This window comes from Xenopus tropicalis, chromosome 8, assembly GCF_000004195.4.
Source record: "Xenopus tropicalis strain Nigerian chromosome 8, UCB_Xtro_10.0, whole genome shotgun sequence".
Classification (NCBI taxonomy): Eukaryota; Metazoa; Chordata; class Amphibia; order Anura; family Pipidae; genus Xenopus; species Xenopus tropicalis.
The window spans coordinates 520463-588891 of record NC_030684.2 but is presented as its reverse complement, the minus strand read 5'-3'; the positions used below and the strand labels follow the sequence as shown (position 1 = coordinate 588891).

At 58.1% G+C, this 68429-nt stretch overlaps 5 protein-coding genes across 7 annotated transcripts in view; 2 read left to right on the top strand and 3 right to left on the bottom strand.

The window, feature by feature from the left end:
- Nucleotides 1-50: 50 nt before the first annotated feature.
- On the top strand, nt 51-11413 carry arhgef3.1 (Rho guanine nucleotide exchange factor (GEF) 3, gene 1). The gene is given in 12 exon segments (NM_001032332.1): nt 51-260; nt 938-995; nt 3065-3118; nt 3382-3489; nt 3565-3729; nt 3903-3965; nt 6383-6479; nt 8162-8238; nt 8317-8574; nt 10292-10462; nt 10705-10894; nt 10979-11413. Coding segments are annotated over 12 exon segments (1563 nt in total). The 5' UTR covers nt 51-159; the 3' UTR covers nt 11200-11413.
- A 6417-nt stretch (nt 11414-17830) lies between these two features.
- Nucleotides 17831-28826, top strand: LOC116406888 (nudix hydrolase 20, chloroplastic-like). Its single transcript, XM_031891900.1, has 8 exons — nt 17831-17951; nt 22779-23014; nt 24625-24688; nt 24774-24901; nt 24974-25092; nt 25181-25313; nt 28406-28502; nt 28622-28826. Exons 1-8 carry the CDS (start codon nt 17879-17881, stop codon nt 28666-28668), a joined length of 897 nt encoding a protein of 298 aa, XP_031747760.1. The 5' UTR covers nt 17831-17878; the 3' UTR covers nt 28669-28826.
- A 2962-nt stretch (nt 28827-31788) lies between these two features.
- rhoa.2 (ras homolog gene family, member A, gene 2) lies at nt 31789-41294 on the bottom strand. Its single transcript, NM_001016648.2, is given in 5 exon segments — nt 31789-32275; nt 32427-32557; nt 33517-33637; nt 33766-33923; nt 41258-41294. Coding segments are annotated over 4 exon segments (582 nt in total). The 5' UTR covers nt 33922-33923; nt 41258-41294; the 3' UTR covers nt 31789-32101.
- A 6610-nt stretch (nt 41295-47904) lies between these two features.
- uba1 (ubiquitin like modifier activating enzyme 1) lies at nt 47905-62119 on the bottom strand. Its single transcript, XM_031891463.1, has 25 exons — nt 61982-62119; nt 61154-61212; nt 58553-58721; nt 56545-56679; nt 56339-56445; nt 56071-56161; nt 55849-55981; nt 55672-55769; nt 55442-55588; nt 55156-55332; nt 54966-55076; nt 54801-54881; nt 54549-54704; nt 54298-54463; nt 53303-53499; nt 52826-52890; nt 52166-52361; nt 51872-51946; nt 51580-51769; nt 51338-51426; nt 51148-51240; nt 49185-49376; nt 48999-49100; nt 48805-48905; nt 47905-48532 (listed from the first exon to the last, which is right to left on the bottom strand). The coding sequence occupies exons 1-25, from the start codon at nt 62093-62095 to the stop codon at nt 48397-48399; spliced, it is 3180 nt and encodes a 1059-aa protein (XP_031747323.1). The 5' UTR covers nt 62096-62119; the 3' UTR covers nt 47905-48396.
- A 4705-nt stretch (nt 62120-66824) lies between these two features.
- Nucleotides 66825-68429, bottom strand: part of ccdc120 (coiled-coil domain containing 120) — a 14183-nt gene continuing 12578 nt past the window's right edge. For all 3 annotated transcript variants that reach the window (XM_031891461.1, XM_031891460.1, XM_031891462.1), the window contains 2 exons: nt 67964-68429; nt 66825-67667 (listed from right to left, as the gene is read on the bottom strand). The exon at nt 67964-68429 is cut by the window's right edge and continues 371 nt beyond it. In XM_031891461.1, coding sequence (XP_031747321.1) covers nt 67571-67667; nt 67964-68429 — 563 coding nt within the window. In that variant the 3' untranslated portion in view covers nt 66825-67570. The remainder of the gene's footprint in view (nt 67668-67963) is intronic.

Genomic DNA, 68429 nt, shown 5'->3' with positions numbered 1-68429 from the left:
CCAGACCACAGAGCAGTGGGGCGGCTGCCAGTAACAGGAAGTGGCGGTCAGGGGAGGAAATGTCGCTGCCTCTGCACCCCGAGCTCTGGTGGGAGCACTCAGGCACCCGCTGCAACCGGGACACTCGCCGGGGTCTCGGGGGGCCCGACAGGGGGCACCATGGCAACAGGGGGTTCCATTGTTAGGGGGGTCACTGCCCCAAGAGGCTGCGCCATGGACGAGTCTGAGGGACCCGAAGAGAAGGAGGAGACTGAATCATGGTATGGGGGACAGGGGCAACTGGGGGAGGAACTTACCCCATTCTGGGGCAGGTTGGTATGGGGGACGGGGGCAACTGGGGGAGGAACTTACCCCTTCTGGGGCAGGTTGGTATGGGGGACGGGGGCAACTGGGGGAGGAACTTACCCCATTCTGGGGCAGGTTGGTATGAGGGATGGGGGCAACTGGGGGAGGAACTTACCCCTTCTGAGGCAGGTTGGTATGGGGACGGGGCAACTGTGGGAGGAACTTACCCCATTCTGGGGCAGGTTGGTATGGGGGACGGGGGCAACTGTGGGAGGAACTTACCCCCTCTGAGGCAGGTTGGTATGGGGGGGGCAACTGTGGGAGGAATTTACCCCCTCTGAGGCAGGTTGGTATGGGGGGGCAACTGTGGGAGGAATTTACCACCTCTGAGGCAGGTTGGTATGGGGGGGCAACTGTGGGAGGAATTTACCCCCTCTGAGGCAGGTTGGTATGGGGGGGCAACTGTGGGAGGAATTTACCCCCTCTGAGGCAGGTTGGTATGGGGGACGGGGGGCTCAGAGGAACAATTATCATTTCTATCAGTTACTCTGTGCATTATTGCCCCCCGGGCAGGAGTGAGTAGCAGGGCAGATAGGGGGTCTCCCTTCCCCCCCATATTGTCCCTTCCCAGTAACCCGATTGTCACCCACAGGATCCCTGTGCAGAGGGAGCGATCCTACACCTCGGGGTCCCTGTCTGAGAGCTCTGGGGTATGTATGCCCCCCCTTGCCTTACTATACCCGCTAGCCCTGCGTTACTGCCCCCCTTGCCTTACTATACCCGCTAGCCCTGCGTTACTGCCCCCTTGCCTTACTATACCCGCTAGCCCCGCGTTACTGCCCCCCCTTGCCTTACTATACCCGCTAGCCCTGCGTTAACTGCCCCCCCTTGCCTTACTATACCCGCTAGTCCCCGCCGTTACTGCCCCCCCCTTGCCTTACTATACCCGCTAGCCCCGCGTTACTGCTCCCTTGCCTTACTATACCCGCTAGCCCCGCGTTACTGCCCCCCTTGCCTTACTATACCGCTAGCCCGCGTTACTGCCCCCCTTGCCTTACTATACCCGCTACCTGCGTTACTGCCCCCTTGCCTTACTATACCCGCTAGCCCCGCGTTACTGCCCCCCTTGCCTTACTATACCCGCTAGCCCCGCGTTTACTGCCCCCCTTGCCTTACTATACCCGCTAGCCCTGCGTTACTGCCCCCCTTGCCTTACTATACCCGCTAGCCCTGCGTTACTGCCCCCTTGCCTTACTATACCCGCTAGCCCTGCGTTACTGCCCCCTTGCCTTACTATACCCGCTAGCCCTGCGTTACTGCCCCCCTTGCCTTACTATACCCGCTAGCCCTGCGTTACTGCCCCCCTTGCCTTACTATACCCGCTAGCCCGCGTTACTGCCCCCCTTGCCTTACTATACCCGCTAGCCCTGCGTTACTGCCCCCCTTGCCTTACTATACCCGCTAGCCCTGCGTTACTGCCCCCCTTGCCTTACTATACCCGCTAGCCCCGCGTTACTGCCCCCCTTGCCTTACTATACCCGCTAGCCCCGCGTTACTGCTCCCCTTGCCTTACTATACCGCTAGCCCTGCGTTACTGCCCCCCTTGCCTTACTATACCCGCTAGCCCCGCGTTACTGCCCCCCTTGCCTTACTATACCCGCTAGCCCCGCGTTATTGCCCCCCTTGCCTTACTATACCCGCTAGCCCCGCGTTACTGCCCCCTTGCCTTACTATACCCGCTAGCCCTGCGTTACTGCCCCCCTTGCCTTACTATACCGCTAGCCCCCGCGGTTACTGCTCCCTTGCCTTACTATACCCGCTAGCCCCGCGTTACTGCTCCCTTGCCTTACTATACCCGCTAGCCCTGCGTTACTGCCCCCCTTACCTTACTATACCCGCTAGCCCTGCGTTACTGCCCCCTTGCCTTACTATACCCGCTAGCCCCGCGTTACTGCCCCCCTTGCCTTACTATACCCGCTAGCCCTGCGTTACTGCCCCCCTTGCCTTACTATACCCGCTAGCCCTGCGTTACTGCCCCCCTTGCCTTACTATACCCGCTAGCCCCGCGTTACTGCCCCCCTTGCCTTACTATACCCACTAGCCCCGCGTTACTGCCCCCTTGCCTACTATACCCGCTAGCCCCGCGTTACTGCCCCCCTTGCCTTACTATACCCGCTAGCCCCGCGTTACTGCCCCCCTTGCCTTACTATACCCGCTACCCTGCGTTACTGCCCCCCCTTGCCTTACTATACCCGCTAGCCCCACGTTACTGCCCCCTTGCCTTACTATACCCACTAGCCCCGCGTTACTGCCCCCTTGCCTTACTATACCCGCTAGCCCGCGTTACTGGCCCCCCTTGCCTTACTATACCCACTAGCCCCGCGTTACTGCCCCCCCTTGCCTTACTATACCCGCTAGCCCCCGCGTTACTGCCCCTTGCCTTACTATACCCACTAGCCCCGCGTTACTGCCCCCTTCCTTACTATACCCGCTAGCCCCGCGTTACTGCCCCCCTTGCCTTACTATACCCGCTAGCCCCGCGTTACTGCCCCCTTACCTTACTATACCCGCTAGCCCCGCGTTACTGCCCCCCTTGCCTACTATACCCGCTAGCCCCGCGTTACTGCCCCCTTGCCTTACTATACCCGCTAGCCCCGCGTTACTGCCCCCCTTGCCTTACTATACCCGCTAGCCCCGCGTTACTACCCATCTTGCCTCAGAGTTAGGGGTGCAGAACCCCAGTGCCCATGTCTGACCCCCCCCTTGTGCCCCCCTGTAGCTGAAGAGGAGGAAGCAGGTGGAGCCCCCCCCAGGCCAGGTGGCAGAGGAGAAGGTAAGTAGTGACTGGGGGAGAAGCCACTTACCTGTATCTGAGGTCCCATTGGTGCAGCTCTGCCACTTCCTGTCATGTGACGGAAACCCACAGGGCCCATAGCAACACTGGCCTGCAGAGCTTGTACTCTAGGGGCATGTTCTCCTGTAGGGAAGGGCCACAGTGGCTTTGTGGGGCCCATTAGTGAGAGAGTGGGGGGGGGGGGGTAACTCCCATGGTGCTTTGCTCTATAGTTTTCCCATAACCCTCTCTCTGCCATGTAGGAGCCCAGCAGCAAGAGGGTTAAACCTGTCTCCAAAACACTGTCTGCATCTGTGGCCCCGCCCCCGGCTAAAGTCACGCCCCTAAAGAAACTCAGCCTGTCCATCCAGGTAAGTGGGAGGGGCCGAGGGTGTGGCCTGGATTATAGGGGCAGCGAATCCCCTCACAATATCTTCCCTCGGCAGAAATCCATTGGCTGCAAGAGTGAGAGCCGCCTGTTCAGCTTCCCTCCCCGAACCCGCAGCCGGGAGCCTGGGGGCGGGGCCAAGAGGCGGAGCAGCAAGCTGTGGCGGGAAACCTTCGACAGCGCAGGGGAGGAGCTATCAGCGCGGGAAATCAAACGGCAGGAGGTGGGTGGGCAAATGGGCGGGGCTAAGAGGGGAAGGGGTGGAGCTAGGAGGGGAGGGGAAAGCTGTGAATTTGTAGGGTATGGGGTATGAATATGTGGGAGGGGCAGATAAAAGCTTCCAGTTTGGGGGCCACAGGGCCAGTAACCCCACACGGTGCCTGTTTGTGCCCCCAGGTGATCTTCGAGCTGATGCAGGGGGAGCACACACTCATAGAGGATCTCAACTTGGTCAGAAAGGTGAGAAACCTACTGTCTGCCCCGCCCCCTACCTGCATAACTGCCCCGCCCCCTACCTGCATAACTGCCCCGCCCCCTACCTGCATAACTGCCCCACCCCCTCTCTGCATAACTGCCCCGCCCCCTACCTGCATAACTGCCCCACCCCCTCCCTGCATAACAGCCCCACCCCCTCTCTGCATAACTGCCCCGCCCCCTACCTGCATAACTGCCCCACCCCCTCCCTGCATAACTGCCCCACCCCCTCCCTGCATAACTGCCCCACCCCCTCCCTGCATAACTGCCCCACCCCCTCCCTGCATAACAGCCCCACCCCCTCTCTGCATAACTGCCCCGCCCCCTACCTGCATAACTGCCCCGCCCCCTCTCTGCATAACTGCCCCCACCCCCTACCTGCATAACTGCCCCACCCCCTCCCTGCATAACAGCCCCGCCCCCTCCCTGCATAACAGCCCCGCCCCCTTCCTGCATAACTGCCCCGCCCCCTCTCTGCATAACTGCCCCGCCCCCTACCTGCATAACTGCCCCGCCCCCTACCTGCATAACTGCCCCACCCCCTACCTGCATAACTGCCCCACCCCCTCCCTGCATAACTGCCCCACCCCCTCCCTGCATAACAGCCCCCACCCCCTACCTGCATAACTGCCCCGCCCCCCTCTCTGCATAACAGCCCCACCCCCTACCTGCATAACTGCCCCGCCCCCTACCTGCATAACTGCCCCGCCCCCTACCTGCATAACTGCCCCACCCCCTCCCTGCATAACTGCCCCACCCCCTCCCTGCATAACAGCCCCACCCCCTACCTGCATAACTTGCCCCGCCCCCTCTCTGCATAACTGCCCCACCCCCTCCCTGCATAACAGCCCCACCCCCTACCTGCATAACTGCCCCGCCCCCTCTCTGCATAACTGCCCCACCCCCTCCCTGCGTAACTGCCCCGCCCCCTACCTGCGTAACTGCCCCGCCCCCCTACCTGCATAACTGCCCCGCCCCCTCCCTGCATAACTGCCCCACCCCCTCTCTGCATAACTGCCCCACCCCCTACCTGCATAACTGCCCCGCCCCCTCTCTGCATAAACTGCCCCACCCCCTCCCTGCATAACAGCCCCACCCCCTCCCTGCATAACAGCCCCACCCCCTACCTGCATAACTGCCCCGCCCCCTCTCTGCATAACTGCCCCGCCCCCTACCTGCATAACTGCCCCACCCCCCTCCCTGCATAACTGCCCCACCCCCTCCCTGCATAACAGCCCCGCCCCCTACCTGCATAACTGCCCCGCCCCCCTCTCTGCATAACTGCCCCGCCCCCTACCTGCATAACTGCCCCGCCCCCTCCCTGCATAACTGCCCCACCCCCTCCCTGCATAACAGCCCCACCCCTACCTGCATAACTGCCCCGCCCCCTCTCTGCCATAACTGCCCCCACCCCCTCTCTGCATAACTGCCCCGCCCCCTACCTGCGTAACTGCCCCGCCCCCCTCCCTGCGTAACTGCCCCGCCCCTTCCCTGCGTAACTGCCCCACCCCCTCCCTGCCGTAACTGCCCCGCCCCTTCCCTGCGTAACTGCCCCGCCCCCTCCCTGCATAACTGCCCCACCCCCTACCTGCATAACTGCCCCACCCCCTACCTGCATAACTGCCCCACCCCCTACCTGCATAACTGCCCCACCCCCTACCTGCCATAACTGCCCCACCCCCTCCCTGCCGTAACTGCCCCACCCCCTACCTGCATAACTGCCCCGCCCCCTACCTGCATAACTGCCCCCACCCCCTACCTGCATAACTGCCCCACCCCCTCCCTGCGTAACTGCCCCCACCCCTTCCCTGCGTAACTGCCCCGCCCCCTACCTGCATAACTGCCCCGCCCCCTCTCTGCATAACTGCCCCACCCCCTCTCTGCATAACTGCCCCACCCCCTCTCTGCGTAACTGCCCCACCCCTTCCCTGCGTAACTGCCCCCCACCTGTCTCCTCCCCACTGCTATTGGCCCCTCCCTACATAACTGCCCCCACCTGTCTCCTCCCCACTGCTATTGGCCCCTCCCTACATAACTGCCCCCACCTGTCTCCTCCCCACTGCTATTGGCCCCTCCCTACATAACTGCCCCCACCTGTTTCCTCCCCACTGCTATTGGCCCCTCCCTACATAACTGCCCCCACCTGTCTCCTCCCCACTGCTATTGGCCCCTCCCTACATAACTGCCCCACCTGTCTCCTCCCCACTGCTATTGGCCCCTCCCTACATAACTGCCCCCACCTGTCTCCTCCCCACTGCTATTGGCCCCTCCCTACATAACTGCCCCACCTGTTTCCTCCCCACTGCTATTGGCCCCTCCCTACATAAACTGCCCCCCACCTGTCTCCTCCCCACTGCTATTGGCCCCTCCCTACATAACTGCCCCCACCTGTCTCCTCCCAGAATTACTATGAGCCAATGTTAAAGCTGGAGATCTTATCCCGGGAGGAGCTGGAGCAGATCTTTGGGATCCTGGACTCGCTGGCCCCCCTGCACCAAGGTGAGAGATTGGGGTAACACCCTCAGGGCACAGTTACCCCAGGGCCTGTATAGGGGCAGTAGGTATACGGGAGCCCCCTCAGGGCACAGTTACCCCAGGGCCTGTATAGGGGCAGTAGGTATAGTTACCCCAGGGCCTGTCTAGGGGCAGTAGGTATAGTTACCCCAGGGCCTGTCTAGGGGCAGTAGGTATAGTTACCCCAGGGCCTGTATAGGGGCAGTAGGTATAGTTACCCCAGGGCCTGTATAGGGGCAGTAGGTATAGTTACCCCAGGGCCTGTATTAGGGGCAGTAGGTATAGTTACCCCAGGGCCTGTATAGGGGCAGTAGGTATAGTTACCCCAGGGCCTGTCTAGGGGCAGTAGGTATAGTTACCCCAGGGCCTGTATAGGGGCAGTAGGTATAGTTACCCCAGGGCCTGTATAGGGGCAGTAGGTATAGTTACCCCAGGGCCTGTATAGGGGCAGTAGGTATACGGGAGCCCCCTCAGGGCACAGTTACCCCAGGGCCTGTATAGGGGCAGTAGGTATAGTTACCCCAGGGCCTGTATAGGGGCAGTAGGTATAGTTACCCCAGGGCCTGTCTAGGGCAGTAGGTATAGTTACCCCAGGGCCTGTATAGGGGCAGTAGGTATAGTTACCCCAGGGCCTGTATAGGGGCAGTAGGTATAGTTACCCCAGGGCCTGTATAGGGGCAGTAGGTATAGTTACCCCAGGGCCTGTATAGGGGCAGTAGGTATAGTTACCCCAGGGCCTGTCTAGGGGCAGTAGGTATAGTTACCCCAGGGCCTGTATAGGGCAGTAGGTATAGTTACCCCAGGGCCTGTATAGGGGCAGTAGTATAGTTACCCCAGGGCCCTGTATAGGGGCAGTAGGTATAGTTACCCCAGGGCCTGTATAGGGGCAGTAGGTATAGTTACCCCAGGGCCTGTCTAGGGGCAGTAGGTATAGTTACCCCAGGGCCTGTATAGGGCCAGTAGGTATAGTTACCCCAGGGCCTGTCTAGGGGCAGTAGGTATAGTTACCCCAGGGCCTGTATAGGGCCAGTAGGTATAGTTACCCCAGGGCCTGTATAGGGGCAGTAGGTATAGGTACCCCAGGGCCTGTCTAGGGGCAGTAGGTATAGTTACCCCAGGGCCTGTCTAGGGGCAGTAGGTATAGGTACCCCAGGGCCTGTCTAGGGGCAGTAGGTATAGGTACCCCAGGGCCTGTATAGGGGCAGTAGGTATAGTTACCCAGGGCCTGTCTAGGGGCAGTAGGTATAGTTACCCCAGGGCCTGTATAGGGGCAGTAGGTATAGTTACCCCAGGGCCTGTATAGGGGCAGTAGGTATAGTTACCCCAGGGCCTGTATAGGGGCAGTAGGTATAGTTACCCCAGGGCCTGTATAGGGGCAGTAGGTATAGTTACCCCAGGGCCTGTATAGGGGCAGTAGGTATTGTTACCCAGGGCCTGTATAGGGGCAGTAGGTATAGTTACCCCAGGGCCTGTATAGGGGCAGTAGGTATAGTTACCCCAGGGCCTGTATAGGGGCAGTAGGTATAGTTACCCCAGGGCCTGTATAGGGGCAGTAGGTATAGTTACCCCAGGGCCTGTATAGGGGCAGTAGGTATAGTTACCCCAGGGCCTGTATAGGGGCACAGGGGGCAAGAGAGACCCCCTAACCCGCTGCCCCTGCCTCTCAGATCTCCTGGAGCGGCTCCTGAAGTTGAGGCGGGAGGATGGTACGTTGGAGGTAATTGGGCCGACCATGTTGGACTGGGTGAGTAATGCTCTATTCATGGTGCCTACCTGCCCCTATCTGCCCCTGCCCAGTCACACACACCTTCTGCCCCGATAGCTGCCCTGTCTCCATGCCTACAAGACCTACTGCTGCAACCAAGTGGCCGCTAAGTCCCTGCTGGACCACAAGAGGCGCTGTGCCGCCGTCCAGAACTTCCTGCGCTTGTGCCAGGAGTCGGCCTTTAGCCGCAAGTTGGACGTCTGGAGCTTCCTGGATCTGCCCCGGAGCCGCCTCGTCAAGTACCCCCTTCTGCTCAAAGAGCTGCTCAAGCACACGGGCCCAGAACATCCTGACTATACACCGCTGGGGGAGGCTGTGAGTATCCCTGAGTCAGGCTGAGTATCCCCTGAGTGAGGCTGTATCCCCTGAGTGAGGCTGGGAGTATCCCCCGAGTCAGGCTGTATTCCCTGAGTGAGGCTGTGAGTATCCCCCCGAGTGAGGCTGTGAGTATCCCCCTGAGTGAGGCTGTGAGTATCCCCCCGAGTGAGGCTGTGAGTATCCCCCTGAGTGAGGCTGTGAGTATCCCCCCGAGTGAGGCTGTGAGTATCCCCCCGAGTGAGGCTGTGAGTATCCCCCCGAGTGAGGCTGTGAGTATCCCCCTGAGTGAGGCTGTGAGTATCCCCCTGAGTGAGGCTGTGAGTATCCCCCTGAGTGAGGCTGTGAGTATCCCCCTGAGTGAGACTGTGAGTATCCCCTGAGTGAGGCTGTATCCCCTGAGTGAGGCTGTGAGTATCCCCCCGAGTGAGGCTGCGAGTATCCCCCGAGTGAGGCTGTGAGTATCCCCCTGAGTGAGGCTGTATCCCCTGAGTGAGGCTGTGAGTATCCCCGAGTGAGGCTGTATCCCCCGAGTGAGGCTGTGAGTATCCCCCCGAGTGAGGCTGCGAGTATCCCCCGAGTCAGGCTGTGAGTATCCCCCGAGTGAGGCTGTGAGTATCCCCCGAGTGAGGCTGTGAGTATCCCCCCGAGTGAGGCTGCGAGTATCCCCCCGAGTGAGGCTGCGAGTATCCCCCGAGTGAGGCTGTGAGTATCCCCCGAGTGAGGCTGTGAGTATCCCCCCGAGTGAGGCTGCGAGTATCCCCCGAGTGAGGCTGCGAGTATCCCCGAGTGAGGCTGTGAGTATCCCCCCGAGTGAGGCTGTGAGTATCCCCCCGAGTGAGGCTGTGAGTATCCCCCGAGTGAGGCTGTGAGTATCCCCCGAGTGAGGCTGTGAGTATCCCCCGAGTGAGGCTGTGAGTATCCCCCGAGTGAGGCTGCGAGTATCCCCCGAGTGAGGCTGTGAGTATCCCCGAGTGAGGCTGCGAGTATCCCCCCGAGTGAGGCTGCGAGTATCCCCCCGAGTGAGGCTGCGAGTATCCCCTGAGTGAGGCTGTGAGTATCCCCCGAGTCAGGCTGTATCCCCTGAGTGAGGCTGTGAGTATCCCCCCGAGTGAGGCTGTGAGTATCCCCCCGAGTGAGGCTGTGAGTATCCCCCCGAGTGAGGCTGGGAGTATCCCCCCGAGGGGCTGGGAGTATCCCCGAGTGAGGCTGGGAGTATCCCCCCCGAGTGAGGCTGGGAGTATCCCCCGAGTGAGGCTGGGAGTATCCCCCCGAGTGAGGCTGGGAGTATCCCCCCGAGTGAGGCTGGGAGTATCCCCCCGAGTGAGGCTGGGAGTATCCCCCCGAGTGAGGCTGGGAGTATCCCCCCGAGTGAGGCTGGGAGTATCCCCCCGAGTGAGGCTGCGAGTATCCCCCCGAGTGAGGCCTGCAAGTATCCCCCCGAGTGAGGCTGGGAGTATCCCCCCGAGTGAGGCTGCGAGTATCCCCCCGAGTGAGGCTGGGAGTATCCCCCCGAGTGAGGCTGGGCGTATCCCCCCGAGTGAGGCTGGGAATATCCCAGAATTCCGGCTCTCATGATGACCCATGTGACTGGGTACAAACCAATCAGCTTAGAGTATATCCCAGAATCCTCTCTCCCATCTGGCTCTGCACCAATCAGGGCAGGTTCTACCCATGATGCTCCATGCTGACCCCACTAATTAGTGGTTGTGTGCAGGTGTGTATGATCCAAACCATCGTTAGCCTAATTAACAGCAAGACGGGGGAGGCTGAGTGTGAGTACTACCGGCGGAGGCTGACCTACCTGTACGAGAGCCAAGAGGAAGGGGCGGTGACTTCCTCCCGACTCCTGCACTGCCATGGGGAGCTCAAGAACAACAAGGGCCAGGTGTGTGCGGGGGGCGGGCCCTGAGGGCCACAGGGGGCGGGGTTTGGGTTGAATCCAATCTTCTGACTGCTTATGGTACCGCCCACCTCCTGCTGCTCAGGGCACCTCCTGGGTGTGGCTTAAGGGAGTGCTCAGCAGCTCCTCGTGGGTGGGCCTTGTGCTGATTGGTCAGTTGTTACTGATGCCTGAATGAGGGGTATTTAGGGGCTTGTGGTTGATCTGTGTGCCCCCCTGTCCCCTAGAGGCTCCAGGTGTTCCTGTTTGAGGCGGCCCTGGTCCTGACTCGGCCAATCACGCAGAACCATCAGCTGCAGTTCCAGGTGTATCGCCAGCCCATCCCCCTGCAGGAACTGGTTCTGGAGGACTTGCCCGATGGAGAAGTGCGAGTGGGGGGCTCCATACGAGGGGCTTTCACACCTGCTACAGAACGGGGTAACTATTCTATCTGCCCCAGTGCCATAAGCTCCTCCCTTTCCTGCTGATAAGCCACACCCACCGCTGTGTTTTGTTTTCCAGCCAAGAACTTCTTCCGGGTGAGTTTCCAGGACCGGTCCCGGGGCCAATCCCACACCCTGCAGGCCAACGACTCCTTCAATAAGCAGCAGTGGGTCAGCTGCATCCGCCAGGCCAAGGCGGCCAATCAGGGGGGCCCCCCGGAACCCCCCTGCACCCTGGTGGACATCTCTGATCTGAGCCTGAGCTCCATTGAGGACTGTGAGAAAATGGAGGATGGGTAAAGCATTGGTTTTACCCCCCAGGGCAACAGAATGTGACAAGTAATGCGCCACCCTGAACCCACTTACCCGCCGCTTCCTGCGCCCCAGAACCCGCCCCCCCTGCGCCCCAGAACCCGCCCCCCCTGCGCCCAGAACCCCCCCCCCCTGCGCCCCAGAACCCGCCCCCCCGTCAGCCTTTCACTGTATTTAAAATAAATCTTTCCTATTTTTTCAACCTTGGTTTCCGTCTATCCGGGTACAAACCCTGGGAGTGGCCCCTGGGTGTAAGTGTGGCCCCAGGGATTAGTACTGTAGGGGGGCCTGGGAGTGGCCCCTGGGTGTAAGTGTGGCCCCAGGGATTAGTATTGTAGGGGGGCCTGGGAGTGGCCCCTGGGTGTAAATGTGGCCCCAGGGATTAGTATTGTAGGGGGGCCTGGGAGTGGCCCCTGGGTGTAAGTGTGGCCCCAGGGATTAGTATTGTAGGGGGGCCTGGGAGTGGCCCCTGGGTGTAAGTGTGGCCCCAGGGATTAGTACTGTAGGGGGGCCTGGGAGTGGCCCCTGGGTGTAAGTGTGGCCCCAGGGATTAGTAATTGTAGGGGGGCCTGGGAGTGGCCCCTGGGTGTAAGTGTGGCCCCAGGGATTAGTATTGTAGGGGGGCCTGGGAGTGGCCCCTGGGTGTAAGTGTGGCCCCAGGGATTAGTATTGTAGGGGGGCCTGGGAGTGGCCCCTGGGTGTAAGTGTGGCCCCAGGGATTAGTATTGTAGGGGGGCCTGGGAGTGGCCCCTGGGTGTAAGTGTGGCCCCAGGGATTAGTATTGTAGGGGGGCCTGGGAGTGGCCCCTGGGTGTAAGTGTGGCCCCAGGGATTAGTATTGTAGGGCCTGGGAGTGGCCCCTGGGTGTAAGTGTGGCCCCAGGGATTAGTATTGTAGGGCCTGGGAGTGGCCCCTGGGTGTAAGTGTGGCCCGGGGATTAGTATTGTAGGGGGCCTGGGAGTGGCCCCTGGGTGTAAGTGTGGCCCCGGGGATTAGTATTGTAGGGGGGCCTGGGAGTGGCCCCTGGGTGTAAGTGTGGCCCCAGGGATTAGTATTGTAGGGGGGCCTGGGAGTGGCCCCTGGGTGTAAGTGTGGCCCCAGGGATTAGTATTGTAGGGGGGCCTGGGAGTGGCCCCTGGGTGTAAGTGTGGCCCCAGGGATTAGTATTGTAGGGGGGCCTGGGAGTGGCCCCTGGGTGTAAGTGTGGCCCCGGGGATTAGTATTGTAGGGGGGCCTGGGAGTGGCCCCTGGGTGTAAGTGTGGCCCCAGGGATTAGTATTGTAGGGGGGGCCTGGGAGTGGCCCCTGGGTGTAAGTGTGGCCCCAGGGATTAGTATTGTAGGGGGGCCTGGGAGTGGCCCAGGGATTAGTATTTTAGGGGGGGCCTGGGAGTGGCCCCTGGGTGTAAGTGTGGCCCCAGGGATTAGTATTGTAGGGGGGCCTGGGAGTGGCCCCAGGGATTAGTATTGTAGGGGGGCCTGGGAGTGGCCCCTGGGTGTAAGTGTGGCCCCAGGGATTAGTATTGTAGGGGGGCCTGGGAGTGGCCCCTGGGTGTAAGTGTGGCCCCGGGGATTAGTATTGTAGGGGGGCCTGGGAGTGGCCCCTGGGTGTAAGTGTGGCCCCAGGGATTAGTATTGTAGGGGGGCCTGGGAGTGGCCCCTGGGTGTAAGTGTGGCCCCAGGGATTAGTATTGTAGGGGGGCCTGGGAGTGGCCCCAGGGATTAGTATTGTAGGGGGGCCTGGGAGTGGCCCCTAGGTGTAAGTGTGGCCCCAGGGATTAGTATTGTAGGGGGGCCTGGGAGTGGCCCCAGGGATTAGTATTTTAGGGGGGCCTGGGAGTGGCCCCTGGGTGTAAGTGTGGCCCCAGGGATTAGTATTGTAGGGGGGCCTGGGAGTGGCCCCAGGGATTAGTATTGTAGGGGGGCCTGGGAGTGGCCCCTGGGTGTAAGTGTGGCCCCAGGGATTAGTATTGTAGGGGGGCCTGGGAGTGGCCCCTGGGTGTAAGTGTGGCCCCGGGGATTAGTATTGTAGGGGGGCCTGGGAGTGGCCCCTGGGTGTAAGTGTGGCCCCAGGGATTTGTATTGTAGGGGGGCCTGGGAGTGGCCCCTGGGTGTAAGTGTGGCCCCAGGGATTAGTATTGTAGGGGGGCCTGGGAGTGGCCCCTGGGTGTAAGTGTGGCCCCAGGGATTAGTATTGTAGGGGGGCCTGGGAGTGGCCCCTGGGTGTAAATGTGGCCCCAGGGATTAGTATTGTAGGGGGGCCTGGGAGTGGCCCCTGGGTGTAAGTGTGGCCCCAGGGATTAGTATTGTAGGGCCTGGGAGTGGCCCCTGGGTGTAAATGTGGCCCCAGGGATTAGTATTGTAGGGGGGCCTGGGAGTGGCCCCTGGGTGTAAGTGTGGCCCCAGGGATTAGTATTGTAGGGGGGCCTGGGAGTGGCCCCTGGGTGTAAGTGTGGCCCCAGGGATTAGTATTGTAGGGGGGCCTGGGAGTGGCCCCTGGGTGTAAGTGTGGCCCCAGGGATTAGTATTGTAGGGGGGCCTGGGAGTGGCCCCTGGGTGTAAATTTGGCCCCAGGGATTAGTATTGTAGGGGGGCCTGGGAGTGGCCCCTGGGTGTAAGTGTGGCCCCAGGGATTAGTATTGTAGGGGGGCCTGGGAGTGGCCCCTGGGTGTAAATTTGGCCCCAGGGATTAGTATTGTAGGGGGGCCTGGGAGTGGCCCCTGGGTGTAAGTGTGGCCCCAGGGATTAGTATTGTAGGGGGGCCTGGGAGTGGCCCCTGGGTGTAAGTGTGGCCCCAGGGATTAGTATTGTAGGGGGGCCTGGGAGTGGCCCCTGGGTGTAAATGTGGCCCCAGGGATTAGTATTGTAGGGGGGCCTGGGAGTGGCCTCTGGGTGTAAATGTGGCCCCAGGGATTAGTATTGTAGGGGGGCCTGGGAGTGGCCCCTGGGTGTAAGTGTGGCCCCAGGGATTAGTATTGTAGGGGGGCCTGGGAGTGGCCCCTGGGTGTAAGTGTGGCCCCAGGGATTAGTATTGTAGGGGGGCCTGGGAGTGGCCCCTGGGTGTAAGTGTGGCCCCAGGGATTAGTATTGTAGGGGGGCCTGGGAGTGGCCCCTGGGTGTAAATTTGGCCCCAGGGATTAGTATTGTAGGGGGGCCTGGGAGTGGCCCCTGGGTGTAAGTGTGGCCCCAGGGATTAGTATTGTAGGGGGGCCTGGGAGTGGCCCCTGGGTGTAAATTTGGCCCCAGGGATTAGTATTGTAGGGGGGCCTGGGAGTGGCCCCTGGGTGTAAGTGTGGCCCCAGGGATTAGTATTGTAGGGGGGCCTGGGAGTGGCCCCTGGGTGTAAGTGTGGCCCCAGGGATTAGTATTGTAGGGCCTGGGAGTGGCCCCTGGGTGTAAGTGTGTCCCCAGGGATTAGTATTGTAGGGGGGCCTGGGAGTGGCCCCTGGGTGTAAGTGTGGCCCCGGGGATTAGTATTGTAGGGGGGCCTGGGAGTGGCCCCTGGGTGTAAGTGTGGCCCCAGGGATTAGTATTGTAGGGGGGCCTGGGAGTGGCCCCTGGGTGTAAGTGTGGCCCCAGGGATTAGTATTGTAGGGGGGCCTGGGAGTGGCCCCTGGGTGTAAATGTGGCCCTTGTCTTACCCCAGGGATTAGTATTGTAGGGGGGCCTGGGAGTGGCCCCTGGGTGTAAATGTGGCCCCAGGGATTAGTATTGTAGGGGGGCCTGGGAGTGGCCCCTGGGTGTAAGTGTGGCCCCAGGGATTAGTATTGTAGGGGGGCCTGGGAGTGGCCCCTGGGTGTAAGTGTGGCCCCAGGGATTAGTATTGTAGGGGGGCCTGGGAGTGGCCCCTGGGTGTAAATGTGGCCCTTGTCTTACCCCAGGGATTAGTATTGTAGGGGGGCCTGGGAGTGGCCCCTGGGTGTAAATGTGGCCCCAGGGATTAGTATTGTAGGGGGGCCTGGGAGTGGCCCCTGGGTGTAAGTGTGGCCCCGGGGATTAGTATTGTAGGGGGGCCTGGGAGTGGCCCCAGGGATTAGTATTTTAGGGGGGCCTGGGAGTGGCCCCTGGGTGTAAGTGTGGCCCCAGGGATTAGTATTGTAGGGGGGCCTGGGAGTGGCCCCAGGGATTAGTATTGTAGGGGGGCCTGGGAGTGGCCCCTGGGTGTAAGTGTGGCCCCAGGGATTAGTATTGTAGGGGGGCCTGGGAGTGGCCCCTGGGTGTAAGTGTGGCCCCGGGGATTAGTATTGTAGGGGGGCCTGGGAGTGGCCCCTGGGTGTAAGTGTGGCCCCAGGGATTAGTATTGTAGGGGGGCCTGGGAGTGGCCCCAGGGATTAGTATTGTAGGGGGGCCTGGGAGTGGCCCCTGGGTGTAAGTGTGGCCCCAGGGATTAGTATTGTAGGGGGGCCTGGGAGTGGCCCCTGGGTGTAAATGTGGCCCTTGTCTTACCCCAGGGATTAGTATTGTAGGGGGGCCTGGGAGTGGCCCCTGGGTGTAAATGTGGCCCCAGGGATTAGTATTGTAGGGGGGCCTGGGAGTGGCCCCTGGGTGTAAGTGTGGCCCCGGGGATTAGTATTGTAGGGGGGCCTGGGAGTGGCCCCAGGGATTAGTATTGTAGGGGGGCCTGGGAGTGGCCCCTGGGTGTAAATGTGGCCCTTGTCTTACCCCAGGGATTAGTATTGTAGGGGGGCCTGGGAGTGGCCCCTGGGTGTAAATGTGGCCCCAGGGATTAGTATTGTAGGGGGGCCTGGGAGTGGCCCCTGGGTGTAAGTGTGGCCCCAGGGATTAGTATTGTAGGGGGGCCTGGGAGTGGCCCCTGGGTGTAAGTGTGGCCCCAGGGATTAGTATTGTAGGGGGGCCTGGGAGTGGCCCCTGGGTGTAAGTGTGGCCCCGGGGATTAGTATTGTAGGGGGGCCTGGGAGTGGCCCCTGGGTGTAAGTGTGGCCCCAGGGATTAGTATTGTAGGGGGGCCTGGGAGTGGCCCCTGGGTGTAAGTGTGGCCCCAGGGATTAGTATTGTAGGGGGGCCTGGGAGTGGCCCCTGGGTGTAAGTGTGGCCCCAGGGATTAGTATTGTAGGGGGGCCTGGGAGTGGCCCCTGGGTGTAAATTTGGCCCCAGGGATTAGTATTGTAGGGGGGCCTGGGAGTGGCCCCTGGGTGTAAGTGTGGCCCCAGGGATTAGTATTGTAGGGGGGCCTGGGAGTGGCCCCTGGGTGTAAATGTGGCCCCAGGGATTAGTATTGTAGGGCCTGGGAGTGGCCCCTGGGTGTAAATGTGGCCCCAGGGATTAGTATTGTAGGGGGGCCTGGGAGTGGCCCCTGGGTGTAAATGTGGCCCCAGGGATTAGTATTGTAGGGGGGCCTGGGAGTGGCCCCTGGGTGTAAATGTGGCCCCAGGGATTAGTATTGTAGGGGGGCCTGGGAGTGGCCCCAGGGATTAGTATTGTAGGGGGGCCTGGGAGTGGCCCCTGGGTGTAAGTGTGGCCCCAGGGATTAGTATTGTAGGGGGGCCTGGGAGTGGCCCCTGGGTGTAAGTGTGGCCCCGGGGATTAGTATTGTAGGGGGGCCTGGGAGTGGCCCCTGGGTGTAAGTGTGGCCCCAGGGATTAGTATTGTAGGGGGGCCTGGGAGTGGCCCCTGGGTGTAAGTGTGGCCCCAGGGATTAGTATTGTAGGGGGGCCTGGGAGTGGCCCCTGGGTGTAAGTGTGGCCCCAGGGATTAGTATTGTAGGGGGGCCTGGGAGTGGCCCCTGGGTGTAAATGTGGCCCCAGGGATTAGTATTGTAGGGCCTGGGAGTGGCCCCTGGGTGTAAGTGTGGCCCCAGGGATTAGTATTGTAGGGGGGCCTGGGAGTGGCCCCTGGGTGTAAATGTGGCCCCAGGGATTAGTATTGTAGGGGGGCCTGGGAGTGGCCCCTGGGTGTAAATGTGGCCCCAGGGATTAGTATTGTAGGGGGGCCTGGGAGTGGCCCCTGGGTGTAAATGTGGCCCCAGGGATTAGTATTGTAGGGGGGCCTGGGAGTGGCCCCAGGGATTAGTATTGTAGGGGGGCCTGGGAGTGGCCCCAGGGATTAGTATTGTAGGGGGGCAACAGAGCAATACCCCCCATAGAGGGGGACTAGGGCTGCCGGGTAACAGGCAGTTCCTGTAGGTGCATGGCTCCATAGCAACCAGTTCAGCCTGCAGCATGCATCTAAACGCTAAGTAGCTGGGGGGTCAATTTGCGCCACTAGTATTAGAGGGGTGAGGGGAGAGCCCTATAGGGAGCCAATCAGCTGCCTCTCTTGCCCTTGGGCGGGAAGCCTGGGGCCCCTACACTATAAGTTTACATGCTGTGCGCCCCAATACTGTAACAACCAATCACTGTGCAGCTTTCATTCCCTTGAATACACCACTAAAAGCTAAGTGCTAATTGGCAACTATAGGCCGGGCAGCCTTTAGCAGCCGCTAGTACTACAGAGTAATTAGATACTGAGGTAAATTCCCCTCTCAAGGCGGACTAACGTTACGCTACTTTAGGAAAAGCACAGCCTTATGGGGTGTACCAAGATGGCGCTAGGTAGAGCAGTCAGCAGGGGCAGTACAACCGGAAGCGCACAGCCAGCCGAGCCCTACCAAGATGGCGCTCTTTCCGGCCTGTGCTGGTAGCGCGATTTCCCCTGCTGTGGGTGTAGTAAGATGGCGGCGGCGGGCAGCTGGTCGGAGCGGGTACTGGAGCTGGTGCTGCGGATGAACAGTCTGCAGGGGGGAGGTGAGTCCCCAGCCATCCGAACTGTGGGCCCAATGGGTCCCTTCACCGAACCCTGCCTCCTCTGCATGAATGGCGCTCATTCCTTATCGGAACCGTGTGAGTGTGAGTGTGTGAGTGTGTGAGAGTGTGAGTGTGAGTGTGTGAGAGTGTGTGTGTGTGTGGGTGTGTGAGTGAGTATATAGTGAGTGTGTGAGAGTGTGTGTGTGAGTGAGTATATAGTGTGTGTGTGTGTGAGTGAGTATATAGTGTGTGTGTGTGTGTGAGTGTGAGTGAGTATATAGTGAGTGTGTGTGTGAGTATATAGTGTGTGTGTGAGTGAGTGTGAGTGTGTGAGTATATAGTGAGTGTGAGTGAGTATATAGTGAGTGTGAGTGAGTATATAGTGAGTGTGTGTGAGTATATAGTGTGTGTGTGAGTGAGTGTGAGTGTGTGAGTATATAGTGAGTGTGAGTGAGTATATAGTGAGTGTGTGTGTGAGTGAGTATATAGTGTGTGTGTATATAGTGAGTGTGTGTGTGTGTGTGTGAGTGTGAGTGAGTATATAGTGTGAGTGAGTATATAGTGTGTGTGTGTGTGTGAGTGTGAGTGAGTATATAGTGAGTGTGTGTGTGAGTATATAGTGTGTGTGTGAGTGAGTGTGAGTGTGTGAGTATATAGTGAGTGTGAGTGAGTATATAGTGAGTGTGAGTGAGTATATAGTGAGTGTGTGTGTGAGTATATAGTGTGTGTGTGAGTGTGAGTGTGTGAGTATATAGTGAGTGTGAGTGAGTATATAGTGAGTGTGAGTGAGTATATAGTGAGTGTGAGTGAGTATATAGTGAGTGTGTGTGTGAGTGAGTATATAGTGTGTGTGTATATAGTGAGTGTGTGTGTGTGTGTGTGTGTGTGTGTGAGTGAGTATATAGTGAGTGTGAGTGAGTATATAGTGAGTGTGTGTGAGTATATAGTGTGTGTGTGAGTGTGTATATAGTGAGTGAGTGTGAGTGTGTGTGAGTGAGTATATAGTGTGTGTGAGTGAGTATATAGTGTGTGTGAGTGAGTATATAGTGTGTGTGAGTGAGTATATAGTGAGTGTGAGTGAGTATATAGTGAGTGTGAGTGAGTATATAGTGAGTGTGAGTGAGTATATAGTGTGTGTGAGTGAGTATATAGTGTGTGTGAGTGTGTGTATATAGTGAGTGAGTGTGAGTGAGTATATAGTGTGTGTGAGTGAGTATATAGTGAGTGTGAGTGAGTATATAGTGAGTGTGAGTGAGTATATAGTGAGTGTGAGTGAGTATATAGTGAGTGAGTGTGAGTGAGTATATAGTGTGTGTGAGAGTGAGTATATAGTGTGTGTGTGAGTGAGTATATAGTGTGTGTGTGAGTGTGTATATAGTGAGTGAGTGTGAGTGTGTGTGAGTGAGTATATAGTGTGTGTGAGTGAGTATATAGTGAGTGTGAGTGAGTATATAGTGAGTGTGAGTGAGTATATAGTGAGTGTGAGTGAGTATATAGTGAGTGTGAGTGAGTATATAGTGTGTGTGAGTGAGTATATAGTGTGTGTGAGTGTGTGTATATAGTGAGTGTGAGTGTGTGTGAGTGAGTATATAGTGTGTGTGTGTGTGAGTGAGTATATAGTGTGTGTGTGTGTGAGTGTGAGTGAGTATATAGTGAGTGTGTGTGTGTGAGTATATAGTGTGTGTGTGAGTGAGTGTGAGTGTGTGAGTATATAGTGAGTGTGAGTGAGTATATAGTGAGTGTGAGTGAGTATATAGTGAGTGTGAGTGAGTATATAGTGAGTGTGTGTGTGAGTGAGTATATAGTGTGTGTGTATATAGTGAGTGTGTGTGTGTGAGTGTGAGTGAGTATATAGTGAGTGTGTGTGAGTATATAGTGTGTGTGTGAGTGTGTATATAGTGAGTGAGTGTGAGTGTGTGTGAGTGAGTATATAGTGTGTGTGAGTGAGTATATAGTGTGTGTGAGTGAGTATATAGTGAGTGTGAGTGAGTATATAGTGAGTGTGAGTGAGTATATAGTGAGTGTGAGTGAGTATATAGTGAGTGTGAGTGAGTATATAGTGTGTGTGAGTGAGTATATAGTGTGTGTGAGTGAGTATATAGTGTGTGTATATAGTGAGTGAGTGTGAGTGTGTGTGAGTGAGTATATAGTGTGTGTGAGTGAGTATATAGTGAGTGTGAGTGAGTATATAGTGAGTGTGAGTGAGTATATAGTGAGTGTGAGTGAGTATATAGTGTGTGTGTGAGTGAGTATATAGTGTGTGTGTGAGTGTGTATATAGTGAGTGAGTGTGAGTGTGTGTGAGTGAGTATATAGTGTGTGTGAGTGAGTATATAGTGAGTGTGAGTGAGTATATAGTGAGTGTGAGTGAGTATATAGTGAGTGTGAGTGAGTATATAGTGAGTGTGAGTGAGTATATAGTGTGTGTGAGTGAGTATATAGTGTGTGTGAGTGTGTGTATATAGTGAGTGAGTGTGAGTGTGTGTGAGTGAGTATATAGTGTGTGTGAGTGAGTATATAGTGAGTGTGAGTGAGTATATAGTGAGTGTGAGTGAGTATATAGTGAGTGTGAGTGAGTATATAGTGTGTGTGTGAGTGAGTATATAGTGTGTGTGTGAGTGTGTATATAGTGAGTGAGTGTGAGTGTGTGTGAGTGAGTATATAGTGTGTGTGAGTGAGTATATAGTGAGTGTGAGTGAGTATATAGTGAGTGTGAGTGAGTATATAGTGAGTGTGAGTGAGTATATAGTGAGTGTGAGTGAGTATATAGTGAGTGTGAGTGAGTATATAGTGTGTGTGAGTGTGTGTATATAGTGAGTGAGTGTGAGTGTGTGTGAGTGAGTATATAGTGAGTGAGTGTGAGTGTGTGTGAGTGAGTATATAGTGTGTGTGAGTGAGTATATAGTGAGTGAGTGTGAGTGTGTGTGAGTGAGTATATAGTGTGTGTGAGTGAGTATATAGTGAGTGTGAGTGAATATATAGTGAGTGTGAGTGAGTATATAGTGAGTGTGAGTGAGTATATAGTGAGTGTGAGTGAGTATATAGTGAGTGTGAGGGGCTGGGCGCTGTTGGGTTTGGGGGGGGGGGCACTGTTGGGTTTGGGGGTGCTGCTGGTTCTGATGGGCCCCACTGGGCTGTGTTGCAGGCTGCGTGCCGTTCTGGGTGCAGGGGTTCCGCGTGGGCTGGGCGCTGTTGGGTTTGGGGGGGGCGCTGTTGGGTTGGGGGGGCGCTGTTGGGTTTGGGGGGTGCTGCTGGTTCTGATGGGCCCACTGGGCTGTGTTGCAGGCTGCGTGCCGTTCTGGGTGCAGGGGTTCCGCGTGGGCTGGGCGCTGTTGGGTTTGGGGATTCCGCGTGGGCTGGGCGCTGTTGGGTTTGGGGGGGGCGCTGTTGGGTTTGGGGGTGCTGCTGGTTCTGATGGGCCCCACTGGGCTGTGTTGCAGGCTGCGTGCCGTTCTGGGTGCAGGGGTTCCGCGTGGGCTGGGCGCTGTTGGGTTTGGGGGGGGGCAGTGTTGGGTTTGGGGGGGCAGTGTTGGGTTTGGGGGTGCTGCTGGTTCTGATGGGCCCCACTGGGCTGTGTTGCAGGCTGCGTGCCGTTCTGGGTGCAGGGGTTCCGCGTGGGCTGGGCGCTGTTGGGTTTGGGGGGGGCAGTGTTGGGTTTGGGGGTGCTGCTGGTTCTGATGGGCCCCACTGGGCTGTGTTGCAGGCTGCGTGCCGTTCTGGGTGCAGGGGTTCCGCGTGGGCTGGGCGCTGTTGGGTTTGGGGGGGGCAGTGTTGGGTTTGGGGGTGCTGCTGGTTCTGATGGGCCCCACTGGGCTGTGTTGCAGGCTGCGTGCCATTCTGGGTGCAGGGGTTCCGCGTGGGCTGGGCGCTGTTGGGTTTGGGGGGGGCAGTGTTGGGTTTGGGGGTGCTGCTGGTTCTGATGGGCCCCACTGGGCTGTGTTGCAGGCTGCGTGCCGTTCTGGGTGCAGGGGTTCCGCGTGGGCTGGGCGCTGTTGGGTTTGGGGGGGCAGTGTTGGGTTTGGGGGTGCTGCTGGTTCTGATGGGCCCCACTGGGCTGTGTTGCAGGCTGCGTGCCGTTCTGGGTGCAGGGGTTCCGCGTGGGCTGGGCGCTGTTGGGTTTGGGGGGGGCAGTGTTGGGTTTGGGGGGGGCAGTGTTGGGTTTGGGGTGCTGCTGGTTCTGATGGGCCCCACTGGGCTGTGTTGCAGGCTGCGTGCCGTTCTGGGTGCAGGGGTTCCGCGTGGGCTGGGCGCTGTTGGGTTTGGGGGGGGCAGTGTTGGGTTTGGGGGTGCTGCTGGTTCTGATGGGCCCACTGGGCTGTGTTGCAGGCTGCGTGCCATTCTGGGTGCAGGGGTTCCGCGTGGGCTGGGCGCTGTTGGGTTTGGGGGGGCGCTGTTGGGTTTGGGGGGGCGCTGTTGGGTTTGGGGGTGCTGCTGGTTCTGATGGGCCCCACTGGGCTGTGTTGCAGGCTGCGTGCCGTTCTGGGTGCAGGGGTTCCGCGTGGGCTGGGCGCTGTTGGGTTTGGGGGGGGCAGTGTTGGGTTTGGGGGTGCTGCTGGTTCTGATGGGCCCCACTGGGCTGTGTTGCAGGCTGCGTGCCGTTCTGGGTGCAGGGGTTCCGCGTGGGCTGGGCGCTGTTGGGTTTGGGGGGGGCAGTGTTGGGTTTGGGGGTGCTGCTGGTTCTGATGGGCCCCACTGGGCTGTGTTGCAGGCTGCGTGCCGTTCTGGGTGCAGGGGTTCCGCGTGGGCTGGGCGCTGTTGGGTTTGGGGGGGCGCTGTTGGGTTTGGGGGTGCTGCTGGTTCTGATGGGCCCCACTGGGCTGTGTTGCAGGCTGCGTGCCGTTCTGGGTGCAGGGGTTCCGCGTGGGCTGGGCGCTGCAGGGAGTGGCGGAGCGGCTGTGCCGATACCCAGACGTATTCACTCTCGCCGAGGGCCCGGGTCCCGCCAAGCTGGAGCTGAGTGAGCGCTTACACTCCCCGGAGGAGAGGACGGCGGCGGTGCAGGAAGTGATGGCGGATCTGCAGAGACAGGGGGCGTATCCGTGCCTCCGGGAGTGGAGGGATGAGGTGGGTTTCACTGTGTAGTTCAGCAACAGCTTCCTGCCTGCCGGGGGCTGGTCATGTGACTGGGATTCCACTTCCTTGTGACTAATGTTCCGTGTAAATCGATTGGTGCCGGGGGGGACATGTGATTGGCTGCCGGGGGGTCAGCTGATGCTCGGTGCCACCCATCCCTGGCACTAACTCTCTGACTCTTTCAATGGGTTGGTGCCGGGGGGTCAGCTGATGCCCGGTGCCACCCATCCCTGGCACTAACTCTCTGACTCTTTCAATGGGTTGGTGCCGGGGGGTCAGCTGATGCCCGGTGCCACCCATCCCTGGCACTAACTCTCTGACTCTTTCAATGGGTTGGTGCCGGGGGGGTCAGCTGATGCCCGGTGCCACCCATCCCTGGCACTAACACTCTGACTCAATGGGTTGGTGCCCGGTGCCACCCATCCCTGGCACTAACTCTCTGACTCAATGGGTTGGTGCCCGGTGCCACCCATGCCTGGCACTAACACTCTGACTCAATGGGTTGGTGCCCGGTGCCACCCATCCCTGGCACTAACACTCTGACTCAATGGGTTGGTGCCCGGTGCCACCCATCCCTGGCACTAACTCTCTGACTCAATGGGTTGGTGCCCGGTGCCACCCATGCCTGGCACTAACTCTGACTCTTTCAATGGGTTGGTGCCCGGTGCCACCCATCCCTGGCACTAACTCTGACTCTTTCAATGGGTTGGTGCCCGGTGCCACCCATCCCTGGCACTAACTCTCTGACTCTTTCAATGGGTTGGTGCCCGGTGCCACCCATCCCTGGCACTAACTCTCTGACTCTTTCAATGGGTTGGTGCCCGGTGCCACCCATCCCTGGCACTAACTCTGACTCTTTCAATGGGTTGGTGCCCGGGTGCCACCCATCCCTGGCACTAACTCTGACTCTTTCAATGGGTTGGTGCCCGGTGCCACCCATCCCTGGCACTAACTCTGACTCTTTCAATGGGTTGGTGCCCGGTGCCACCCATCCTGGCACTAACTCTGACTCTTTCAATGGGTTGGTGCCCGGTGCCACCCATCCCTGGCACTAACTCTGACTCTTTCAATGGGTTGGTGCCGGTGCCACCCATCCCTGGCACTAACTCTCTGACTCTTTCAATGGGTTGGTGCCCGGTGCCACCCATCCCTGGCACTAACTCTGACTCTTTCAATGGGTTGGTGCCCGGTGCCACCCATCCCTGGCACTAACTCTCTGACTCTTTCAATGGGTTGGTGCCCGGTGCCACCCATCCCTGGCACTAACTCTGACTCTTTCAATGGGTTGGTGCCCGGTGCCACCCATCCCTGGCACTAACTCTGACTCTTTCAATGGGTTGGTGCCCGGTGCCACCCATCCCTGGCACTAACTCTCTGACTCTTTCAATGGGTTGGTGCCCGGTGCCACCCATCCCTGGCACTAACTCTGACTCTTTCAATGGGTTGGTGCCCGGTGCCACCCATCCCTGGCACTAACTCTGACTCTTTCAATGGGTTGGTGCCCGGTGCCACCCATCCCTGGCACTAACTCTCTGACTCTTTCAATGGGTTGGTGCCCGGTGCCACCCATCCCTGGCACTAACTCTCTGACTCTTTCTCAGCTCTATGATGTGAAGCGCCAGTTCTCGGATGCCCCCCTGCTGAGCATGGAACGTGCCGCCACACGTGAGTAGCCCCGCCCCCTCTGTGCCCTATCTTTGCCCGGGCAGTGTGTGCCGCCCCATTTACCCTCCATTTGCCCCCTGCCCAGCTCTGCTCGGGGTGCCACGTTACGGGGTGCACATTAATGGGGTTCAGCGCAGAGGCTCCCAGACGTTCATGTGGATCGCTCGCCGCTCGATGACCAAACCCACGTACCCGGGGCAACTGGACCACCTGGTGAGGGGGCAGCTGTGGGCTGAGGGGCGGGGCAGTTGGGGCAGATTGACAGATTGTGTGTGTGTGTAACAGGCAGCCGGGGGCATCGCCGCGGGGCACGGAGTCTGGGCGACTCTGCTGAAGGAATGCACGGAGGAGGCTTGTATCCCAGAATCCCTTGCTGCCACTGCCAAGCCCGCTGGCACCGTCAGGTACTGACCCGTGTGGTTATTGGTGGCACCGTACCTACCCCCCCCCCCCCCCCAATACTGACTTTCTCCTGCCCCTGCATCCCTACAGTTACGCCTACCAGCAGGAGGGTGGCATCTACATCGAGTGCCAGTTTGTCTTCGACCTGGAGGTGCCCGACTCCTTCCAACCCAAAGTGGGCGATGGGGAGGTGCAGGAGTTCTACCTGTGGCCGCTGGATCAGGTACGGGGACCCCCCCCCCAAAATCCAGCTCAGCCCAGTATGTGCCCGGGACCCATGGCACCTATTCCCCACAACCTGATGTACCTGTACCCCCCCCAGTGTAACTGTGCCCCTCCCTGTACCCCCCCAGTGTAACTGTGCCCCTCCCTGTACCCCCCCAGTGTAACTGTGCCCCTCCCTGTACCCCCCCAGTGTAACTGTGCTCCTCCCTGTACCCCCCCAGTGTAACTGTGCCCCCTCCCTGTACCCCCCCCAGTGTAACTGTGCCCCTCCTGTACCCCCCAGTGTAACTGTGCCCCTCCCTGTACCCCCCAGTGTAACTGTGCCCCTCCCTGTACCCCCCCCAGTGTAACTGTGCCCCTCCCTGTACCCCCCCCAGTGTAACTGTGCCCCTCCCTGTACCCCCCCCAGTGTAACTGTGCCCCTCCCTGTACCCCCCCCAGTGTAACTGTGCCCCTCCCTGTACCCCCCCCCAGTGTAACTGTGCCCCTCCCTGTACCCCCCCCAGTGTAACTGTGCCCCTCCCTGTACCCCCCCCAGTGTAACTGTGCCCCTCCCTGTACCCCCCCCCAGTGTAACTGTGCCCCTCCCTGTACCCCCCCAGTGTAACTGTGCCCCTCCCTGTACCCCCCCAGTGTAACTGTGGCCCCTCCCTGTACCCCCCCAGTGTAACTGTGCCCCTCCCTGTACCCCCCCCAGTGTAACTGTGCCCTCCTGTACCCCCCCAGTGTAACTGTGCCGCTCCCTGTACCCCCCCAGTGTAACTGTGCCCCTCCCTGTACCCCCCCCAGTGTAACTGTGCCGCTCCCTGTACCCCCCCCAGTGTAACTGTGCCGCTCCTGTACCCCCCCCAGTGTAACTGTGCCCCTCCCTGTACCCCCCCAGTGTAACTGTGCCCCTCCCTGTACCCCCCCCCCAGTGTAACTGTGCCCTCCCTGTACCCCCCAGTGTAACTGTGCCCTCCCTGTACCCCCCCCAGTGTAACTGTGCCGCTCCCTGTACCCCCCCCAGTGTAACTGTGCCCCTCCCTGTACCCCCCCCCCAGTGTAAACTGTGCCGCTCCCTGTACCCCCCCAGTGTAACTGTGCCCCTCCCTGTACCCCCCCCAGTGTAACTGTGCCGCTCCCTGTACCCCCCCCCAGTGTAACTGTGGCCCCTCCCTGTACCCCCCCCAGTGTAACTGTGCCCCTCCCTGTACCCCCAGTGTAACTGTGCCCCTCCCTGTACCCCCCCCCCCAGTGTAACTGTGCCGCTCCCTGTACCCCCCCCAGTGTAACTGTGCCCCTCCCTGTACCCCCCCCAGTGTAACTGTGCCCCTCCCTGTACCCCCCCAGTGTAACTGTGCCCCTTCCCTGTACCCCCCCCCCAGTGTAACTGTGCCGCTCACTGTACCCCCCCAGTGTAACTGTGCCCCTCCCTGTACCCCCCCCAGTGTAACTGTGCCCCTCCCTGTGCCCCTCCCTGTACCCCCCCCAGTGTAACTGTGCCCCTCCCTGTACCCCCCCAGTGTAACTGTGCCCCTCCCTGTACCCCCCCAGTGTAACTGTGCCCCTCCCTGTACCCCCCAGTGTAACTGTGGCCCCTCCCTGTACCCCCCCCCCCCAGTGTAACTGTGCCGCTCACTGTACCCCCCAGTGTAACTGTGCCCCTCCCTGTGCCCTCCCTGTACCCCCCCCAGTGTAACTGTGCCCCTCCCTGTGCCCCTCCCTGTACCCCCCCAGTGTAACTGTGCCCCTCCCTGTACCCCCCAGTGTAACTGTGCCCCTCCCTGTACCCCCCAGTGTAACTGTGCCCCTCCCTGTACCCCCCCAGTGTAACTGTGCCCCTCCTGTACCCCCCCCCAGTGTAACTGTGCCCCTCCCTGTACCCCCCCAGTGTAACTGTGCCCCTCCCTGTACCCCCCCCAGTGTAACTGTGCCCCGCCCTGTACCCCCCCCAGTGTAACTGTGCCCCTCCCTGTACCCCCCCCCCAGTGTAACTGTGCCCCGCCCTGTACCCCCCCCCCAGTGTAACTGTGCCCCTCCCTGTACCCCTCCCAGTGTAACTGTGCCCCTCCCTGTACCCCCCCCAGTGTAACTGTGCCCCTCCCTGTACCCCCCCCCCAGTGTAACTGTGCCCCTCCCTGTACCCCCCCCAGTGTAACTGTGCCCCTCCCTGTACCCCCCCCCCAGTGTAACTGTGCCCCTCCCTGTACCCCCCCAGTGTAACTGTGCCGCTCACTGTACCCCCCCCAGTGTAACTGTGCCGCTCACTGTACCCCCCCCAGTGTAACTGTGCCCCTCCCTTTACCCCCCCCCAGTGTAACTGTGCCCCTCCCTGTACCCCCCCAGTGTAAACTGTGCCCCTCCCTGTACCCCCCCCAGTGTAACTGTGCCCCTCCCTGTACCCCCTCCAGTGTAACTGTGCCCCTCCCTGTACCCCCCCCAGTGTAACTGTGCCCCTCCCTGTACCCCCCAGTGTAACTGTGCCCCTCCCTGTACCCCCCCCAGTGTAACTGTGCCCCTCCCTGTACCCCCCAGTGTAACTGTGCCCCTCCTGTACCCCCCCAGTGTAACTGTGCCCCTCCCTGTACCCCCCCCAGTGTAACTGTGCCCCTCCCTGTACCCCCCCCAGTGTAACTGTGGCCCCTCCCCTGTACCCCCCCCAGTGTAACTGTGCCCCTCCCTGTACCCCCCCCAGTGTAACTGTGCCCCTCCCTGTACCCCCCCAGTGTAACTGTGCCCCTCCCTGTACCCCCCCCCCCCAGTGTAACTGTGCCCCTCCCTGTACCCCCCCAGTGTAACTGTGCCCCTCCCTGTACCCCCCCCAGTGTAACTGTGCCCCTCCCTGTACCCCCCCCAGTGTAACTGTGCCCTCCCTGTACCCCCCCAGTGTAACTGTGCCCCTCCCTGTACCCCCCCCAGTGTAACTGTGCCCCTCCCTGTACCCCCCCCAGTGTAACTGTGCCCCTCCCTGTACCCCCCCAGTGTAACTGTGCCCCTCCCTGTACCCCCCCAGTGTAACTGTGCCCCTCCCTGTACCCCCCCCCAGTGTAACTGTGCCCCTCCCTGTACCCCCCCCCAGTGTAACTGTGCCCCTCCCTGTACCCGTAGGTGAGAGAAGCCATCGCCAGTGACCAATTCAAGCCCAACTGTGCGCTGGTGGTGCTGGATTTCCTGCTGCGCAATGGGCACCTGGACCCGGACAAAGGTGAGGGGGGAGGGGCAAGTGGACCTTCTGGATCAGAGACTCGGCACAGAACCAGCTGTCGGTTATAAATAATGAAACAATATCTGTAACTGCTCCTAATGGCTCTTCCTTCCTCATAGAGACCCACTACCCAGCGCTGGTACAGAACCTGCACCGCCCACTCTGACTCCTGCACCGCCCACTCTGACTCCTGCACCGCCCGCCCACTCTGACTCCTGCCCCGCCCGCCCACTCTGACTCCTGCCCCGCCCACTCTGACTCCTGCCCCGCCCACTCTGACTCCTGCACCGCCCGCCCACTCTGACTCCTGCCCGCCCGCCCACTCTGCTCTGACTCCTGCCCCGCCCGCCCACTCTGACTCCTGCCCCGCCCGCCCACTCTGACTCCTGCCCCGCCCGCCCACTCTGACTCCTGCCCCGCCCGCCCACTCTGACTCCTGCCCCGCCCGCCCACTCTGACTCCTGCCCCGCCCGCCCACTCTGACTCCTGCCCCGCCCGCCCACTCTGACTCCTGCCCCGCCCGCCCACTCTGACTCCTGCCCCGCCCGCCCACTCTGACTCCTGCCCCGCCCGCCCACTCTGACTCCTGCCCCGCCCGCCCACTCTGACTCCTGCCCCGCCCGCCCACTCTGACTCCTGCCCCGCCCGCCCACTCTGACTCCTGCCCCGCCCGCCCACTCTGACTCCTGCCCCGCCCGCCCACTCTGACTCCTGCCCCGTCCGCCCACTCTGACTCCTGCTTCCTGGTGCCCAATGCTTGTCCATACAGAACAGACCAAGGTTTTCTACTGCTCCAGTCCTGACTGTAACTGATCCAGTGCAATAAATGTTCTGTGTGGCCCCGAACTGTACCCCGTGTCCCCCCAGTTTTAGTGGCCAATCCCCCACAGCCTTGTGCCTTTATATGGGGGGCACAGAACCCCTCAGTGACTGCTAATATCCTTATCATTTACAGTAGGGGGTACATTATCCCTTATAATACATGAGTGATACTCAGAGTTCCCTGTATAACTCAGCCTGCAGCCTTGTGCCTTTATATGGGGGGCACAGAACCCCTCAGTGACTGCTAATATCCTTATCATTTACAGTAGGTGGTACATTATTCCTTATAATACATGAGTGATACTCAGAGTTCCCTGTATAACTCAGCCTGCAGCCTTGTGCCTTTATATGGGGGGCACAGAACCCCTCAGTGACTGCTAATATCCTTATCATTTACAGTAGGGGGTACATTATTCCTTATAATACATGAGTGATACTCAGAGTTCCCTGTATAACTCAGCCTGCAGCCTTGTGCCTTTATATGGGGGGCACAGAACCCCTCAGTGACTGCTAATATCCTTATCATTTACAGTAGGGGGTACATTATCCCTTATAATACATGAGTGATACTCAGAGTTCCCTGTATAACTCAGCCTGCAGCCTTGTGCCTTTATATGGGGGGCACAGAACCCCTCAGTGACTGCTAATATCCTTATCATTTACAGTAGGGGGTACATTATCCCTTATGATACATGAGTGATACTCACAGTTCCCTGTATAACTCAGCCAGCAGGCAGGTGTGTGAATGGGATTGTGGGAAATAGTTGGATTTGGGGGGGGTGGGGCTGAGTATAGATGGGGGGTGCTACAGTAAGAAATGGAAAAGAATTGGGGGTTCGGCTGGGAGGGGGCAGAAAAGCGGTGGTGCCTGGGGGCACAGCAGGCAGGTGTGTGAATGGGATTGTGGGAAATAGTTGGATTTGGGGGGGTGGGGCTGAGTATAGATGGGGGGTGCTACAGTAAGAAATGGAAAAGAATTGGGGGTTCGGCTGGGAGGGGGCAGAAAAGCGCTGCCATGCTGCACAAAGTGCCCTGAGAGTGTGGGTACAGCGCCACCTGCTGGTGAGAGCAGACAATGCAGAACTAGAGTAGGGGGTAATGGGAGTTGCAGGGTGAGTACTCAGACCCTGAGGGTTGGGGAGGAGTGGGTACAATTGTGTGTAACTGCCCCCCCCCATTCACATGCTGAGCTGCATTTCCCAGGGTGCCACAGCCATGTGACCTGTGCTCTGATAAACTTCACTCACACTTTACTGCTGCGCTGCAAGTTGGAGTGATATCCCCCCCCCCCTCACCCCCAGCAGCCGATCAGCAGAACAATGGGAAGGGAGCAAGATAGCAGCTCCCAGTAGGTATCAGAATAGCACTCAATAGTAAGAAACCCAAGTCCGGCTTGGGACTCCTCCAGTTACATGGGAGTAGGAGAAACAATAGGTTAGCTGAAAGCAGTTCTAATATGTAGCGCTGGCTGAAAGCTCAGACTCAGGCACACTTTACTGCTGCGCTGCAAGTTGGAGTGATATCCCCCCCCCCTCCCCCCCAGCAGCCAATCAGCAGAACAATGGGAAGGGAGCAAGATAGCAGCTCCCAGTAGGTATCAGAATAGCACTCAATAGTAAGAAATCCAAGTCCGGCTTGGGACTCCTCCAGTTACATGGGAGTAGGAGAAACAATAGGTTAGCTGAAAGCAGTTCTAATGTGTAGCGCTGGCTGAAAGCTCAGACTCAGGCACACTTTACTGCTGCGCTGCAAGTTGGAGTGATATCCCCCCCTCCCCCCAGCAGCCGATCAGCAGAACAATGGGAAGGGAGCAAGATAGCAGCTCCCAGTAGGTATCAGAATAGCACTCAATAGTAAGAAATCCAAGTCCGGCTTGGGACTCCTCCAGTTACATGGGAGTAGGAGAAACAATAGGTTAGCTGAAAGCAGTTCTAATGTGTAGTGCTGGCTGAAAGCTCAGACTCAGGCACACTTTACTGCTGCGCTGCAAGTTGGAGTGATATCCCCCCCCCTCCCCCCAGCAGCCGATCAGCAGAACAATGGGAAGGGAGCAAGATAGCAGCTTATTGGGTCTGGGGGTGAGCTTTATGTTTGCACCCCGATTCCCCGTGCTGGGAGGTGACTGTGGCTCCCCCTGCTGCCCCATTGTCTCTCATTCGCCCCCTTTATTGCCCCAACTGGAGGAGGAGGAGCCACAGCAGCGCTGAGTAAAATCACAGAGACACAGGTTGTAGGACTAAGGTGAGACTTAGGCTCCGCCTACAGCTGAACTACAGCTGAACTACAACACTCTGCACAGCTAATGGGCTCCTTGTTCTCATTGGCTGCTTTGGTGCAGCCTCAGAGTGTTTCTGGCTTCCGCCTTCCCTCCATGGCCCCAGTACCGCGTGGGAGTGGCTTGTCAGGCCGGGGGCGGTGCCTGTATAACAGACACTCAGTGACAGATAAGACAGGAGGCGGCGGCTACTAAACATGGCTACAAAGTTTATTGGCGACTTGCGTCCGTAGGAAAGGGAATAAAATGCCATTGGTTATCATAAAAACCTCCCCACACAGTTACCCCTGGGGGGGCAGATTCTAACCCATACCCCGGTGATACCTGTGTAGAATTTGAGCCCTGGGGCAGTTGTACCCGCGGCGGAGGGCCCGGGAGTATGGCACTGTTCCGCACAATGTGGGGCCCCTCCGTGGCACAATAGGGGTGCTCATACCCCCGACAGTCTGTGGCTGTGCCAGTGCCCCCCCCGGGGGCAGAGGGGAATGGGGGGGCAAGCGGCTCACACTAAGCAGCAGGTGTTGCGCTTGCGCCCCCGTTTGGCCTGCAGCGCCGCCCGCGTCGCCATCTCAAACACTTCTCTCACTCCGTCGTTGGTCTTGGCCGAGCACTCCAGGTAGCCGAAGGCGCTGATCCGATTGGCCATGTCCCTTCCCTCCTCTGCTCTCACTGGCTCCTGGGAGGGACCAATCAGGGAAAGGTTTCAGCTTGGGGACCCTCCTCCTTGCTCATAAGGGGGCACACACAGCCCCCCTCATTCTCTCCCAGTGCTGGTTGCCTAGTAACACCCCCAACTCCCCGATAACCCCCCAGGGAGTCCCACTAACCTGTTTCATCTTGGCCAACTCCCGGCGGGTGTGCTCGTCGTTCCGCAGGTCCTTCTTGTTCCCCACCAGGATGATGGGCACGTTGGGACAGAAATGCTTCACTTCCGGGGTCCATTTCTCAGGGATGTTCTCTGTGGGAGGTAAGGGCCATGCAAGGGTTAACTGCCCCCCAATATCCACTAACTTCCACGTAACTTCCCCTGCACTAATACCCACTCACCCCAAATCCCCCCCAGGCTGGGCCCCCTTAGCCCATAACAAGGTTACAGATATATAGAAACATTGGGGTAACAGTCACCCCGCTATAGTTCCAGGGGTACCCAGGGCACAAATAAGCACTCACCCCAAATCCCCCCCTAACTGGCCTTCAGGCTGGGCCCCCTTAGCCCATAACAAGGTTACAGATATATAGAAACATTGGGGTAACAGTCACCCCGCTATAGTTCCAGGGGTACCCAGGGCACAAATAAGCACTCACCCCAAATCCCCCCCTAACTGGCCTTCAGGCTGGGCCCCCTTAGCCCATAACAAGGTTACAGATATATAGAAACATTGGGGTAACAGTCACCCCGCTATAGTTCCAGGGGTACCCAGGGCACAAATAAGCACTCACCCCAAATCCCCCCCTAACTGGCCTTCAGGCTGGGCCCCCTTAGCCCATAACAAGGTTACAGATATATAGAAACATTGGGGTAACAGTCACCCCGCTATAGTTCCAGGGGTACCCAGGGCACAAATAAGCACTCACCCCAAATCCCCCCCTAACTGGCCTTCAGGCTGGGCCCCCTTAGCCCATAACAAGGTTACAGATATATAGAAACATTGGGGTAACAGTCACCCCGCTATAGTTCCAGGGGTACCCAGGGCACAAATAAGCACTCACCCCAAATCCCCCCTAACTGGCCTTCAGGCTGGGCCCCCTTAGCCCATAACAAGGTTACAGATTTATAGAAACGTTGGGGTTCAGGGGTACCAAGGGGTACATAAGGTTACAGACAGAGAAAGGTTGGGGTTCAGGGGGCACATAAGGTTACAGATATAGAGAAAGGTAGGGGTACCGGGGGGTTCAGGGGTACAGAGGGGTACTTACCCAGGCTGTCGGGGCTGTCGATAGAGAAGCACATGAGGATGACGTCGGTATCGGGGTACGAGAGGGGGCGCAGTCGATCGTAATCCTCTTGCCCAGCCGTGTCCCACAGCGCCAGCTCCACCTGCAGCGCCAAAAGCATCAGAACCAGAGCGACCCGCTTCCTGCCCCAGTGTAACCCAAAGCTCAGAGGGCGGGGCCTAGTGCTTGCAGGGGGCGGGGCTGCACATTCCCGCCAGGCTACACACCTACCTGCTTGGAATCCACCTCGATGTCGGCCACGTAATTCTCGAAGACGGTGGGAACGTAAACCTCCGGGAACTGATCTTTACTGAACATGATGAGGAGGCAGGTCTTCCCGCACGCACCGTCCCCCACAATCACCAGCTTCTTCCTGATCGCTGCCATCCCTGCCGCACAGCAACCATAGATTGTAAGCTCACTGGGGCAGGGGCTGATGGGAATGGGATAGGGACCTTAGATTGTAAGCTCACTGGGGCAGGGGCTGATGGGAATGGGATAGGCACCTTAGATTGTAAGCTCACTGGGGCAGGGGCTGATGGGAATGGGAGAGGGACCTTAGATTGTAAGCTCACCGGGGCAGGGACTGATGGAATTGGGATAGGGACCTTAGATTGTAAGCTCACTGGGGCAGGGACTGATGGGAATGGGATAGGGACCTTAGATTGTAAGCTCACTGGGCAGGGCTGATGGAATGGGATAGGGACCTTAGATTGTAAGCTCACTGGGGCAGGGGCTGATGGGAATGGGATAGGGACCTTAGATTGTAAGCTCACTGGGGCAGGGGCTGATGGGATGGGATAGGGACCTTAGATTGTAAGCTCACTGGGGCAGGGGCTGATGGGAATGGGATAGGCACCTTAGATTGTAAGCTCACTGGGGCAGGGGCTGATGGGAATGGGAGAGGGACCTTAGATTGTAAGCTCACTGGGGCAGGGGCTGATGGGAATGGGATAGGGACCTTAGATTGTAAGCTCACTGGGGCAGGGGCTGATGGGAATGGGATAGGGACCTTAGATTGTAAGCTCACTGGGGCAGGGGCTGATGGGAATGGGATAGGGACCTTAGATTGTAAGCTCACTGGGGCAGGGGCTGATGGGAATGGGATAGGCACCTTAGATTGTAAGCTCACTGGGGCAGGGGCTGATGGGAATGGGAGAGGGACCTTAGATTGTAAGCTCACTGGGGCAGGGGCTGATGGGAATGGGATAGGGACCTTAGATTGTAAGCTCACTGGGGCAGGGACTGATGGGAATGTGATAGGGACCTTAGATTGTAAGCTCACTGGGGCAGGGGCTGATGGGAATGGGATAGGGGCCTTAGATTGTAAGCTCACTGGGGCAGGGGCTGATGGGAATGGGATAGGGGCCTTAGATTGTAAGCTCACTGGGGCAGGGACTGATGGGAATGGGATAGGGACCTTAGATTGTAAGCTCACTGGGGCAGGGGCTGATGGGAATGGGATAGGGACCTTAGATTGTAAGCTCACTGGGGCAGGGACTGATGGGAATGGGATAGGGACCTTAGATTGTAAGCTCACTGGGGCAGGGGCTGATGGGAATGGGATAGGGGCCTTAGATTGTAAGCTCACTGGGGCAGGGGCTGATGGGAATGGGATAGGGGCCTTAGATTGTAAGCTCACTGGGGCAGGGGCTGATGGGAATGGGATAGGGGCCTTAGATTGTAAGCTCACTGGGGCAGGGGCGAATGGGATAGGGACCTTAGATTGTAAGCTCACTGGGGCAGGGGCTGATGGGAATGGGATAGGGGCCTTAGATTGTAAGCTCCACTGGGGCAGGGGCTGATGGGAATGTGATAGGGACCTTAGATTGTAAGCTCACTGGGGCAGGGGCTGATGGGAATGGGATAGGGACCTTAGATTGTAAGCTCACTGGGGCAGGGGCTGATGGGAATGGGATAGGGGACCTTAGATTGTAAGCTCACTGGGGCAGGGGCTGATGGGAATGTGATAGGGACCTTAGATTGTAAGCTCACTGGGGCAGGGACTGATGGGAATGTGATAGGGACCTTAGATTGTAAGCTCACTGGGGCAGGGACTGATGGGAATGTGATAGGGACCTTAGATTGTAAGCCCACTGGGGCAGGGGCTGATGGGAATGGGTTAGGGACCTTAGATTGTAAGCTCACTGGGGCATGGACTGATGGGAATGTGATAGGGACCTTAGATTGGAAGCTCACTGGGGCATGGACTGATGGGAATGGGATAGGGACCTTAGATTGTAAGCTCACTGGGGCATGGACTGATGGGAATGGGATAGGGACCTTAGATTGTAAGCTCACTGGGGCAGGGGCTGATGGGAATGTGATAGGGACCTTAGATTGTAAGCTCACTGGGGCATGGACTGATGGGAATGTGATAGGGACCTTAGATTGTAAGCTCACTGGGGCAGGGACTGATGGAATGTGATAGGGACCTTAGATTGTAAGCTCACTGGGGCAGGGACTGATGGGAATGTGATAGGGACCTTAGATTGTAAGCTCACTGGGGCAGGGACTGATGGAATGGGATAGGGACCTTAGATTGTAAGCTCACTGGGGCAGGGGCTGATGGGAATGTGATAGGGACCTTAGATTGTAAGCTCACTGGGGCAGGGGCTGATGGGAATGGGATAGGGACCTTAGACTGTAAGCTCACTGGGGCAGGGGCTGATGGGAATGGGATAGGGACCTTAGATCGTAAGCTCACTGGGGCAGGGACTGATGGGAATGGGATAGGGACCTTAGATTGTAAGCTCACTGGGGCAGGGACTGATGGGAATGGGATAGGGACCTTAGATTGTAAGCTCACTGGGGCAGGGACTGATGGGAATGGGATAGGGACCTTAGAGTGTAAGCTCACTGGGGCAGGGACTGATGGGAATGGGATAGGGACCTTAGATTGTAAGCTCACTGGGGCAGGGGCTGATGGGAATGTGATAGGGACCTTAGATTGTAAGCTCACTGGGGCAGGGGCTGATGGGAATGGGATAGGGACCTTAGACTGTAAGCTCACTGGGGCAGGGGCTGATGGGAATGGGATAGGAACCTTAGATTGTAAGCTCACTGGGGCAGGGACTGATGGGAATGGGATAGGGACCTTAGATTGTAAGCTCACTGGGGCAGGGACTGATGGGAATGGGATAGGGACCTTAGATTGTAAGCTCACTGGGGCAGGGGCTGATGGGAATGGGATAGGGACCTTAGAGTGTAAGCTCACTGGGGCAGGGGCTGATGGGAATGGGATAGGGACCTTAGATTGTAAGCTCACTGGGGCAGGGGCTGATGGGAATGGGATAGGGACCTTAGATTGTAAGCTCTCTGGGGCAGGGACTGATGGGAATGGGATAGGGACCTTAGATTGTAAGCTCACTGGGGCAGGGGCTGATGGGAATGGGATAGGGACCTTAGATTGTAAGCTCACTGGGGCAGGGACTGATGGGAATGGGATAGGGACCTTAGATTGTAAGCTCACTGGGGCAGGGACTGATGGGAATGTGATAGGGACCTTAGATTGTAAGCTCACTGGGGCAGGGGCTGATGGGAATGGGATAGGGACCTTAGATTGTAAGCTCACTGGGGCAGGGACTGATGGGAATGGGATAGGGACCTTAGATTGTAAGCTCACTGGGGCAGGGGCTGATGGGAATGGGATAGGGACCTTAGATTGTAAGCTCACTGGGGCAGGGGCTGATGGGAATGGGATAGGGGCCTTAGATTGTAAGCTCACTGGGGCAGGGACTGATGGGAATGGGATAGGGACCTTAGATTGTAAGCTCACTGGGGCAGGGACTGATGGGAATGGGATAGGGACCTTAGACTGTAAGCTCACTGGGGCAGGGGCTGATGGGAATGGGATAGGGACCTTAGATTGTAAGCTCACTGGGGCAGGGGCTGATGGGAATGGGATAGGGACCTTAGATTGTAAGCTCACTGGGGCAGGGGCTGATGGAATGGGATAGGGACCTTAGATTGTAAGCTCACTGGGGCAGGGGCGAATGGGATAGGGACCTTAGATTGTAAGCTCACTGGGCAGGGGCTGATGGGAATGTGATAGGGACCTTAGATTGTAAGCTCCACTGGGGCAGGGGCTGATGGGAATGGGATAGGGACCTTAGATCGTAAGCTCACTGGGGCAGGGACTGATGGGAATGGGATAGGGACCTTAGATTGTAAGCTCACTGGGGCAGGGACTGATGGGAATGGGATAGGGACCTTAGATTGTAAGCTCACTGGGGCAGGGACTGATGGGAATGGGATAGGGACCTTAGAGTGTAAGCTCACTGGGGCAGGGACTGATGGGAATGGGATAGGGACCTTAGATTGTAAGCTCACTGGGGCAGGGGCTGATGGGAATGTGATAGGGACCTTAGATTGTAAGCTCACTGGGGCAGGGGCTGATGGGAATGGGATAGGGACCTTAGACTGTAAGCTCACTGGGCAGGGGCTGATGGGAATGGGATAGGGACCTTAGATTGTAAGCTCACTGGGGCAGGGGCTGATGGGAATGGGATAGGGACCTTAGATTGTAAGCTCACTGGGGCAGGGGCTGATGGGAATGGGATAGGCACCTTAGATTGTAAGCTCACTGGGGCAGGGGCTGATGGGAATGGGAGAGGGACCTTAGATTGTAAGCTCACCGGGGCAGGGGACTGATGGAATTGGGATAGGGACCTTAGATTGTAAGCTCACTGGGGCAGGGGCTGATGGGAATGGGATAGGGACCTTAGATTGTAAGCTCACTGGGGCAGGGGCTGATGGGAATGGGATAGGGGCCTTAGATTGTAAGCTCACTGGGGCAGGGGCTGATGGGAATGGGATAGGGACCTTAGATTGTAAGCTCACTGGGGCAGGGGCTGATGGGAATGGGATAGGCACCTTAGATTGTAAGCTCACTGGGGCAGGGGCTGATGGGAATGGGAGAGGGACCTTAGATTGTAAGCTCACCGGGGCAGGGACTGATGGAATTGGGATAGGGACCTTAGATTGTAAGCTCACTGGGGCAGGGGCTGATGGGAATGGGATAGGGACCTTAGATTGTAAGCTCACTGGGGCAGGGGCTGATGGGAATGGGATAGGGGCCTTAGATTGTAAGCTCACTGGGGCAGGGGCTGATGGGAATGGGATAGGGGCCTTAGATTGTAAGCTCACTGGGGCAGGGGCGAATGGGATAGGGACCTTAGATTGTAAGCTCACTGGGGCAGGGGCTGATGGGAATGGGATAGGGGCCTTAGATTGTAAGCTCACTGGGGCAGGGACTGATGGGAATGTGATAGGGACCTTAGATTGTAAGCTCCACTGGGGCAGGGGCTGATGGGAATGGATAGGGACCTTAGATTGTAAGCTCCACTGGGGCAGGGGCTGATGGGAATGTGATAGGGACCTTAGATTGTAAGCTCACTGGGGCAGGGGCTGATGGGAATGGGATAGGGACCTTAGATTGTAAGCTCACTGGGGCAGGGGCTGATGGGAATGGGATAGGGACCTTAGATTGTAAGCTCACTGGGGCAGGGACTGATGGGAATGTGATAGGGACCTTAGATTGTAAGCTCACTGGGGCAGGGACTGATGGGAATGGGATAGGGACCTTAGATTGTAAGCTCACTGGGGCAGGGGCTGATGGGAATGGGATAGGGACCTTAGATTGTAAGCTCACTGGGGCAGGGGCTGATGGGAATGTGATAGGGACCTTAGATTGTAAGCTCACTGGGGCAGGGGCTGATGGGAATGTGATAGGGACCTTAGATTGTAAGCTCACTGGGGCAGGGGCTGATGGGAATGGGATAGGGACCTTAGATTGTAAGCTCACTGGGGCATGGACTGATGGGAATGTGATAGGGACCTTAGATTGGAAGCTCACTGGGGCAGGCGCCGATGGGAATGTGATAGGGACCTTAGATTGGAAGCTCACTGGGGCAGGGGCTGATGGGAATGTGATAGGGACCTTAGATTGTAAGCCCACTGGGGAAGGGGCTGATGGGAATGTGATAGGGACCTTAGATTGTAAGCTCACTGGGGCAGGGGCTGATGGGAATGTGATAGGGACCTTAGATTGTAAGCCCACTGGGGAAGGGGCTGATGGGAATGTGATAGGGACCTTAGATTGTAAGCCCACTGGGGAAGGGGCTGATGGGAATGGGATAGGGACCTTAGATTGTAAGCCCACTGGGGAAGGGGCTGATGGGAATGGGATAGGGACCTTAGATTGTAAGCTCACTGGGGAAGGGGCTGATGGGAATGTGATAGGGACCTTAGATTGGAAGCTCACTGGGGCAGGGGCTGATGGGAATGTGATAGGGACCTTAGATTGTAAGCCCACTGGGGAAGGGGCTGATGGGAATGTGATAGGGACCTTAGATTGTAAGCTCACTGGGGCAGGGGCTGATGGGAATGTGATAGGGACCTTAGATTGTAAGCTCACTGGGGCAGGCGCCGATGGGAATGTGATAGGGACCTTAGATTGTAAGCTCACTGGGGCAGGGGCTGATGGGAATGGGATAGGGACCTTAGATTGTAAGCTCACTGGGGCAGGGGCTGATGGGAATGTGATAGGGACCTTAGATTGTAAGCTCACTGGGGCAAGGACTGATGGGAATGGGATAGGGACCTTAGATTGTAAGCTCACTGGGGCAGGGGCTGATGGGAATGGGATAGGGATATTAGATTGTAAGCTCACTGGGGCAGGGGCTGATGGGAATGGGAGAGGGACCTTAGATTGTAAGCTCACTGGGGCAGGGACTGATGGGAATGGGATAGGGACCTTAGATTGTAAGCTCACTGGGGCAGGGGCTGATGGGAATGGGATAGGGATATTAGATTGTAAGCTCACTGGGGCAGGGGCTGATGGGAATGGGATAGGGATATTAGATTGTAAGCTCACTGGGGCAGGGGCTGATGGGAATGGGAGAGGGACCTTAGATTGTAAGCTCACTGGGGCAGGGACTGATGGGAATGGGATAGGGACCTTAGATTGTAAGCTCACTGGGGCAGGGGCTGATGGGATAGGGACCTTAGATTGTAAGCTCACTGGGGCAGGGACTGATGGGAATGGGATAGGGACCTTAGAGTGTAAGCTCACTGGGGCAGGGGCTGATGGGATAGGGACCTTAGATTGTAAGCTCACTGGGGCAGGGACTGATGGGAATGGGATAGGGGCCTTAGAGTGTAAGCTCACTGGGGCAGGGACTGATGGGAATGGGATAGGGACCTTAGATTGTAAGCTCACTGGGGCAGGGGCTGATGGGAATGGGATAGGGACCTTAGATTGTAAGCTCACTGGGGCAGGGACTGATGGGAATGGGATAGGGACCTTAGATTGTAAGCTCACTGGGGCAGGGGCTGATGGGAATGGGATAGGGACCTTAGAGTGTAAGCTCACTGGGGCAGGGGCTGATGGGAATGGGATAGGGACCTTAGATTGTAAGCTCACTGGGGCAGGGGCTGATGGGAATGGGATAGGGACCTTAGAGTGTAAGCTCACTGGGGCAGGGGCTGATGGGAATGGAATAGGGGCCGCGGGGGCTGATGGGAAAGGGGCCGCAGGGGCTGATGGGAATGTTGGGGGGACTCCAGGCCCCACAGTAGTAAAGTTCCGGTTCTGGCCCAGTCAGAATGGAACCGAGAGAGAAGCATGACGTGATTAGGCGCATGCTGACGTCACGGGGAGAAGTCCCAGTTCCAATCCCGGGGTACCCCGCACCCCAAACAAACCGGAGGCCCCGCTTACCTGCCTACTCGCTCCCGCAGATCCCTCCGCTTTCCGACTGTGACGCCCCAATGTCCCACCCTCTCCTCAACCCCACGCACCAATAAGAACCGGAAAGTGTGCGAGAGCGACACCAGCAGCGTCCAATTAGCTGTCAGGGCGGGGTTGCGCGACTAAAACAGGAAAAGGGCGGGGCATCCCTAAGGATACCGGGAAGTGGTTAGTCACAGCCAATCGCGTAGCACGTACGTAGTGGGAGGAGTCATCAACATGGGACGGTGAGGCGCAGATGTAGTTTTTCTGGTTATTGATATGATTGGCAGGTCCGTGATTATAAATCCGCCCAGAACTGCAGAGTGGGAGATTCTGCCCCTAATGCCCTCTTATCTGCCCCTAATGCCCCCTTATATCTGCCCCTAATGCCCCCTTATATCTGCCCCTAATGCCCCCTTATCTCTGCCCCTAATGCCCTCTTATCTGCCCCTAATGCCCCCTTATATCTGCCCCTAATGCCCCCTTATATCTGCCCCTAATGCCCCCTTATCTCTGCCCCTAATGCCCTCTTATCTCTGCCCCTAATGCCCCCTTATCTCTGCCCCTAATGCCCCCTTATCTCTGCCCCTAATGCCCCCTTATCTCTGCCCCTAATGCCCCCTTATATCTGCCCCTAATGCCCCCTTATATCTGCCCCTAATGCCCCCTTATATCTGCCCCTAATGCCCCCTTATCTCTGCCCCTAATGCCCCCTTATATCTGCCCCTAATGCCCCCTTATATCTGCCCCTAATGCCCCCTTATATCTGCCCCTAATGCCCCCTTATATCTGCCCCTAATGCCCTCTTATCTCTGCCCCTAATGCCCCCTTATCTCTGCCCCTAATGCCCCCTTATCTCTGCCCCTAATGCCCTCTTATCTCTGCCCCTAATGCCCTCTTATCTCTGCCCCTAATGCCCCCTTATCTCTGCCCCTAATGCCCCCTTATCTCTGCCCCTAATGCCCTCTTATCTCTGCCCCTAATGCCCCCTTATCTCTGCCCCTAATGCCCTCTTATATCTGCCCCTAATGCCCCCTTATATCTGCCCCTAATGCCCCCTTATCTCTGCCCCTAATGCCCTCTTATCTCTGCCCCTAATGCCCCCTTATCTCTGCCCCTAATGCCCTCTTATATCTGCCCCTAATGCCCCCTTATATCTGCCCCTAATGCCCCCTTATCTCTGCCCCTAATGCCCTCATTCTGTTACTGTGGGGCTACTCTGGGCAGGGGTATTAATGAGCTGTACCATGTACTGCAGGGGGGGGGGGCAGGGCTGCTCAGGGGTATTAATGAGCTGTACCATGTACTGCAGGGGGGGGGGGCAGTGTTGCTCAGGGGTATTAATGAGCTGTACCATGTACTGCAGGGGGGGGGGGGGCAGTGTTGCTCAGGGGTATTAATGAGCTGTACCATGTACTGCAGGGGGGGGGGGCAGTGCTGCTCAGGGGTATTAATGAGCTGTACCATGTACTGCAGGGGGGGGGGCAGTGCTGCTCAGGGGTATTAATGAGCTGTACCATGTACTGCAGGGGGGGGCAGTGCTGCTCAGGGGTATTAATGAGCTGTACCATGTACTGCAGGGGGGGGGCAGTGCTGCTCAGGGGTATTAATGAGCTGTACCATGTACTGCAGGGGAGGGGGCAGTGCTGCTCAGGGGTATTAATGAGCTGTACCATGTACTGCAGGGGGGGGGCAGTGCTGCTCAGGGGTATTAATGAGCTGTACCATGTACTGCAGGGGGGGGGCAGTGCTGCTCAGGGGTATTAATGAGCTGTACCATGTACTGCAGGGGGAGGGGGCAGGGCTGCTCAGGGGTATTAATGAGCTGTACCATGTACTGCAGGGGGGGGCAGTGCTGCTCAGGGGTATTAATGAGCTGTACCATGTACTGCAGGGGGAGGGGGCAGGGCTGCTCAGGGGTATTAATGAGCTGTACCATGTACTGCAGGGGGGGGGCAGTGTTGCTCAGGGGTATTAATGAGCTGTACCATGTACTGCAGGGAGGGGGCAGTGCTGCTCAGGGGTATTAATGAGCTGTACCATGTACTGCAGGGGGGGGCAGTGTTGCTCAGGGGTATTAATGAGCTGTACCATGTACTGCAGGGGGGGGGGGGGGCAGTGTTGCTCAGGGGTATTAATGAGCTGTACCATGTACTGCAGGGGGGGGGCAGTGCTGCTCAGGGGTATTAATGAGCTGTACCATGTACTGCAGGGGGGGGGCAGTGTTGCTCAGGGGTATTAATGAGCTGTACCATGTACTGCAGGGAGGGGGCAGTGCTGCTCAGGGGTATTAATGAGCTGTACCATGTACTGCAGGGGGGGGGGCAGTGTTGCTCAGGGGTATTAATGAGCTGTACCATGTACTGCAGGGGGGGGGCAGTGTTGCTCAGGGGTATTAATGAGCTGTACCATGTACTGCAGGGGGGGGGGGCAGTGCTGCTCAGGGGTATTAATGAGCTGTACCATGTACTGCAGGGGGGGGGGCAGTGCTGCTCAGGGGTATTAATGAGCTGTACCATGTACTGCAGGGGGGGGGGCAGTGCAGCTCAGGGGTATTAATGAGCTGTACCATGTACTGCAGGGGGGGGCAGTGCTACTCAGGGGTATTAATGAGCTGTACCATGTACTGCAGGGGGGGGGCAGTGCTGCTCAGGGGTATTAATGAGCTGTACCATGTACTGCAGGGGGGGGGCAGTGTTGCTCAGGGGTATTAATGAGCTGTACCATGTACTGCAGGGGGGGGGCAGTGCTGCTCAGGGGTATTAATGAGCTGTACCATGTACTGCAGGGGGGGGGGGCAGTGCTGCTCAGGGGTATTAATGAGCTGTACCATGTACTGCAGGGGGGAGGGCAGTGCTGCTCAGGGGTATTAATGAGCTGTACCATGTACTGCAGGGGGGGCAGTGTTGCTCAGGGGTATTAATGAGCTGTACCATGTACTGCAGGGGGGGGCAGTGCTGCTCAGGGGTATTAATGAGCTGTACCATGTACTGCAGGGGGGGGCAGTGCTGCTCAGGGGTATTAATGAGCTGTACCATGTACTGCAGGGAGGGGGCAGTGCTGCTCAGGGGTATTAATGAGCTGTACCATGTACTGCAGGGAGGGGGCAGTGCTGCTCAGGGGTATTAATGAGCTGTACCATGTACTGCAGGGGGGGGGCAGTGTTGCTCAGGGGTATTAATGAGCTGTACCATGTACTGCAGGGGGGGGGCAGTGTTGCTCAGGGGTATTAATGAGCTGTACCATGTACTGCAGGGGGGCAGTGCTGCTCAGGGGTATTAATGAGCTGTACCATGTACTGCAGGGGGGGGGCAGTGTTGCTCAGGGGTATTAATGAGCTGTACCATGTACTGCAGGGGGGGCAGTGCAGCTCAGGGTATTAATGAGCTGTACCATGTACTGCAGGGGGGGCAGTGTTGCTCAGGGGTATTAATGAGCTGTACCATGTACTGCAGGGGGGGGGGGGCAGTGTTGCTCAGGGGTATTAATGAGCTGTACCATGTACTGCAGGGGGGAGGGCAGTGTTGCTCAGGGGTATTAATGAGGCTGTACCATGTACTGCAGGGGGGGGGGCAGTGCTGCTCAGGGGTATTAATGAGCTGTACCATGTACTGCAGGGGGGGGGCAGTGCTGCTCAGGGGTATTAATGAGCTGTACCATGTACTGCAGGGGGGGGGCAGTGCTGCTCAGGGGTATTAATGAGCTGTACCATGTACTGCAGGGGGGGGGCAGTGCTGCTCAGGGGTATTAATGAGCTGTACCATGTACTGCAGGGGGGAGGGCAGTGCTGCTCAGGGGTATTAATGAGCTGTACCATGTACTGCAGGGGGGGGGGCAGTGTTGCTCAGGGGTATTAATGAGCTGTACCATGTACTGCAGGGGGGGGCAGTGCTGCTCAGGGGTATTAATGAGCTGTACCATGTACTGCAGGGGGGGGGGGCAGTGCTGCTCAGGGGTATTAATGAGCTGTATCATGTACTGCAGGGAGGGGGCAGTGCTGCTCAGGGGTATTAATGAGCTGTACCATGTACTGCAGGGAGGGGGCAGTGCTGCTCAGGGGTATTAATGAGCTGTACCATGTACTGCAGGGGGGGGGCAGTGTTGCTCAGGGGTATTAATGAGCTGTACCATGTACTGCAGGGGGGGGGGCAGTGTTGCTCAGGGGTATTAATGAGCTGTACCATGTACTGCAGGGGAGGGGGCAGTGTTGCTCAGGGGTATTAATGAGCTGTACCATGTACTGCAGGGGGGGGGGGCAGTGTTGCTCAGGGGTATTAATGAGCTGTACCATGTACTGCAGGGGGGGGGGGGCAGTGTTGCTCAGGGGTATTAATGAGCTGTACCATGTACTGCAGGGGGGGGGGGCAGTGTTGCTCAGGGGTATTAATGAGCTGTACCATGTACTGCAGGGGGGGGGGGCAGTGCTGCTCAGGGGTATTAATGAGCTGTACCATGTACTGCAGGGAGGGGGCAGTGCTGCTCAGGGGTATTAATGAGCTGTACCATGTACTGCAGGGGGGGGCAGTGTTGCTCAGGGGTATTAATGAGCTGTACCATGTACTGCAGGGGGGGGGGGCAGTGCTGCTCAGGGGTATTAATGAGCTGTACCATGTACTGCAGGGGGGGGGGCAGGGCTGCTCAGGGGTATTAATGAGCTGTACCATGTACTGCAGGGGGGGGGGCAGTGTTGCTCAGGGGTATTAATGAGCTGTACCATGTACTGCGGGGGGGGGGGGGGCAGTGTTGCTCAGGGGTATTAATGAGCTGTACCATGTACTGCAGGGGGGGCAGTGCTGCTCAGGGGTATTAATGAGCTGTACCATGTACTGCAGGGGGGGGCAGTGTTGCTCAGGGGTATTAATGAGCTGTACCATGTACTGCAGGGGGGGGCAGTGCTGCTCAGGGGTATTAATGAGCTGTACCATGTACTGCAGGGGGGAGGGCAGTGCTGCTCAGGGGTATTAATGAGCTGTACCATGTACTGCAGGGGGGGGGGCAGTGTTGCTCAGGGGTATTAATGAGCTGTACCATGTACTGCAGGGGGGGCAGTGCTGCTCAGGGGTATTAATGAGCTGTACCATGTACTGCAGGGAGGGGGCAGTGCTGCTCAGGGGTATTGATGAGCTGTACCATGTACTGCAGGGAGGGGGCAGTGTTGCTCAGGGGTATTAATGAGCTGTACCATGTACTGCAGGGGGGGGGGCAGTGTTGCTCAGGGGTATTAATGAGCTGTACCATGTACTGCAGGGGGGGGCAGTGTTGCTCAGGGGTATTAATGAGCTGTACCATGTACTGCAGGGGGGGGGGGCAGTGTTGCTCAGGGGTATTAATGAGCTGTACCATGTACTGCACTGCTGGTTCTGACTCCTGATACAACTCCCCAATACCCATTCATCCCTCATTCTCACTGGGTTTATAGTTATGTGTAACTGTCACTGTGTCTGTCCCTTTCCCTTCCCTGCACTGCTGGTTCTGACTCCTGATACAACTCCCCAATATCCATTCATTCCTCATTCTCACTGGGTTTATAGTTATGTGTAACTGTCACTGTGTCTGTCCCTTCCCTGCACTGCTGGTTCTGACTCCTGATACAACTCCCCAATACCCATTCATTCCTCATTCTCACTGGGTTTATAGTTATGTGTAACTGTCACTGTGTCTGTCCCTTTCCCTTCTCTGCACTGCTGGTTCTGACTCCTGATACAACGGAAGCTCAGAGAGCCCAATAGAGATTCCGGTACCAGTACTGACCCAGGTTTAACCCAAAAGCATGTTGCTCCCCCCAACCCAGCAGCCGCTGCCGTACATTTAGTGGGGTACTTTCCAGGGAAATGGGGGCAGCAGCTAAGCACCCTGACCCCAACCCTAGAACACCAGTCGGTGTGCTAACTGGCCCATCGAGCGCAGCCGGCCAACGCGGCCCATCGAGCGCAGCCGGCCAACGCGGCCCATCGAGCGCAGCCGGCCAACGCGGCCCATCGAGCGCAGCCGGCCAACGCGGCCCATCGAGCGCAGCCGGCCAACGCGGCCCATCGAGCGCAGCCGGCCAACGCGGCCCATCGAGCGCAGCCGGCCAACGCGGCCCATCGAGCGCAGCCGGCCAACGCGGGCCATCGAGCGCAGCCGGCTAACTGGCCCATCGAGCGCAGCCGGCCAACGCGGCCCATCGAGCGCAGCCGGCCAACGCGGCCCATCGAGCGCAGCCGGATGTGAATGACCGCACCAAGTCAGTCTGTTTGAGGGCCCCAGGAGCACTGAGGGGGTGCAAGTTTGGGCCCCCCATAACTGCAGTAATTGTTGCCTTGGGTACAATAAGGGGCGTGGCCCTATACATGCCAGTTTCTCGCTCACCTACCCAGAGTGCACAGGGCCCAACTAGGGATGGCCTTGCCTCTATTTCCCCATGACTGGGCATTGGTTGGCGGTGTTTCCTACCGGCAACACAAGTGGTTGCTATGCACTCGGTGCCTAGCAACAGCACACAGCTTGGGCTCTGTACAGATGCTGGGTGCGCAGGCGCAATCACCGGGATGTGCAGCCGCTAGTGGGGGGGTGGGATGAAGGTTGCCCACAGGCCCCAAGGGAAGGGCCGATTGCCCCCCGGGCACAGAGAATGATTGGCTGCGGCACAGATGGAATTTCTGTCGCTTTTATTTCTCCTCAGAATTGAAACACAGTATAAAGAAACATTTCCTACAGCTCAGCAGTATCCGGGCCCTCCCCGTGGCACTAATGCCCCCCCAGGGGCACCCCCATGGCTCCTCATGCATGTGGAACAAGGGAGGATCCCAATCACCAGCAGGGGGCAGTGCCTGGGGGGGCAGAGAGGTGCAAGCACAAACAAGACATGAAGCCAATGGGATGGGGGGGGTGTAACTGCTCTAAGAGCTGGGGGGGGGGGTAATAATCACGGAAAGTGCTTACAAGAGGACACAAGACAGCTGAGAAGATAATAAGGTACAGGTAAGGCTGGCGCACCCCCATTCCCCCCGGCCCCCCACAAACTATATGTTTAACCTCAGGGAGTGAACGGCAGGTCAGTCATGGCCGACCCATTAACCCCTGTGCCCGATCTGCTCCGGCGCCGGCGGCCCTCCAGCATTGGCTGGCTCCCAGGGGGCGGGGCCTCAGCGAATGGTGTAACGCACGTACGGAACCTCCACGTCCTCGTCGCTCTCATCGTTACAGCAGAGCTCGAACACCAGAGCCTTCACGTGCTTCCCGATCTTCTTCTTCGACACCTTCGTCACGATGTCCGTCATCCTGTGGGGGGGCAGAGGGCCCAGTTACACGGGGGGGGCTGGGGGGGTTACACAGAGGGGGCTGGGGGGGGTTACACAGAGGGGGCTGGGGGGGGTTACACAGAGGGGGCTGGGGGGTGTTACACAGAGGGGGCGGGGCGGTGTTACACAGGAGGGGGCTGGGGGGGGTTACACAGAGGGGGCTGGGGGGGGTTACACAGAGGGGGCTGGGGGGGGGTTACACAGAGGGGGCGGGGCATAACAGAGGGGGCAGACTCAGTAAGCAATACGTACGGCTGCTCCAGGCGCTCCTTCAGCTTGGCGGCCGGCATGAAGAAGGAGTAGAGCATAGACACCCCCTGGGACAACATGGTGATCTCCAGCTTGTGTTCCTCCTGCACCACAAACACAATAGGTGAGCGCCACATAGCGAGGGGGCGGGGCCTAACCACTTCCTGCCCCCGGTACTAACGACTTGCCCCACTCACCTTAAAGTAGTCCAGGAACTGTTTGAGCGTCATCTCGTCCCCGTTGCTCTGCACTCCCTTCACTTCAAAGCGGTCCCACAGCGTCCACTCGTTGTCATAGTACTGCGGGGGGGAGAGGGGCAGGTTAGGGGGGGCACATCCCACAATAATGTCCACCCTACCAACCGCCGGCCCAGCAGCGCTCACCTTGTGCTTGGGGGCAGCGATGGGCTCGGAGAAGCCAAAGAAGGGCAGCGCCAGGTTCATGAAGCCATTTTTGAAGGACTCCAGCTTCCTGTGGCCCTGGATGATCTTGTACAGCTCCAGGCAGACCAGCCCCACTACGGCCCCTGTGGTGGTGGCAATGGCCGGAATGATTTTGCCCGCGATCAGTTTGCTCTGTGGGGGGGAGGGGAGAATGAGTCAGGAGGATGGGGGGGCTCCACTGCAAAGCCTGCTGGGAGAGACACTGCCGGCACAGAGAATCCATCAGATGAAACTTAGTAGTTTCACATTAGTTCCCCTTTAATCAATACTTCCAACACCCAAAAATAAAAATGTAAGCAACTCCCCAATATCCACTGCCCCTCCCTGCACTGCTGCCTCCGACTCCCCAATATCCACTGCCCCTCCCTGCACTGCTGCCTCCGACTCCCCAATATCCACTGCCCGTTACTCTTCCCTGCACTGCTGCCCCCGACTCCCCAATATCCACTGCCCCTGTTACTCTTCCCTGCACTGCTGCCCCCGACTCCCCAATATCCACTGCCCCTCCCTGCACTGCTGCCTCCGACTCCCCAATATCCACTGCTGCCCCTGACTCCCCAATATCCACTGCCCCGTTACTCTTCCCTGCACTGCTGCCCCTGACTCCCCAATATCCACTGCCCCTGTTACTCTTCCCTGCACTGCTGCCCCCGACTCCCCAATATCCACTGCCCCTCCCTGCACTGCTGCCTCCGACTCCCCAATATCCACTGCTGCCCCTGACTCCCCAATATCCACTGCCCCGTTACTCTTCCCTGCACTGCTGCCCCTGACTCCCCAATATCCACTGCCCCCGTTACTCTTCCCTGCACTGCTGCCCCCGACTCCCCAATATCCACTGCCCCTCCCTGCACTGCTGCCTCCGACTCCCCAATATCCACTGCTGCCCCTGACTCCCCAATATCCACTGCCCCGTTACTCTTCCCTTCACTGCTGCCCCTGACTCCCCAATATCCACTGCCCCCGTTACTCTTCCCTGCACTGCTGCCCCTGACTCCCCAATATCCACTGCCCCTCCCTGCACTGTTGCCTCCGACTCCCCAATATCCACTGCCCCTCCCTGCACTGCTGCCTCCGACTCCCCAATATCCACTGCCCCTGTTACTCTTCCCTGCACTGCTGCCCCTGACTCCCCAATACCCACTGCCCCTGTGTTACTCTTCCCTGCACTGCTGCCACCGACTCCCCAATATCCACTGTTCCTGTGTTACTCTTCCTGCACTGCTGCCTCCGACTCCCCAATACCCACTGTTCCTGTCTGTTACTCTTCCCTGCACTGCTGCCTCCGACTCCCCAATACCCACTGTTCCTGTCTGTTACTCTTCCCTGCACTGCTGCCCCTGACTCCCCAATACCCACTGTTCCTGTCTGTTACTCTTCCCTGCACTGCTGCCCCTGACTCCCCAATACCCACTGTTCCTGTCTGTTACTCTTCCCTGCACTGCTGCCCCTGACTCCCCAATACCCACTGCCCCTGTCTGTGTTACTCTCTATTCCCTGCACTGCTGCCCCTGACTCCCCAATATCCACTGCTCCTGTCTGTCCCTTTCTCTCTTTCCTGCACTGCAGCTTCTGACTCCTGAAATGATCTAACCCCCCCCCCCACTCTGCCTTATTCTAGCCTGCAACCGAAACCTCTGGTTGTCATGGTCACTAACCCCAGCAACCAAAAGGTTCAAAATTTTTTAGGTAGTTAAAAGAATTTCTTTTTCAGGTTTCATTTGCTAACTGCTCCATTGTTACTAAGGTAACAGCCCTAGCAACCAGCTGAAATATGTAGTTACAAACTGCAGAATTTCCTGCTACAAGGTGCACTTTTCTTTTAACCCCTAGATCCCTTCCGCTCCAGTCCAGAGAAGTAATTGGGCCGGGGGCGGGTACCTTGTGCCGATTGGGGGGTTACCTTGTGCCGGTCGGCGGGAGGGATGTCGTAGTTCTCTGCCCGTAGGTTGGAAGCGGCGACAATAAAATCCATGTGGAAATTTGTGTCATCGTCCTGCAGAAGGGGAGACACAGGGAGAGTGAGGATGGGGGGCTGGGGGCGGGGCTACGTTACCCTACCGGGCCCAGCAGAACCGGCTCTGTTCTGTTACCTTTTCAAAGTCAATTGGGAACATTTTGAAGCTGGCGAGACTCTCTGGGGTGGGAAGGGTGTGTTTGAGCTCCTCCAAGCGAGTGTCATCTGGGGGGGCAACAAGAGAGAACAGATAACCCCCTCCATTCACCAACAAAGTGACCCTCCCCCACCTCTGCCCATCCAATACAAGCAAGCGCCAGGAAGGCACGCCCACACTCCTGCCCCCTCCCACAGGGGATCAGGGAGAGGCCAACGTACCCAGAGAGGCGTGGGCATTTTGGATCTCCTGGTCCGACACGTGGATCTTGACCCCAGATTTGGGGGTGAATTCGGGCACCTTTACACCTCGGAGGATTTCCACCACGGCGCCTCGGTCTTTGGAGCCGCCGATTCCGTACGACAACGCGAACAAGTTAGCGGCCGCCATGATGTAATCCACGTGCAGCCCCTGGGGGCAAACAGAGCCGTCAGTGGGAGGGGCTTGGGCAGAAAGGGTGCGGCTAAGTAGGAAGGGCTTCAAAGGGTGGGATCGCCATGGCTGCATACTCACAGTGCTTCCGCTAAATGTCAGTGGGTGGGGACATCTCTTGGGACCGGACCAGAAGGGAACCCCCGCAGAGGTCAGCTGGTGGAAAACACAAGATTATGTAGAAAGATGAGGGGGGAGGGGGCAGGTAGGTAAGATGATGGGCGAGGGGGTTGCACTCTATGGTCAGGGTCGGTGGTGTAACTATAGAGGAAACAGACCCCCTCCCCGGCCAGCTCTTCTACCCAGACTGGAGCAGGGAGGCTTTGCAGGCCGGGCCCCTCCCAGAATTCCCTTTGCCCCCCCCGGGCAGCTCACCTGATCGGGAGGGAAGTTGTGCAGTAACTGTCGGATATTGTTGGAGTACTGAATGTGCCAGTGCTTACAGGCCCACGTCACACAGTCTGCCCAGCTCTTGGGCCGCTCCGTCACCAGGCTCTTATACACCGCCTCCACCACCTCCAGCGGCTGCGACCCCGGCAGCTTCAGCGTGCGCTCCATGAACTTGGGGTCTCTGAGGGCGAACGGAGACAGGCGGCGTGAGAGACAGCCAGAGGCGGGGGGAGAGGAGAGACAGCCAGAGGCGGGGGGAGAGGAGAGACAGCCAGAGGCGGGGGGAGAGGAGAGACAGCCAGAGGCGGGGGGAGAGGAGAGACAGCCAGAGGCGGGGGGAGAGGAGAGACAGCCAGAGGCGGGGGGAGAGGAGAGACAGCCAGAGGCGGGGGGAGAGGAGAGACAGCCAGAGGCGGGGGGAGAGGAGAGACAGCCAGAGGCGGGGGGAGAGGAGAGACAGCCAGAGGCGGGGGGAGAGGAGAGACAGCCAGAGGCGGGGGGAGAAGAGAGACAGCGAGAGGAGGGGGGAGAGAGACAGACAAGTCAGTGAGAGGTGGGGGGAGAGAGACAGCAGAGGAAGAGCTCAGACCCCAGGGGGCCCGTGGGGCAATATCAGCTGCCCATTCCCCCCCCCACGTTACTCACGTTAAATACTGGTTGACGTTTTCAGCCGGTTGTTTGAAGAGCCCCTCAAACTCATCCCGGGCCCACTGCAAGCACAGAAATGGGGCAAGTTAGTTATGGCTCCCAGCCCCCCATCAGGGCACAATGGCCTCACCCATGGGGCAGCACCCTGCCCCCCCCATCAGGGCACAATGGCCTCGCCCATGGGGCAGCACCCTGGCACCCTGCCTCCCCCATCAGGGCACAATGGCCTCACCCATGGGGCAGCACCCTGCCCCCCCATCAGGGCACAATGGCTTCACCCATGGGGCAGCACCCTGGCACCCCCATCAGGGCACAATGGCCTCACCCATGGGGCAGCACCCTGCCCCCCCCCCACATCAGGGCACAATGGCCTCGCCCATGGGGCGCACCCTGGCACCCTGCCCCCCCCATCAGGGCACAATGGCCTCACCCATGGGGCAGCACCCTGGCACCCTGCCCCCCCCCCCCCCTCACCTGCAACGTGTGCTCGATGGCATTGGGGAAGTTTTTCAGGGTACAGATGGGGATGGATTTCTCAGGGGGGTCCTGGCTGGAGCTGTAGGACTCGGTCAGGAAGGGGATGACCACCTGAACGTTCCCCTTTGTGCCCAGTGTGCCCGACTCCAGGAGAGGCTTCCGGTAATACACACAGCGCCGGTCCATATACATCCCTGGGGGTACAGAGCTGGGTGACTGGCCAGGAAGGCAACCCCAAAACAGAGGACCCCCCCCCCCCATACCAACAACTTCCAACTACAACTGTCAGGAAGTTGGTTTCCTTCATGTGCACTTACATCAAATATCCCCGACTACCTCCCTCCCCCCCCAGTACCCCACACCCCCATCCCTGCCTCCCTCCCCCCAGTACTCCACACCCCCATCCCTGCCTCCCTCCCCCCAAGTACCCCCATCCCTGCCTCCCTCCCCCAAGTACCCCCATCCCTGCCTCCCTCCCCCAAGTACCCCCATCTCCATCCCTGCCTCCCTCCCCCAAGTACCCCCATCTCCATCCCTGCCTCCCTCCCCCAAGTACCCCCATCCCTGCCTCCCTCCCCCAAGTACCCCCATCCCTGCCTCCCTCCCCAAGTACCCCCATCCCTGCCTCCCTCCCCCAAGTACCCCCATCCCTGCCTCCCTCCCCCAAGTACCCCCATCCCTATCTCCCTCCCCCAAGTACACCCATCTCCATCCCTGCCTCCCTCCCCCAAGTACCCCCATCCCTGCCTGCCTCCCTCCCCCAAGTACCCCCATCCCTGCCTCCCTCCCCCAAGTACCCCCATCCCTGCCTCCCTCCCCCAAGTACCCCCATCCCTATCTCCCACCCCCAAGTACCCCCATCCCTATCTCCCACCCCCAAGTACCCCCATCTCTATCCCCGCCTCCCTCCCCCAAGAACCCCTCCCACAGAACAGTACCCCATTACACCCCCCCCCCCCGGGTGGCGCTATTGGGCCTCAGGCCCTACTCACTGGCATCAATATTATCTAGCGCATTGGCCACACCATCCAGAGCTTCGAAGAAGTCGTCGTCATACACCTTCTCGGTCTCGGTGCCCACGCGGTTCTGGTGCGCAGTAACACGCAGGTTGGGATTCATCTGCTTCACGGCTGCTGCCGCCGTCTCCGATTTCATTTTCTGCAATGAGGGCAGAGAGACAGTCAGAGACAGTCAGCGCCCGGCGTCAGTGCCCCGGCACACAGGAGAGACAGCCCCCGCTCACCGTGACATCCCAAGGCCTAAACAGGAACTGGCGATTCAGGTTGGATTTCTCTATAGTGTCCATGTCCGTCACAGTGATTTCCCCGCCTTCTCCTGCTGCCAAGCCAATCATAGCAAAGTTCTTTAGCAGCTCACAGCCAATGGCGCCGGCACCAACCTGCAGAGAAGGCCATATATGTGCATATCAGTACACTGGCAGCTATACCCACCCCCCCCGGGCACTGCCCCCTGCCTTGCCCACCACCGGACATACCAGGAAATATTTCTGCTTGCCCAGCTGCTCCTGGAAGGTGGAGCCAAACACCGCAATCTGCCCATCGTAGCGGCTGTTCTTCTGCAGAGAGAAAAGCACAAAGGTGAGAGGGTAAGGGGCAGGTAAGGCGGGAGGAGGGGCTTAACTGTACCAAGTCAGACTTACTGGGCTGCAGTTCTCCTCCGTTAGGGTGGCATCGGCATTCTCCTCAGGCAGGCACTCCAGGGCATCGAAGTACAACCACTGCATGATGGGCATGAACTTGCCAGAGCAGGCCTGCGCGGGAAGGAGAGTCAGAGGGGCCACACCCGTCCCCCCCCCCTTACCCCTCACATACACAATAGGGAAGATTTACCTTCATTGCTTCCTGGGCAGCCAGACCCCCAATAAAGGCATTGATGGGCGCAAGGTTGCCCCGGGCCTGGTATGCCAGCTGCTTGATGAGGCTTTCCTTCACCTCCTCCTGCTTCACAGCGCCAGGGGCACCCTCATTAAGGGTCTGTGTGAGTGCCAGCACCTCCTGGGCATCAGCCTGCAGGGGGGAGAGAGTGGTGAGAGCGGGCACGGGGTGGCACACACTGCCAGGCACACAGCTGTTTCTGGGTATACCTGGCGCCGGGGCAGATATAAACCCACCTCACCTCATTGTGGGCCTTAGGGAGGTGCCCGTGTTTCTTGCGGAACTCATGAAGCCCCTGGAAGCCGAGGTGCAACTGCGCGGGGTGATCGAACTTGGCGAAATCCGTGACCAGGAAGTCTGGCTCCTGCAGCGATTCCCGCAGGGGTTTCTGGGGGGCAAGCAATGCCCGGTTATAGGGGTGCACAGCACAGACTGGCACGACATGAAGCAGCACAACTGGCAGTTACTCACAAAGCTGATCTTCTTGGGCATCTTGACCTGAGCGACGATGCCCCCGCGGACGTAGTCGGAGAAGCGGCTGGTGTCACATATACTGAAGGTGTAGGGGCCTGCGGGCAGGGGCACGGGGTTAAAAGGGGTGGGGGGGAAGGTTGTGCCAATATGCGGGTCGGTACCGCCAAGACTCACCCAGAACCTTGATCTCCACCGGCTCGCAGCCGTTCAGCTCCGTCATGCCGCGCACCTCAGTAAACGTGACAAAGTCGCCAGTCTCAAAGCCGTGCCGAGCCTCATCCAAACAGGTCACCACCCCGGGGTTATCCTGCAGAGCAAGACGCACAGATGGGTGCCATAGAGTAAGCAGCGTGGCACAGTGACTGCCAGTGCCCTCGGGATGCTCACTGCCCTTACCTTAGTGATCATCGATATCATGGCGCTGAGCGGCTGCTCCCCGTTGGGGTCCATCACCACCATCTCCTTCCCAAAGTCACAGAAGAGCTGCCTGTAACACAGCAAGAGAAGCCCTCAGCAGGGTCGGCAGGGGATGCTGGGAGTTGTAGTTCCACATTGAGTACAGCACAAAGTTACATTAGGCTTCCTGTACCCCACTCTAAGCAGAATATGGGGGTACAGCCTGCTTTCCCCACAATGCCTTGTAGAGGTTGCCATGGAAACTCACCCAAACAGACCCCTAGTGTCGGCGACAATAAACTTGATGTCATGGCTGTGACAGAAGTCTCCGACGCGGAGCTGCTCCTCCATGGTAGCGGCGGTGAGAATGACCAGCTACAGGGGGGGGGAGAGCAGGAGGAGGAGGATGAGCAGCACGGCAATACGTTGGGGGACCCCCCCCCATGTACAGAAGGGGGCAAGTGGGGCACCTACCTGGAAGGCAGAGAGGAAGTCCTCAGTCAGGGGGCCAGTGGATGAAGACACAGGCACGTAGGTGTTCAGCTCTGCCAGTCGTGGGTGCGACACCTCCGCTCTGTTCTTTCCAACATCACCTTCCCGCAGGTAGAACTGGGGGGCACAAAGCAGAAAGTACTGACTGGCACACTGCCCGCAGGTAGAACTGGGGGGCACAAAGCAGAAAGTACTGACTGGCACACTGCCCGCAGGTAGAACTGGGGGGCACAAAGCAGAAAGTACTGACTGGCACACTGCCCGCAGGTAGAACTGGGGGGCACAAAGCAGAAAGTACTGACTGGCACACTGCCCGCAGGTAGAACTGGGGGGCACAAAGCAGAAAGTACTGACTGGCACACTGCCCGCAGGTAGAACTGGGGGGCACAAAGCAGAAAGTACTGACTGGCACACTGCCCGCAGGTAGAACTGGGGGGCACAAAGCAGAAAGTACTGACTGGCACACTGCCCGCAGGTAGAACTGGGGGGCACAAAGCAGAAAGTACTGACTGGCACACTGCCCGCAGGTAGAACTGAAGGGCACAAAGCACTAAGTACTGACTGGCACACTGCCCGCAGGTAGAACTGGGGGGCACAAAGCACTAAGTACTGACTGGCACACTGCCCGCAGGTAGAACTGGGGGGCACAAAGCAGAAAGTACTGACTGGCACACTGCCCGCAGGTAGAACTGGGGGGCACAAAGCACTAAGTACTGACTGGCACACTGCCCGCAGGTAGAACTGGGGGGCACAAAGCAGAAAGTACTGACTGGCACACTGCCCGCAGGTAGAACTGGGGGGCACAAAGCACTAAGTACTGACTGGCACACTGCCCGCAGGTAGAACTGGGGGGCACAAAGCAGAAAGTACTGACTGGCACACTGCCCGCAGGTAGAACTGGGGGGGCACAAAGCAGTAGTAGGAGGAAAGGGAAAAACAGAAAGGGAAGAGGCGGAGCATACCTGGGAGGAAAGGGAAGAACAGAAAGGGAAGAGGCGGGGCATACCTGGGAGGAAAGGGAAGAACAGAAAGGGAAGAGGAAGAGCATACCTGGGAGGAAAGGGAAGAACAGAAAGGGAAGAGGCGGGGCATACCTGGGAGGAAAGGGAAGAACAGAAAGGGAAGAGGAAGAGCATACCTGGGAGGAAAGGGAAGAACAGAAAGGGAAGAGGAAGAGCATACCTGGGAGGAAAGGGAAGAACAGAAAGGGAAGAGGAAGAGCATACCTGGGAGGAAAGGGAAGAACAGAAAGGGAAGAGGAAGAGCATACCTGGGAGGAAAGGGAAGAACAGAAAGGGAAGAGGAAGAGCATACCTGGGAGGAAAGGGAAGAACAGAAAGGGAAGAGGAAGAGCATACCTGGGAGGAAAGGGAAGAACAGAAAGGGAAGAGGAAGAGCATACCTGGGAGGAAAGGGAAGAACAGAAAGGGAAGAGGAAGAGCATACCTGGGAGGAAAGGGAAGAACAGAAAGGGAAGAGGAAGAGCATACCTGGGAGGAAAGGGAAGAACAGAAAGGGAAGAGGAAGAGCATACCTGGGAGGAAAGGGAAGAACAGAAAGGGAAGAGGAAGAGCATACCTGGGAGGAAAGGGAAGAACAGAAAGGGAAGAGGAAGAGCATACCTGGGAGGAAAGGGAAGAACAGAAAGGGAAGAGGAAGAGCATACCTGGGAGGAAAGGGAAGAACAGAAAGGGAAGAGGAAGAGCATACCTGGGAGGAAAGGGAAGAACAGAAAGGGAAGAGGAAGAGCATACCTGGGAGGAAAGGGAAGAACAGAAAGGGAAGAGGCGGAGCATACCTGGGAGGACAGGGAAGAGGCGGAGCATACCTGGGAGGAAAGGGAAGAACAGAAAGGGAAGAGGCGGGGCATACCTGGGAGGAAAGGGAAGAACAGAAAGGGAAGAGGCGGAGCATACCTGGGAGGACAGGGAAGAGGCGGAGCATACCTGGGAGGAAAGGGAAGAACAGAAAGGGAAGAGGCGGGGCATACCTGGGAGGAAAGGTCGGCCCACTCGGTGTTCCCCTGGTCGTGGATAGTGACGGACTTGACCCCGCCCAGTATGATATTCTTAGCGATCTCCACACCGAGGCCACTCATGCCGGAGATGAGGACGTTGGAGTTCTGCATACGCTTCATGGCATCGTGCCCCAGGACGTAGCTGTAGGGCAGAGCGGGAGGTTAGCCCCACCCACCTATACACCCATTAGTCTACACAGGAGCCAGTACACCCTGGGGGGGGGTTAGGCCTCCTCCTCCTCCCAAACATACCAGCCCTCCAGCCCCATTCTATCTAAGCCATTAGCCCTACTGGCCCTCCAGCCCCATTCTATCTAAGCCATTAGCCCTACTGGCCCTCCAGCCCCATTCTATCTAAGCCATTAGCCCTACTGGCCCTCCAGCCCCATTCTATCTAAGCCATTAGCCCTGCTGGCCCTCCAGCCCCATTCTATCTAAGCCATTAGCCCTGCTGGCCCTCCAGTCCCTCCCCCCAAGCATTCCCAGTTCTATCTAAGCCATTAGCCCTGCTGGCCCTCCAGTCCCTCCCCCCAAGCATTCCCAGTTCTATCTAAGCCATTAGCCCTGCTGGCCCTCCAGTCCCTCCCCCCAAGCATTCCCAGTTCTATCTAAGCCATTAGCCCTGCTGGCCCTCCAGTCCCTCCCCCCAAGCATTCCCAGTTCTATCTAAGCCATTAGCCCTGCTGGCCCTCCAGTCCCTCCCCCCAAGCATTCCCAGCTCTATCTAAGCCATTAGCCCTGCTGGCCCTCCAGTCCCTCCCCCCAAGCATTCCCATCTCTATCTAAGCCATTAGCCCTGCTGGCCCTCCAGTCCCTCCCCCCAAGCATTCCCAGCTCTATCTAAGCCATTAGCCCTGCTGGCCCTCCAGTCCCTCCCCCCAAGCATTCCCAGTTCTATCTAAGCCATTAGCCCTACTGGCCCTCCAGCCCCTCCCACCAAGCATTCCCAGTTCTATCTAAGCCATTAGCCCTACTGGCCCTCCAGCCCCTCCCACCAAGCATTCCCAGTTCTATCTAAGCCATTAGCCCTGCTGGCCCTCCAGTCCCTCCCCCCAAGCATTCCCAGTTCTATCTAAGCCATTAGCCCTGCTGGCCCTCCAGTCCCTCCCCCCCAAGCATTCCCAGCTCTATCTAAGCCATTAGCCCTGCTGGCCCTCCAGTCCCTCCCCCCAAGCATTCCCAGTTCTATCTAAGCCATTAGCCCTACTGGCCCTCCAGCCCCTCCCACCAAGCATTCCCAGTTCTATCTAAGCCATTAGCCCTACTGGCCCTCCAGCCCCTCCCACCAAGCGTTCCCAGTTCTATCTAAGCCATTAGCCCTACTGGCCCTCCAGCCCCTCCCACCAAGCATTCCCAGTTCTATCTAAGCCATTAGCCCTACTGGCCCTCCAGCACCTCCCACCAAGCGTTCCCAGTTCTATCTAAGCCATTAGCCCTGCTGGCCCTCCAGCCCCTCCCAGTTCTAAGCCATTAGCCCTACTGGCCCTCCCACTAAGCGTTCCCAGTTCTATCTAAGCCATTAGCCCTACTGGCCCTCCAGCCCCTCCCACCAAGCGTTCCCAGTTCTATCTAAGCCATTAGCCCTACTGGCCCTCCAGCCCCTCCCAGTTCTATCTAAAACCATTAGCCCTACTGGCCCTCCAGCCCCTCCCACCAAGCATTCCCAGTTCTATCTAAGCCATTAGCCCTACTGGCCCTCCAGCCCCTCCCACCAAGCGTTCCCAGTTCTATCTAAGCCATTAGCCCTACTGGCCCTCCAGCCCCTCCCAGTTCTATCTAAGCCATTAGCCCTACTGGCCCTCCCACCAAGCGTTCCCAGTTCTATCTAAGCCATTAGCCCTACTGGCCCTCCAGCCCCTCCCCCCAAGCATTCCCAGTTCTATCTAAGCCATTAGCCCTACTGGCCCTCCAGCCCCTCCCACCAAGCGTTCCCAGTTCTAGCTAAGCCACTAGCCCTCCAGCCCCTCCCACCAAGCGTTCTCAGTTCTAGCTAAGCCATTAGACACCCCCCCGGCTGCCAGGTTTACTGGGGGCCCAACATAGTTGTTCATGGAGTGAGGGGGGGACCCCACAAAGACACGGGGGGGGGGGGGGGGAGGACCTGGGATGCACAAAACAGTAACTGTGTATAGGGAAAGCTGCCAATCTATACCAGAAGGCACACATCTGTACAGCTGCCCATTCTGATTGGCCCACTCAAAGGCTGCAGTCACATGGCCATAAAGGCCAAGGAGACCCGGAAGAGTTGTCAGCACAAAATCCGCTGATCTGTTGCTTCTCCAACAAGCAATTATATTAGGGCTGCATGTGAGTCTCACGGGATTGGCCGACAGCAGTCACCTGGCCATGCTGAACAATACAGGGGTCTGGGGAGGTCAAAGGTCACTGAAGTTACACAGACTGAAAAGGGTTAAAGCTACTGGGCAGTTTAACCTCCCAGAGAGAAAAAAGTCCCCAGGCCTTGGTTCCACACAGCAGAGGGGCCCCCAGCAACAGTCGAGGAGCCAAACCCTGCAGCCAATAGGAAGAAAGCCCCCCCGAATAACATGCAGCCAGGGAGGGTCTTATACTTACAGCTGCCTCGAGTAGAGACCCTCGTCTATCTCAGCAGAATTCCCGTTCCGAGCCATCCCCTGCAATAAATCCATTGGGTTAATCTGGGGGCCACATTAGAGCCCTCCCCTGCAATAAATCCATTGGGTTAATCTGGGGGCCACATTAGAGCCCTCCCCTGCAATAAATCCATTGGGTTAATCTGGGGGCCACATTAGAGCCCTCCCCTGCAATAAATCCATTGGGTTAATCTGGGGGCCACATTAGAGCCCTCCCCTGCAATAATCCATTGGGTTAATCTGGGGGCCACATTAGAGCCCTCCCCTGCAATAAATCCATTGGGTTAATCTGGGGGCCACATTAGAGCCCTCCCCTGCAATAAATCCATTGGGTTAATCTGGGGGCCACATTAGAGCCCTCCCCTGCAATAAATCCATTGGTTAATCTGGGGGCCACATAGAGCCCTCCCCTGCAATAAATCCATTGGGTTAATCTGGGGGCCACATTAGAGCCCTCCCCTGCAATAAATCCATTGGGTTAATCTCGGGGCCACATTAGAGCCCTCCCCTGCAATAAATCCATTGGGTTAATCTGGGGGCCACATTAGAGCCCTCCCCTGCAATAAATCCATTGGGTTAATCTGGGGGCCACATTAGAGCCCTCCCCTGCAATAAATCCATTGGGTTAATCTCGGGGCCACACTAGAGCCCTCCCCTGCAATAAGCCCATTGGGTTAATCTCGGGGCCACATTACTACTGGCCCCCAGCTAGAAAGCCAAGGGTACAGGTTGACTCTGAGCAAAGTAGAAAGGGGTTAGAATATGGCGGCACAGCCCGGGGGGCACTCACGTTGGCCGGCGCAGTCTGATCGGTGCTCACGGAGTTGGAGGATGAGCAGTTTGAACCCGTCTTTGTCTCAGATCCGGACACGCGACGCTTCTTGGACAGCGGCGAGCTGGACATCTAACCGGGAGAAAAGATCAGGTCAGTGTATGCGGTTGTACAGGGCTGGTACCGTAGCAGGGGCGGGGCACGAGGGACGAGCAAGCAGGGGCGGGGCACGAGCAAGCAGGGGGGGGGCACCAGGGACGAGCAAGCAGGGGCGGGGCACCAGGGACGAGCAAGCAGGGGCGGGGCACCAGGGACGAGCAAGCAGGGTGCGGGGCACCAGGGACGGAGCAAGCAGGGGCGGGGCACCAGGGACGAGCAAGCAGGGGCGGGGCACAGGACGAGCAAGCAGGGGCGGGGCACCAGGGACGAGCAAGCAGGGGGGGCCGGCGAAGGGGGGCACCAGGGACGAGCAAGCAGGGCGGGGCACCAGGACGAGCAAGCAGGGGGGGGCACGAGGGACGAGCAAGCAGGGGCGGGGCACGAGGGACGAGCAAGCAGGGACGGGGCACGAGGGACGAGCAAGCAGGGGCGGGCACGAGGGACGAGCAAGCAGGGGCGGGGCACGAGGGACGAGCAAGCAGGGGCGGGGCACGAGGGACGAGCAAGCAGGGGCGGGGCACGAGGGACGAGCAAGCAGGGGCGGGGCACGAGGGACGAGCAAGCAGGGGCGGGGCACGAGGGACGAGCAAGCAGTGTGCGCAAACACAGAGCAAATACAACAATTTCTGTAACTCTATAATGAATATTATAGAATGTCAGCTCTTGGGCAGAACAAGCAGCTCCTGTTGGGCATTACAAAGCTGCCATGCTGCAGGTATTGCCCCACCTGGGGGTGAGAGAAGGTACAACGGCAGGGAGACGGGGGCAGGCACAGCAGTGAGACTGCAGGAAATTCTACGGTATCTCTGGGGCCCAGGAAGGGTTTGGGGCCCCACCATTTGGCGTTTGCCCCGTATGAAGCCTGGCATAACCTACCCAGCATACTGTACCCCCCCCCCCCCAACATGGGGCAAAGCGGCTTTACACAGGCCTCTCTAGCAGTAGCAGCTGTACTCACACAGTGACACTCACAGGCGCCCAACTCATCCCCACGCAGCCCAATATAATAACACCCCTATACTATTTGTGCCACCCTCGCCGCACAGCTAAACCCCCCGTGGCAGCAGAGCGAGCAATCAAACAGGGTGACCCCCAATGCAATTGGTCTTTATTTCCACGTTTCTGCCCCCAACAACTCAACTCAATGGTACAATGTAACCAGGCTAGAAATATAAGCTCCTCCTACTTATATTGGTATCCTGGCACCAAAAGGCTGTGGGTAACCTGAACAGAGAACCCACAGTGGGGTGGGACAGTGGGACAGACCGTATCAGGGTCGGTGCCGGGACAGAGGGACAGACAGTATCAGGGCCGGTACAGAGGGACAGACAGTATCAGGGCCGGGACAGAGGGACAGACAGTATCAGGGCCGGGACAGAGGGACAGACAGTATCAGGGCCGGGACAGAGGGACAGACAGTATCAGGGTCGGTACAGAGGGACAGACAGTATCAGGGTCGGTACAGAGGGACAGACAGTATCAGGGCCGGGACAGAGGGACAGACAGTATCAGGGCCGGTACAGAGGGACAGACAGTATCAGGGTCGGTACAGAGGGACAGACAGTATCAGGGTCGGTACAGAGGGACAGACAGTATCAGGGTCGGTACAGAGGGACAGACAGTATCAGGGTCGGTGCCGGGACAGAGGGACAGACAGTATCAGGGTCGGTGCCGGGACAGAGGGACAGACAGTATCAGGGTCGGTGCCGGGACAGAGGGACAGACCGTATCAGGGTCGGTGCCGGGACAGAGGGACAGACAGTATCAGGGTCGGTACAGAGGGACAGACAGTATCAGGGTCGGTGCCGGGACAGAGGGACAGACCGTATCAGGGTCGGTGCCGGGACAGAGGGACAGACAGTATCAGGGCCGGTACAGAGGGACAGACAGTATCAGGGTCGGGACAGAGGGACAGACAGTATCAGGGCCGGTACAGAGGGACAGACAGTATCAGGGCCGGTACAGAGGGACAGACAGTATCAGGGTCGGTACAGAGGGACAGACAGTATCAGGGTCGGGACAGAGGGACAGACAGTATCAGGGCCGGTACAGAGGGACAGACAGTATCAGGGCCGGTACAGAGGGACAGACAGTATCAGGGTCGGTACAGAGGGACAGACAGTATCAGGGCCGGTACAGAGGGACAGACAGTATCAGGGTCGGTGCCGGGACAGAGGGACAGACAGTATCAGGGCCGGTACAGAGGGACAGACAGTATCAGGGTCGGGACAGAGGGACAGACAGTATCAGGGTCGGGACAGAGGGACAGACAGTATCAGGGTCGGGACAGAGGGACAGACAGTATCAGGGTCGGGACAGAGGGACAGACAGTATCAGGGTCGGTACAGAGGGACAGACAGTATCAGGGCCGGTACAGAGGGACAGACAGTATCAGGGCCGGTACAGAGGGACAGACAGTATCAGGGTCGGGACAGAGGGACAGACAGTATCAGGGGTACAGAGGGACAGACAGTATCAGGGCCGGTACAGAGGGACAGACAGTATCAGGGCCGTACAAGGGGACAGACAGTATCAGGGTCGGGACAGAGGGACAGACAGTATCAGGGTCGGGACAGAGGGACAGACAGTATCAGGGCCGGTACAGAGGGACAGACAGTATCAGGGCCGGTACAGAGGGACAGACAGTATCAGGGCCGGTACAGAGGGACAGACAGTATCAGGGTCGGGACAGAGGGACAGACAGTATCAGGGCCGGTACAGAGGGACAGACAGTATCAGGGTCGGTACAGAGGGACAGACAGTATCAGGGTCGGGACAGAGGGACAGACAGTATCAGGGTCGGGACAGACAGTATCAGGGCCGGGACAGAGGGACAGACAGTATCAGGGTCGGTGCCAGTACAGAGGGACAGAGAGTAATTGGGTCGGTGCCGGTACAGAGGGACAGAGAGTAATTGGGTCGGTGCCGGTACAGAGGGACAGAGAGTAATTGGGTCGGTGCCGGTACAGAGGGACAGTAATTGGGTCGGTGCCGGTACAGAGGGACAGTAATTGGGTCGGTGCCGGTACAGAGGGACAGAGAGTAATTGGGTCGGTGCCGGTACAGAAGGGACAGTAATTGGGTCGGTGCCGGTAACAGAGGGACAGAGAGTAATTGGGTCGGTGCCGGTACAGAGGGACAGTAATTGGGTCGGTGCCGTACAGAGGGACAGAGTAATGGGTCGGGTGCGGTACAGAGGGACAGAGAGTAATTGGGTCGGTGCCGGTACAGAGGGACAGAGAGTAATTGGGTCGGTGCCGGTACAGAGGGACAGAGAGTAATTGGGTCGGTGCCGGTACAGAGGGACAGAGAGTAATTGGGTCGGTGCGGTACAGAGGGACAGAGAGTAATTGGGTCGGTGCCGGTACAGAGGGACAGAGAGTAATTGGGTCGGTGCCGGTACAGAGGGACAGTAATTGGGTCGGTGCCGGTACAGAGGGACAGTAATTGGGTCGGTGCCGGTACAGAGGGACAGTAATTGGGTCGGTGCCGGTACAGAGGGACAGAGAGTAATTGGGTCGGTGCCGGTACAGAGGGACAGTAATTGGGTCGGTGCCGGTACAGAGGGACAGTAATTGGGTCGGTGCCGGTACAGAGGGACAGTAATTGGGTCGGTGCCGGTACAGAGGGACAGAGAGTAATTGGGTCGGTGCGGTACAGAGGGACAGTAATTGGGTCGGTGCCGGTACAGAGGGACAGAGAGTAATTGGGTCGGTGCCGGTACAGAGGGACAGAGAGTAATTGGGTCGGTGCCGGTACAGAGGGACAGAGAGTAATTGGGTCGGTGCCGGTACAGAGGGACAGAGAGTAATTGGGTCGGTGCCGGTACAGAGGGACAGAGAGTAATTGGGTCGGTGCCGGTACAGAGGGACAGTATCAGGGCTGGTGCCAATGGCAGGGTTAGTACATAGAGATAGTGGCCCCGCCCCTCAGCAGAAGAGGGAGGGAACCAGGAAGTGAGGCCGGGGCAGAGCTGACAGGCTGCACCAATGACTCAGCGGGGAAGGTTCTGGCTGCCTGCCCATAGTGGTACCGGTATGTGATACTTTGGGGCCCCACACACACTATAGTTGGGCCCCTGGGCGGGGCAAGCTGCAGCCCCTCCTGCTGTCCTACACTCACCCCCCCCAAGCCTGGGATTCAGACGCTGATGGGAGTTGTAGTTGTACCAATGTCAGTTCCACAGACACAGCAATTGGCTGCTGGGAGATGTGTCACTAACAGATTATAGTGACGGGCCGCAGGGGCTGATGGGAGTTGTAGTTGTACCAGTATATCAGTTCCACAGACACAGCAATTGGCTGCTGGGAGATGTGTCACTAACAGATTATAGTGACGGGCCGCAGGGGCTGATGGGAGTTGTAGTTGTACCAGTATGTCAGTTCCACAGACACAGCAATTGGCTGCTGGGAGATGTGTCACTAACAGATTATAGTGACGGGCCGCAGGGGCTGATGGGAGTTGTAGTTGTACCAGTATATCAGTTCCACAGACACAGCAATTGGCTGCTGGGAGATGTGTCACTAACAGATTATAGTGACGGGCCGCAGGGGCTGATGGAAGAGAATGATATGAGCGGCATATTGTGACGGTCTCTGCTTCCTGTGCATGGTGTGATGGAAATAGTGAGATAACGGGGGGTCCCAGAGTGTCTCTGTTTGTTTGGTGGGGGTTTCACTATCAGAATGGAGAGAGATTTGTGTCTCATTATGATCTTTCCCACAATTTATTTGTAAAATGCCCCAAGCCCATACACAAAAGGTGGGAGCCCGGGGGGCCCAGGGGCCCTCTTGTACATGCCCCAAGCCCATACACAAAAGGTGGGAGCCCGGGGGCCCGCATGTACATACCCCAAGCCCATACACAAAAGGTGGGAGCCCGGGGGCCCGCATGTACATACCCCAAGCCCATACACAAAAGGTGGGGGCCCCATGTACATATTGCACAGTGTTTCCAGTCAGGAATCAGTGTTAGTAACAATCAGAAGTGACAGAAGAACATTCAGGAGTCAGCAGGTCGGTATCTTCACGAGACCAAGTCCAGCTCAGTCCCACAGATGCCCAGGCTGTGCCCTCTGCCAACCCATTGCACATATACAGTGTCTCCACAAACGCCCACAGTCTGGTACCTTTGCTACCCTCCTTGTGCCAGAGATAGTCTCCCAGTAACCTGTGCAGCCAGCAATCTGTGCCCTGCCCTGTGCCAACTGGATGCCAGGAGGGGCAGACTCTCTGCCTCATTCTGCACTTTGTAGCGTAGTTACTGCTTGCCAAAAGAATGGCACCGGTGAGCTTTGTTATTCAATTTCCTGCTTGATAATGGGGCCAGTCTCCCAGAATGCTGCTGGAGGGCCCCACATCCGGGCCACTAGGGCAGTACGAGCCATCGCGGCTGCTTGGCTGCTGGAGGCAGGAGCCATCTTGCTGGGCATTGGCTTCTAGTCCAGTGTCAGACTAAAGTGCCAGGCGGGGTGCCATCTGATGGTCCATCACCTTGCATGCTGGCCTGGCTACACCACTCCTGCCCAAGATACTCTGAGAAGTGCCTGGGGGGGGGGTAGAAAGGAAAGCAGAGCAGCAAGTGGGGGGGTAGATTAAGCGCCAGGGAGGAAAGAGGAGGGCGAGGGGGGGAGAAAAGCAAAGAGAAGCATTAGAGATTTACATGATGCGCCAGCACATTACAGGGGGCAGACACACGGGGGCAGACACACGGGGGCAGAGGTGGGTCACTGATCACTTATAGGGAGGGTAGAATGAGTGGGGGGGGGGCAGCTAAGTAAAGCAAGAAGGCACAGACATGAATATGGACTAGCAGAGAAAGGGTTAATAGAGTATCTCATACCTGCCGTGCATTGGGGCCCCAGTGAAACTGATGGAGTGGGGCAGGGGGGAGCCAGCCTGGTAGTGCCCGTCGGGGTAAGTAGGACGATAGTAGCGCGGGTATTGCATCTGGGAAGAGACCGGGCAGCGGTGGAGGCCACCGGTGGCTGCCGAGTTGCGTAGATACCAGTCCCTAAGCCCCTCGAGGGCCAGAGCTTTGTGCACACTCCTTTCCAGGGTCTCGGGTGGGGGGGCACGAGGCTGGCTGCGAGATCTGGGTCCCGGATGGGAAGGCTGGGGGGCAGCCCTTTGGTGCCAGGACTGCTGAAAGCTGCCCACATCTGCCAGCTGGGGGCCACAGGACTTGGTACGGGCAGCGTTCCTGCGCTGCTGCATCTCCACGCGGCTCCGCAGCGCCGGGCTACCCGGGAAGCCATCGTAGTAGCCGTCCCGCCGAGAGTAATGGCCGCTGCCGTCAGGCTCCACAA

Coding starts and splice junctions, on each gene's coding strand:
- LOC116406888 (XM_031891900.1), top strand. CDS start 17,879: ATGGCGGCGGCGGGCAGCTGGTCGGAGCGGGTACTGGAGCTGGTGCTG. Junction 25,093..25,180: donor AAGCCCGCTGGCACCGTCAG/GTACTGACCCGT, acceptor GCATCCCTACAG/TTACGCCTACCAGCAGGAGG. Junction 25,314..28,405: donor ACCTGTGGCCGCTGGATCAG/GTACGGGGACCC, acceptor CTGTACCCGTAG/GTGAGAGAAGCCATCGCCAG.
- uba1 (XM_031891463.1), bottom strand. CDS start 62,095: ATGTCCAGCTCGCCGCTGTCCAAGAAGCGTCGCGTGTCCGGATCTGAG. Junction 61,213..61,981: donor ATCAGACTGCGCCGGCCAAC/GTGAGTGCCCCC, acceptor GATTTATTGCAG/GGGATGGCTCGGAACGGGAA. Junction 52,362..52,825: donor AACGTCAACCAGTATTTAAC/GTGAGTAACGTG, acceptor GTTCGCCCTCAG/AGACCCCAAGTTCATGGAGC.